Source organism: Python bivittatus, unplaced genomic scaffold (genome assembly GCF_059951505.1).
Source record: "Python bivittatus isolate LINGU-HERP-01145 unplaced genomic scaffold, Pbiv_v1 ctg000570_np1212, whole genome shotgun sequence".
NCBI lineage: Eukaryota > Metazoa > Chordata > Lepidosauria > Squamata > Pythonidae > Python > Python bivittatus.
The window spans coordinates 24,561,457-24,629,133 of NW_028277097.1; the positions used below are offsets into that span (position 1 = coordinate 24,561,457).

General features: G+C 52.6%; 2 protein-coding genes across 4 annotated transcripts in view; one reads left to right on the forward strand and one right to left on the reverse strand.

Moving 5' to 3' along the window:
* Window positions 1-16,391: 16,391 nt before the first annotated feature.
* PHF24 (PHD finger protein 24) lies at window positions 16,392-38,423 on the forward strand. 2 transcript variants are annotated; one of them, XM_088152849.1, is made up of 8 exons: window positions 16,392-16,685; window positions 25,388-25,778; window positions 27,437-27,622; window positions 28,556-28,634; window positions 28,993-29,180; window positions 29,461-29,627; window positions 30,128-30,220; window positions 35,539-38,423. In XM_088152849.1, the coding sequence occupies exons 2-8, from the start codon at window positions 25,395-25,397 to the stop codon at window positions 35,636-35,638; spliced, it is 1,197 nt and encodes a 398-aa protein (XP_088008975.1). In that variant the 5' UTR covers window positions 16,392-16,685; window positions 25,388-25,394; the 3' UTR covers window positions 35,639-38,423. The 2 variants fall into 2 exon arrangements, with proteins under 2 accessions (XP_088008975.1, XP_088008976.1); XM_088152850.1 differs by having other exon boundaries at window positions 35,542-38,423.
* Window positions 38,424-61,926: 23,503 nt separating this feature from the next.
* Window positions 61,927-67,677, reverse strand: part of DNAJB5 (DnaJ heat shock protein family (Hsp40) member B5) — a 10,039-nt gene continuing 4,288 nt past the window's right edge. For both annotated transcript variants that reach the window (XM_088152767.1, XM_088152766.1), the window contains exons 3-4: window positions 66,149-66,750; window positions 61,927-63,853 (exon numbers count right to left, since the gene is read on the reverse strand). In XM_088152767.1, coding sequence (XP_088008893.1) covers window positions 63,620-63,853; window positions 66,149-66,750 — 836 coding nt within the window. In that variant the 3' untranslated portion in view covers window positions 61,927-63,619. The remainder of the gene's footprint in view (window positions 63,854-66,148; window positions 66,751-67,677) is intronic.

Below are 67,677 nucleotides of genomic sequence, written 5' to 3' on the forward strand. Positions count from 1 at the left end.
TGATAGTACCTCACTGCCTTGTCTTCTGTTGGTGTTTTTTTCAATTCTTCTGAGCATCAGGGGCTTCTCCAGTGACTCTTCCCTTTGCATTATGTGTCCACAATATCTAAGCTTGCACATCATGAATGGTGCTTCTAGTGGGCAGTCTGGTTTTAATTCATCTAGTATTGGAATGATTTATTCTTCTTGGAGTCCAAAGTAGTCTCAACCATGTCCTCCAGCACCACAGTTCAAAGACATCCATTCTTCTTTGTTAAACCTTTCTGACATTCCAGCTTTCACTGCCATGTTACAACAGGGAGAATTATGGCCATGACAATACATACTTTTGAGACGTGCCAGCAGGCACAGAAATCATGGGATTTCTGTTCCATGGTGAGCATTCATTGGGGAAGGCTAATTTAAACTGGCATAAATCCGCAGTGCAAGGTCTTCATCAGATGGGAGACCCCTATTAGATATTCAAATGTGGAATTCTAATTCCACAAACCACTTGTGATTTTGCTGTTGTTGTTCTTGCCCAACTTTAGGGGCTCTTGGCTAAGAGGAAAGAAGTGTTGTGTTTCCTGGAGAAGGAAAACAGAAGCAACGGTGTTGTTGCAGCCCCTCTGTGCCACAGGTCAAATGCCCAAAAGGGGACCAAGAAGGGGGGATCTCTAACGTCAGGAGAAAGTTGGCAGGTGGAAGAAATGTTGGTTTGGAGAACTCATTGCTCTGGGACAACAGGACAGAGTTGGAAATAACCAAGAGCCACAAGAATCACGTAGATAAGAAACAAACTAGGCCTAGTCTTGTAGACCATATTCAGAGGGAGTCACCCACCAAAGCACAAAAGGGGGACATCGGTCTCCCCCTGTCTCGCAGGTTCCCAAGGAAGGAGGGAGGGGGGAAGCACCACCAGGTCAGTTTAGTGCATGTTTTTTGGGTGAAAGATTTTATTTGTTTATTTTCAGTTTTGCTTTTAAAGAGTCCCAAAATTGGACTGCCGCCATGATGCACCCAACACACTGAACCAGGCCAATGGCCTGAGCAGGAAAACCTGGTTGGTTTTGACCTGGAAGGGCAGCGTTGGCCCACAGGAGCTGGTTAAGCTCTCCTCCTGGCCAGCTAGGTTGTGCAAACCCCAAAGCACTGTGAACAGTGTCTCATCTGTACCTGGTCTGTCCTCCAAAACGAAGAGATGGAGAGGCAGAGCAGGGATCTATTAACGAACTCACGGCCATGTCCTGGCAGCAGAGAATGTGCCTCTAGAGACTCTGTGGCTGCACTGCCCAGGTCTTGCCCACTGCAAGGGCTCAAGGGATAGGAACGCTTCCTGGCAGGACTCCATCTTTCCCCAGAATGGCAGCCCTTGACCCATTGAGTGGGACGGTGGCTGTAATGCCCACACTCAGAGATACACCTGGGCCATCGGCTGAGTAGAGCACATCATTCATATTCAGCCCTGAGATTGCATGATATATTAATCTGGCCATGGAAGCATAACTTGTCTTGCGAGATAACCAAGTTAATTGACTCAGCTCATTAGCCCAGAGGGGGATAGATTTAGTCTCAGATTCTTGCTTAAGCTGATTCCCCAGTGTTGTGTCAACTACTTGCCAGAATGCTGGCTGTCACTTCTGACATCTGTGACTGAAAAAAAGTGCTCCAGTTTTGTGGCCATGTGGGTTCCCCACTGCATCCACTCAGAGAAAGGGGAAAGGGGGGCAGAAAATTATGGAGGGGGTGTTGCCCAGGGTCAGTGGTACTAACCCTCATCAAGCCACTATTTTAGAGTGAAAAAAATTCACGTTGCTTCTGGCAAAAGAAAAAAGGCAGGTGGGAAGACTCAGGCATGGCCACCACATGCCTTCTAAAGGAATCCTGGATAGGGATGTGGCATTCACACAGCCCCTTGGGGCCAAATAAAAGGCTTTCCAAGAAAGCTCTCAACCAGGGTGGGTGCAATGCACTTCAGGTGTTTTGCAGTAGATCAGCAAGAGTTGACATCTCAGTTGGCTGAGTTCATATTATGAGCCAGAGCAGGCAAAACGGGGTTGGGGTTATGGCTTAGCATTGGTGGGAACCCAGTCATGGCTTCTGTAAGCCCTCTTCTGTTTTATTTATTTAGGCACAACATGTTATGGGGATCATGCTTCATTAAATAGAATTTAGTCTTTTGTGTGTTGTGCAATCCCATCCAACCGTGTGACAACAGGAGGACATTCCCGTCTAAACTGGACATTGAAACAGCAAAGCTCTGGAGAGGGGGAGCCAGAAATGGACTCTTGTGCAGAAGGTTATGCTGAAATGAAATCCTAGGTTTGTGGGGAATACCTGAGAGCAAGAGTTTCCCAGGGCAAGGAGGACGATCAGCAACTGGCACCGAGCACCAACACGGGAACAGCAAAGCAAGGGGCCTGTCAAGCTGTGGGAAAGGCAAGGAAATATGTGCCAGGATGGGCAGAAAGGGCTGCATCTCTTGGTGATTGCTTTAAGTGCCTTCATCTTCATCTGCACTCAAGATCCATATAGCCAGGTTTGTTTGTGTGAACCCAGAAAATAGATTAATTCAGTAACAAGGTCAAATACATTGTATGAGTGCAGCCTGTGTACAGCAGTTGTGAAAAAGGCAGATTGAGGGCAAATCCACACAGCCTTTTGCCCTGGCACAAGGATGCCCCAACACCCCTTCGCCATGCCCTTGCCTGTGTCTCAAGGAGAACCAGAGACTGAAGCAGCTTGAAGGTGGGTTCAGGTACTCGTGGAATGTCATCCATCTCATTGCAGCTGGAGTCGCTCCAGAAAGCCAACATGAGCACGTTGATGCGTGGTGGGGAGGTGCCTTGCCATGACACGCTCTGCATGAGCAATCTGGCGCCTCTGCCACTGTGGCCCACAGCCTGGACCAGCCCTTCCCTCTGCTCCCTGATCTGCTCATTCTTGTTCCGCTTGCATGGAAGGCCAGACCACTGTGTAATTCTTTTTTTGTTGTTAAAAAAACACAAAACAGTATTTTGGACAAGCAGTTGACTGAGCCTCCAGGCTCTCATTCCAGAAACTGCTTCTGCTCATCAAGTCTTCCTTTAGGGCTCTGCCTGGACCCATGCTTAAACCAAAGCCTGGTTGCATGGAGCTGTGCGTGCAGCCAACCTTGCTTCCAGATGTATCAACCCAGCAACCCCTGTGCAGTGTCCACAGAGGCATTGTGCTGCCAAAGTTTGCCTTAGGATTGCACAGGTCCTGTCACTGGTTCATTTGGAGCATTGACAGGTTAACCACTTGACTCTATGGAGAGAGCCTGTTCAAAGAATCATCCCCAGATTGACAAATCAGCCAACATGCTGGTTGGCGAGGGCCTCACCCAAGACGGTGGACATCAGCCAGGGTCAGAAGCCAGCCACCGGTCATGGCCTTTGCTCTCACACCTGCTGCAGGGGTGCAGTCAGTGGCACCGAGCACACTCACACCAGGGGAGGGCCTAGCGCACACCACGGGGGCACTGAGAGAGGCAGGACCGATGGGCTTCCTGCCAGCTCCAGCAGAGGAAACAGCTGGGCTCTCCAGCAACGTGAATTCAGCCAGGATGCCAGGCACTGCGAAGGAAGGAAGGGATTGAGAACAAAGCAGCCGCTGCCGGGATGCCTCGAAATGAGTGAGTCGGATGGGCGCACTTGCCGCACCATTGCTCTTGACAGAGGATTCTGAATTAGACTAATATCTTCTTGTTTCACAGAGGATATTGTCAAATCAGGGAAGGTGCAGAGAAAGGTGAGCCAAACGTTCAAGGGGCAGGATGGAAAGATTTGGGACCAATGAACAGGGACGCCTGGGAGGGGAGGGGTCAAAGAAGTCAATATGGAGGCTGCAACCATGCACCTTATGCCCCGCCCCTTTTTTACATGGGTTGCATTGTGCAATCCCAGCCCCCATCGACTTTTCTTGTTCTGCCCCCTCCTGCAGACACCCCAGGCTGCGATAGTTTAAGGTGGTAACCACAGTGAAGCAGAACCGTAAAATGATTAAATGGTCCGGCCTTGTGCAGCCCCAGAAAATAAAAATAAAGCTAACGTAAAAACTAACCCAAAGTATCATGGCTCCTAGCTCTTTACCAGCCCACCCTGGTGTGTCATTTAGGGTGGGGAACTCAATCCAGTTTACGGCAACCTCTGAGTAGCCAAAGGCGTGGACCTCCTGGCGAGGCGGCGCTCTGAGTGGAGTCAGCCCAAAGGCCCCCCCGCCACCAGAGTGGCTCCTGCGCAGCGGGGCTGGGACAGCGGTGGAGCCCGCAGGGCCCCGCGTGCTGGAATTCCCTGCTCTGGAGCCACCGAAGTGGCATCGGCCTCGAGGCGGCACCAGCACACCGCATCCGTCAGGACTATGACGATGAGCCCCAAGCACGGGTGGGTCAGACTGACGGGCTAATTAATTGGCAAGGGGATGATGGACGGTGCAGCCAGCTGGCAGCCTGATCATCCACTCACTCAATTGTTCTTGATTTATCCGACACTGTGCAAACTGCTGGATTCTCATGCCCTCAGCAATCTGGGATTGCCATCTGAGCTGAGTGTGTATTAGCTCCAGTAAGCTCTGGAGAAGAAGCGTCTGAGGTCTGCAGAGAGCAAAGGCCATGGCTGGAGGCCAAGGAAGGCCAGAGATCTGAGAAGGAGAGGGCTCCTTCATGGCAAGCGAAGGCTGGAGACTCCAACCTCTGTCGTCCCAACACCGCTGGGCAAAAGGATCAAGTGGCAGGCCTGGACCTGTCTAAGTTCAATAGGCCATTGGCCTGGCTTGGCCTGGCAGTTGGCTTCCCGCATCACCCCGTCCACGATCGAATCTGACTGAGCCATTCAGAATTGCTGGAAGCAGAACATCAAAGAAAGGTCTTTCATCATCACCACGACCACCCCCCTCAAAACTCAAGAGTGCTCCCATTTCAGAACAGGCAGTAAAGTTTCAACACCTGACAGTTTTGCCAGATGGATGTGACACATAAGATGTTTCCAACATTTTTCAGGCCGCAAGTGGACCTCACCAATGGGTGCCAGTCGCCTCCCACCACTAGTTGAGCCATTCCTGGTCCCTTAAAAAAAAACTTTGTCTTCCTTTCATGTACAACATAGAAGCTAGTTTAGAATATAATAAACTCACAAGCAAGACCTTAAAACAAAAATCATAGAATCATAGGCAGAAAGGTCGGAAGACAGAGCTGCTGGTCCTAGGAAACATCTGGGCACCACAATCACGCCAGTCCCAGTAGTTAGTCTGGGTGGCGGCAGCTGTGACCCGGGGCTCCTCCCAGACTCTCGGCCGCCGCTCAGCCCATGGGTGGCAAGCACGCCCGGGGGAGTCCTCGCCAGCTTCGCCTGGACCGGAGTGCCCTGATCACCTCCTGGCCGGTCTCCTGCAGCCTGTTCTACGTGGGGCTGCCTTTGGAGACAGCCCAGAAGCTGCAGCTGGCACAAAATAGGGGAGCAAGACCGCGGGTGGAAGAGCCCTGCCCGCCACCAAAAGGACCGATGTTCCAGACTCCGCATTGGTTGCCTCTCGGTTTCTGGGAGAATTCAAAGGGTTGGTTATGCACAAATGCCATCAGCAACCCCTTGGCAGGAGCAAACCTGCCCACCTGGACTGGTCATCTAGAGACATGAGACTATCCCCAAAGTAGTCACAGGATGGAGGGAGGGGGTGGACTAAGTGACAGGCCTTTTCTGTGGTGGCCCCCACTCTGTGCAATATTCCCCCAGAGAGGCCCATGTTGACATGCTGAACATTAATTAAATATGTTTTATTTCAACAAGTCTTAGGTCCCAGCTGCTTGTTTGATTAAAGGCATCTATCTAGGGATCTATTTTGGATTTTATTCTTAGTAAAATTCTCCTCCTTCATTTTTAATTGTATGCCACCTAGAATCCTTCAGAATAGTGAAATACATTCTTTGTAAATTTTTCCTTCCAGGCCTCTGATCGTTTTGGTTGCTAGCCCCTGGACATGTCCCTAAAATGTAATGCTCAGAACTGGACAAAATATTCTATGTCTGGTCTGGCTAATGCATAACAGAGAAGAACAATGGCTTTCTTGTATTTGTACTTATACTTCTGTTGATGCAGCCTGGGATTGCAGCTGCTTCTTTTGCAGCTGCATCACTGTGTTGGCTCATGTTCAGCCAGGACATCAAAATACCCAGATCCACTTGCAAGTGTGGCTGCCCTGTATGGTTTCCCCTATCTACGCCTTTGAATTTTCCTACCCAAACAGAGGACTTTGCATTAGTCACTCTTGACGTTCATCTTGCTGGTTTATGCCCATTGTCCCACTTGTCAAATTTCTCCTGAATCTTGATACTCTCTTCTAGGGCGTTTACTACCTCCCTACTTCTGTGTCCTTTGCAGATTGAATCATCCTATTTTCCAACCCCTCATTCAAGTCACGTATAAATACACCGAACAGCCCAGGGCCTAGAATGCTGCTCTGCGATATGCCTTTCAATGCTTCTCTTCGTCTTGACACTGGAGAACAGATTACATGCTAAAGTGCCAAGTGAACTGGCTGAACTGCTTCTTGAAGCTTTCGCTTTTCTCTTGCAAAGCTTAATTGTGCCTCATCTGACTCAGAAGCAGATGGTGGAAAAGTCAGTAAAGAAGCCGTCGCTGGTACGGGCAGGTTCTGCTCCAAAGCAGATGCAATAGACCCCTCCCTTCGAAGGAAAGGGTTTCTGGATCCCAAACCAGCCTACAGCCCTGGGCTTCCTGGGGTCTCCCATCTAATGACCAACCACGTCTGTCCCTCCTTAGCTTTTTCAGGATCAACCACGATCAGCCAGTTGTGCTGGTCCTACATAGGTTACCTTCTAAAACAACAGAGAATAAAGCCTCATTGAGTCAAACTTGATTCCGGGTGACCTCCCTGTAGTCCTCGAGTAACAGCTTGCAAGCCTTTCTCCCCTGCCTTCCTTTGGGTGATCCTCAGTCTCATCCTCAGTCAAGCCTCCAGCCCCGAGCGCCCCAGGACTCTCCCCCGAGGGATCCCAGAAAGGGGCCGGGCGCAGGGCCCGCTCAGATCGAGATGCAGAGGGAGGCTGGCGGGCAGCAGTGGCGGCACGCCCACGGCTGCAGCTGGGCGGCTCTGGGCCTCCGGATGAGGCAGTTGTGCACAGCCAGGCGCGAGCCCGCATCACTCTCCGCTGTGCATAACGCAGTCCCAGCAGCCCCTTTGGGAGGCTGGCTTTTTTTTCCTTCGGTCTACCTCGGTCTGTCAGCCGCTTCTCCCCTCCGGCAGACCAACACCGAACAGGCTCTGCCTGCCTCCGTGGATGCCATCCGATCCTCTGGGGAGAGGGGGAGAAGTCAGCGCCAGCCCCCTCCAGGCTTGTCTGGCGCGCGCACACACACACACACACACACGCACACATCCCTGCGTCTGATGCAGCCAGGCAGATGCCTGCAGTTGTGAATTGCTTTCTTGTGTCCTTGCTTGTGTTGCACGCTTGGGTGCTCCAGGCAAGGTTGACCCCATTTCTCTCCACAGACCTTTCCATCTTGTTAAAACGAAAGCATGAATAGCTCTCGTTTGTAGCCGCTTGCCTCCAGCTCTTCCACTGTGCAGCAAAGCATGAAAAAACCCACGGAGAGATACACCATGCACAAAATTTACGAACAGAACTGCAAGGCGCTCTGTCCAAGGCACACAAAGCCCACGCCCACATGCATATTTCCAACAGCATTACATTATGCTGAGGCTGGGAGCATTTTGCAGTTCTGGGCCTGTGCAGAAGAATCTGGGACTCAGGGGAGAATTCAGCATCTAACCTTCATCTCCTTTAAAGCCAACAAGCCAAACAAACAGAGGTTTGTAGTGGTTAAGGCAGAGGTGATGTGCCACCTGTGCCATCAATGAATCTGCCAGAAGAAGTCCGGATTTTCATCCTGGTGAATTTGCTGGGAAAAATGGCCATGGAGGGCAGCAATCGGCAATGGGGGCGGGGGGCAATTGGTCCAGCTGGAGTGGAGGGGGCTGCCAACAATGAAATGAAGCACAGCAGGCCAACCGGGGAGCGCCCAGGTCCGAAAACTCTCCTTTGGAGACTGAGCAGGAAAAAAAAGAGACAGGGGTGGTCCTTGCTGGGGGCTGGGGGCAAGTGGAAGATGACTGTCTGTGGCCCCACCCTGGAGAAACAGCAGTGGCTCACCCTGCTCTTGTGAACCGCATTTTGAGGGGAAATGATTTAAACATTATTGATGGTGAGGGCGGGGTAAATGTCATGGTATCAACGGCTGGAAACACCAAGCACTTCGAGCCACCAAGGTCTTCCAGGAAGGAAAGTTTCTCTCCCCTGTGCATGTTCTTCAGAGTATGGGGGAGAGGCGGTGAATGCCAACACACAAACTCAGAAGTAAAGATCCCATTCTTTAAGAATTCACCAACTTCCTTCCTAGAAAGCTCCTGCAGTTTCCACATTTTTCCCAGTTCATTACAAGCTGCTTTGCTTTGTAAAGCTGCACCAAAGGGGCACTTTGGAATGACCCCCTTCCTTGGAGTCTTTGAACGGGGCTTCAAAATACACCTTGGACGTATTTAAACCCAGGGCTTCTTGTGCACTTCTGGATGAACAGAGATCCTAATGCAGGAATATTAATGGGGTCAGCCTTGGTGTTGGCTGAGGCCACAGGCCTCCCATCACCTGCTAGCAGGAGCAGTAAAAAGGGGGAAGAATGTGAGGCCTTCGATAAGCAGCCTGGAGAATGCTCTGGGACAGAGGTCCCTGGCACTTCTATGCAATCAGGCGACCCCGCAAGACACGTTCAGGTTGTTCTAGCAGTGTGCCCTCTTTTAGGACACCAGTCGAACCTCTCCCCACTTTCCTTTCCCCTAGCTACCTTGCTTCCATGCCCCCGACTCCAGATAGACAGACAGGACTGCAAAGTTAGGAGTTACTCTCCAAGCCTTCACCTGGATAGTCTTTTGGGCTATTGTGTGCTACAGAGAGTGGACACTGTAAGGTCTCTAAAACTGGCAGGTTCTTTTTACGAAGGCAAAGTCTCCACCAAGCCACACACAACTGCTAGGATGCATCCATGGGGATTTCTGGACAGCAACATGGAGATACTATGCCCTTTTCCCGGATATTTTTTTACTTTCCTCTCTACTCTTAAGTCCTGGGATCCCAGGTGGTATCTCATCCAAATACTAAGCAGGCCCATCCCCGCTTAGCTTCTGAGCCCACCAGGTGCCACACTTGCTGAGACCCCCATTCACCCTCCTCCCCAAATAACCAGCACCAGAGTGTCATGCTGGGCTTTTGACCTCCTTTCTAGCAATTCTGTGACGCCTCCTAGTTGGCGTTGGCGTTCTTCCATCTTGAGTGCCCTTTGGGATGGGAAGGAGGAACTGGGGGGTCTCAGACTAGCACCTGTCCGTTGCAGAAGCATCACATCACACCCAGAGCTGCCGTGGCATATCAGCAACATGCTGACACACTCGTTCTCACCACCCACTGTCAGCAGGCGTTTCCATGGCGCTCAGCACCCAAATAGTGAGAACCATTGTCAGGCGAAAGCTCCTCTGATGGGGGCTCCATGGCCCTGGGATGCAGAGCTTCCAGCCCTCTGCCCAAGGCAGGCTTTTCCCTCTGCTGTTGACAGGCAAAGGCCAGGTAGTCGGCCAAGGGCTGTCAGTCTGTGCGAGGCCTCCGACCAGTGGATGCTCAGCGGGTGAGGAAAAGCCAAGGAGAAGGAGTCTAGGGCTTTGCTGCAGGGCGGTTCAGATGATGGGAGAGAAAAGCTGGTGTGTGAAAGGCTAGCATAGGCCCTTGCTGTCGCGGTATCGGATCAGAGCAGGGCTAGGCAGAGGACGAGGACGCTCTGCAGGGCGGCTCTTCCTTCCCTCCTCCGGGGTTGAGCGGGGAGCTCTCCATGGTGCTGACCAAAAAGATGAGGCTTTGTCATCACACCTAGAGACCCCTTTTCTTTGTACCTGAACACACCCCAGCCCCAGCCCCAGCCCCAGCCAAAGGCTCTGGGAATTCGTATCCCCTCTTCGTCATTTCTTATATTTTCTTATGTCTTATTTATCTTATATTTTAGCATGTATTCAGCGAGGGTTTCCTAACGTATAAGTGCGCCCCTTAGATGGCCTGACTGCGGCTGGGGCAGAAAGGGGTTTGCCAGACTTAGCCAAAGGGAGGACTCACCCAGTCCAAATCACCCAGCTTCCATCACCCAGGCCCACCCCAAGGGAGCAAATGGCAGCCCTCTTCCATCTCTGGTGTCCCACCCTCTTCCCCCAAGCCCCTTCTCGGGAGGCTGGGATGTTTATATAAATCTGACTGATGAATGAATGAATGAATGAATGAATGAATGAATGAATGAATGAATGAATGAATAAATAAATAAATAAATAAATAAATAAATGCTTGCATTCTGCAGCTTGGTGGCTTTGCCTGCTGGCAGACAGAGGCCAGACTGAACAATCCCTGGCCCTGCAGAGCCAGCAGACCTCGGAGCTACTTCTGCATCCCTTTGGTGGCCGTGCTGAAGGGAGATCACCACCATGCAAAGCTTTGGAGAGGGCGGTGGGGCCTCAGTCACACACAAGAAGGTGCCACCCCAGGCCCATATGCCCAATGATGCCTTCAAGCCCAAAGGCGCAGACAGAAGGATGAATGTGCCTGAGGAGGTGGAGAGGAAGCCTCCCCTTCCCCCTTTTTTTCTTTTTCCTTTTTTCAGCAGGGAAGGCACAAATGCCGGTCCCTCAAACAGTGACAACTCTCTCTCATCCCCACCTTCCCCAAAACCAGATTTCTTGTTTACCTGGAATTGGACACCAAGCAGCCCAGTTCTGAGAAACAGGCTCAGCAAACAGGATGTGGCTTGGGAAATCCAGAGGAAGAAGTTTGCCGCAGGCACAATTGGACGAAGGCTTGCAAGAACTGGGAGTTAAGCCTATGCTGTCCAGACTGCGCTCTGCCTTTCCCCCACGGCCCACACTACAGGCCTCCTGGAATCCACTCAAGGGACCTCTCTGCCACCAGGCGGCAGATCCCCCTCAGTGAATCAGAGAGGTTGAGGGTGGGAAGGCTCCCCCACTTTCTGCAGAAGGCCTCAGCCCTGCCCGGGAGCTGCAAGCCAAACACTTCTGGTGGGTCCCCGTGAGACTGACACTAAGCTGAGGGACTGAAGGCACTTTCGGAAGAAGCTGGCCCCAAACCCTCCAGCCCAGAGATATTAAAAGTCAAAACAGCAAGGACTGCGATGGGTGCTTATGGCCCAAACATGTTGGTAAATGAGTAGGCGAAGGGCCTGTTCCCAGCATCCTCCCTTTCCTGCAGGCCTTCCAGTTCTCCCTGCAGAAGACAAGGTAGAATGGGGGGTTCGAGGCCCTGAGCTGCTTGGGTCCTTTCACACAAGACTCTTGACCCTGAACAGCAACCCATTCTCCCCTCTTCTGCCCCCTGCCCCCAAACACCCACCCCAGGCACCCGCCTGGAAGAGAAGGCTCCTGACGGCTACCCAGGAGAGTTGAGTCACACAAGCCTTTCTTTGTTGTCCAGGCATTTTTCCTGCTCAGGTTGTCCTTCGTCATTTTATTGCCTTTAAATCATGTCCTTGCTCTTTTCTGTTAGGGTTAATGCATTTTAGGGTCATGTGCCCATTTTGAAGTTTTGTTGATTAAGTGCCTTGATGTCTTTGGGTGAAGGTGGTTTTTAAAAGATGGCCACAGAACAGCAGTGATGGCTGAGAAATGAATGTTGGGCTAGGGTGGCTTTGGGTTGACCCATCACAAGCCCTTCTGTCCAATGCCTGCTGAGGATTTTTGAAAGACTCGCCTTCCTAAAGTTCTTTACCGTTAATTTAAAGATAAATTGTTTTAAAGTTTTCAGTCCTTTCCATTCAAACAACAATGCCCTGCAAGGTAGTTTATACTGAATTACCAATTCTAGATGTTGTTACCTGAGAGTAAGCCCCATTAAGGACAGTGGGATTGGTGAGCAGATTCAGAGAAGATGTGGCGATTTAGGCTGCAGGCTGTGGTCACTGACCAGGCAGGAGGTCCTCCTGCCTTCAGCTGTGTTTACTCTGGCGTTCATGTGCCTAGACCTGCACTGTGACACTCGCTAAGTGTGGAGGAGGAGTCCTCCGAGCCGGTCTGGGCCAAACGCTGCTAGGCGGCAAGTTGACCGGGCCTTTGTGGGCAGTGACAATCTCTCAGACAGGCCTAGCTCACCGGGATGTAGTGGCGAGAAAAACTGGAGGAGAGGTCACTGCTCATACACTGCCTTGAGCTGCTGGACATGAGGCAGAATATGACACAGGTACATGCGTGCACGCGTGCACACACACACACACACACACACACCATCGGCTAAGTCCTGCTCCATGTGATGCTTTCTGCTCCCCAAAGGGCACCTAGTTCAGTTCTTGCTGGAGGCCGCCTGGGGAAGGGGTTCGCCTGTCCCATCTCCTCCTCGGCCCCACAGCTGTTGACTCCCCAGGGCCAGCAAGAACAGTGGCAGGAGTCAGCGTCAGGCGGCACCACCTTAGCAGAGGCTCCAGTCCCGGAGACTTTAGCCAGCCAAGGTGGGCCAGCAGCTGCGGCCACGCGGGGGTGGCACCTGAAGGCCACAAGGAGGAAAAGGGCCCAGGTGGGGGGGCAGGAACTGCTGCCACTGCAGAGCGGCTGAAGAGGTGCTTTGGGCTGCTCCGTGCACAGCCTTCCTCTGGGTCTGGCAACTCTCATGCACCTCCCTCCAGCCAGGGCTGGTCAGTGCTCCTGAGCCCCTCACCTCACAAGGCAGCCTCTGACCCACCCACAGGGCCCAAGGGAGGAGGGAGAGACCCCCCTCGCTGCCCAGGTGGAGCTGAGCAGCAGCAATCTGTAAAACCCCTGGGCTGAGGGTGACTGGGGGGAAGCTGGGGTGGCCTGGTGGTCGGGGGCCACGTCAACAGCAAGGGAGGAAGGCCGAAGCTTCGTGTTCCTGGCTGCTCCAGAGGAAACAGGGCATTTCACACCAGCCAGTGCATTTCCTGCAACTCCCAGAACCCCAGGGAGGGCCAGCCCCCCTCTTGCTCAGCATCGGGTTGGGCTCAACAGGGGCCATGAAGAGGTCATGGAGCGCACAGGCAGGAGCAGCACGGCCAGAGTCACCTTGCTCCGTCTCCAGACTAGCCTACAGCAGCCTTGATGAGACGCATCTTCTCACTTTTGCACATTATGGAGGCCGAGGGCCCACAAGAGGACCTTGAACGTCCAGGGCAGCTAAGTCCTGGGGATGGCCAGAAGTTGGTCATCGTTTGCATCGTTCTTCAAACTGTTCTCTTTTAGCTGTTGGCAAGAAGGTGACGAAAATGACCCAGTCCTTATGTTTCCTCGGGGCAAAAGACCGGCTGATGTCCCTCTCCCTAAAGCAGCTGAGCAGGCGGCTCCCCCAGGCTCCGTCCCCCCTTCCTCTGAAGCTCTTCCCTTCCTTTCTGGTGCTGTTGCGCCTTCAAAGGACCCGGAAGGCGAGGGTGGGAGCGCAGCAGCTGTTCCTGCTTGCGAGAGACGAAGCCCCGGGAAATCTAATTCAAAGAGAAAAGCACCAAAAGCTTATTTAGCTGGGGGAAAGCTCTTACCTTCGTATACTCAAACAACCTGAGAATTGTACATTTGCACAATCTCATCCTTCCGTTAGAAAATCTTCAGATTATTCCCTTATGTAACTCATTTCCTTAATAAACATTGCTGTGCATGGGATGAACTTGCCTCTGGCAGTAGAACAACAACTGAGTTCCTAATACACACAGTCGAGAGCAGTGCTTAAAAATATCCCAGGGAATGCAGAAACCCCTAACACTTGGGGAGCGGTGTGCGAGCGGTTCCAGAGGCCCACGCCTCAAAGATCTGAAAAGTGGAGACGGGAGGGGCAGGCCAAGGCTTCCCCACGGGTCCATCCAGATCATCGGCAGCATCTCATTCTCTGTGGGTGTGCATTGTGCCATCAGCTCTCCTCACCCTCCTCATTATGCCATGATGCAAGAGGACGGGCCCACGGAGCTTCTCACCATCCAGCCCCTGGCTCTGGGGATACCGTGAAGTGGAGCAGGAAACAGAGAAAAGATTGTCTTGGGCACCAGCCGAGGGAGAAACGCAAGGGCCCCAACAGAAGCACGGCTTTGGAAGAGACTGGGAAGAAGTAAAGGAGAGGACATCACCCAGGTGTCCTGGGGGCAGTGCCAAGAGGGTAGTTCACCTTGGATGGGGCAGGAAGCCCTCCAAGGTGGACCGGAGGGGCAGAGAATGCAGCCAGGGATGGAAACGAAAGCCTTCAGCCCAGGCTGCAGGAGGGACTAAGGACACGCCTGACTCTTTCCTGCCCAACCAAAAGACCAAGCCAGCCCCAGGAGCTCTCCCCAACCCCCACCCCAAAAGCAGGACAACGTCAGGACTGGCAGCACTGCAGCTCACAAAAGCTGGTGCCTCGGAACCCAACTGGTGAGCCAGAAAAGGCACTGCCAGCCTCCTCCTGGTCTTTCGCCACCCTAGACTCTCCTTGGACAGTGCTCCCACACACACACACACACACCCCTTCCCAGCAGGGAGAATTTGAGAGTAGCGCAACAGTGCAGGCATTGTCAGGGTCTCTGCTTTGGGCGGATTTTGCCTCTCCACGAACAGCCTCGGGGCAGTCACGCTCCCTTCTCATTTTCAGTTCCATCTGCTATGCAGAAGATCATACCCTGGCAAGACACAGACAAGGTTAGGATGAGAAAATGCACCTGATAGGGTCCAACTTCCTTCCCACATTCAGCTACAGGAGTTTCCCAGTAAAAAGTCTGATGAGATGAGTCTAGCAGGCATTTTCCTGGACATCCAGATGGATCACCCTGCTCTTACAGATCAGTCTCTTTATGGTCTATGCTGGAATCTCCCTCGACAACGATGCCTGACTGGCTGGCCTGAGGCTCACAGGACCTTCCTCTCCCCTCTTTTCAGAGCCTGGACTTTTGCTCTCCTACCATCATCTGGCATCTCACCATGCTTTGAGCATTAATGTGCAGTGCTACTTTCCAGAAAAGGGTGGATGGCAGAGCTGATGAGCATGTCGTACAAACCATGGGAGGATCCTCCTGCCAACCCCGCCCTCCCACCCCCCCAGGGGCCAGGGACTTCCCAAGGCAGAGCACTTGGTCACACCAGGCCTCCTCCAGGGAAGTTTAGGAGGCCAAGTCTGACTCAGATGCCGATCGGTTTCTCCATCTGTACGGCTTTCCCATGGTCTTCTTCTGGCATTTTTTTTTCAACTTCCAGTCTTCCCTCCTGCCCCATAATTCCCTGGTGGTCTCCCATCTGGGCACCAGGGTCAGCTGTGGCAAGCACAGATCTGGTTCCATCTGACTATGTGGTTTAGACCCAGCTCCCTGCCCCCTCCCTGGGACACCTTGGTGGCCAGGGCAAGCAAGCCAGGCAGGGGGCGGGGGGACCTGTGCAAAAGGCGTGTGCGTCAAAGGCCACCACAGTGTGCACTGCTCTGTGAGTTAAAGGGGCGGCAAAAGGGGCCAGCCGGGCTGGGGCAGCTGCAACTTCTCTGCCCTGACGGCAACCAGCCCCATCCTGGCCTGAGGGGCAGGCAGGAGGCTTAGCTGGCCCTGGGGGAAAGGAGGGGACCTCAGCTGAAGCACCACTCACCAGAGAGGGGGGCCTGGCTCTGCCGAGCCCAGGAGAGACATTTCACTCCAAAGCAGTGAGATAAAGCGGTCTCACTGGTCTGGGAGGTGGGGGGTGCCATCCATGCTGGGAGAACTCAGGGGTTTTCTCACAACCATCCACAAAGCCTTGGGGTCAACCAGGACACCTGCAGCCCTTGGCCGCCTCTTAGGAGCGGGGGGGGGGGGGGCGGATGCTTTTCAAGGGGACACAAGGAGGGCAGAGTGCATAGCCCAGTGAAGTGGGGGGGCGGTCTGGCAGCACCATCTCCAACTACAGGGTCCCCTCCCCAAGAGCTCAGAGGGGCACCTTTATAAGGGCAGCGGGCTTCCAAGGCAAGAGGCTGGTCGGAGCGGCGCCGGCGACCCGCCCCTGCTCTGAAGACCCGGCGGGCCGGTCGGGCGAGAGCGGAGCCTTGGGGGGCCGAGCTCTTCCTCCCCTTCCTCGCCCGCTCTGCCCCTTCCAGAAAGAAGGGGGTGTGCGGTGGCCCCCGGGGCCGGGAGGGAGGCTGCCTTGGCCCGCCGAACCGCCCGGCTGCGGAGGACCCGGCCTTGTGCGAAGCGCCGCTCGGGGGCTGACCGGCCACTCGGGGGGTGCCCTGCCGGGGGGCACAGCACCACAGCGGGTGCAGCGACTGAGCGAGCGCGGGGCGGGGCGGGGCGGGGCAAGGCGGGGCTTCTTCGCGGGAGCTTCCCGCGGCTGCGGCGTCGTTAAAAGCCGCCGGGCGGCGCGGAGCCAGGCAGGCGGGCGAGGGGCGCAGGGGCGGCGGTTCCTCCTCCTCCTCCTCCTCCTCCTCCCCCGCGTGCCGGACCCGCGCTCCGGGCAGCGTCCAGCCAGCTGCCACCGCCGCCGCCAGCCGGCCAGTCCTTGGCGGGGCGCCGCGCCTCTCCGCTCCCCCCGCAGCAGCCCCGGTCAGTCCCGGTCAGCGCAGACTCGGCGGCCTTTCCTGGCGCGGCGGCGGCGGCGGCGGCATGAGCTGGCGGCGGGCATCTCGCTAGGAGAGGAGCCGGCGCGGTCCGCCTCAGGTGAGCGCTGCGGGGCTGGCCTGGGCTGTGGCGGGACGCGGGCTCCGGCCCCCGAGGCAGCAGGCGGGCCTTGGGCGCGGGGAGGCCGAGCGGGCCGGGTCGGCTGTCTAGGACGGGATGGCCGGGCGAGGGAAGGCGCTCCCGGGCAAGAGGCGGCCAGGCGCCGGCGACCCAGAGCCCAGGAGAAACGGGTCCCCCCCCCCGGGACGTTCCCCCCCAGCCCCTGCCTCGCCCGCAGAGGGCGGCCATCCGGGGAGAGCCGAGAAAGGCGGACGAGGCGGCGCTCCGGGGGAGCCGGAAAGGCCGGCGCCCCGCTGGGCAGCTCCCGGGTCCCGGCCGGAAGAGTCCCGGCTGTCTGGAACGCCGCGGAACGTCCCCGCTCCCCTGTCCTGCTGGCAGGGTCCAACGGCCGCCCCCTCCCCGCGTACCCAGAAGGGTCGGGCGAGGGGGCCCCTGGAGCCCGCCCGCCCGCCCACACGGCCCTCCGGAGCTCCTGGAAGGCGGTCGCCCCACGGGCGTCGGGGGATCCGGGAGCCGAGAAGATTCGGCAAAGCGGCAGGAGGAACCGGCGCATACGTCCCACCCGGCCCGGGGGATCCGAGCAGCCTGCCCTCCTGGAAGTGCTCAGCTCCGGAGGGCGTCCATAGCTGCGGGCGGGCGGATGGGGCAGACGAGCCCCGGGAGGGGGCGCGGAGCGCAGCCGCGCGGGGCAATAGAGGAAGGGCTGGGGCTGTGAGCTCCCCCCCCCCCGGACCCCTGGAAGGGAGCGGACCGTGTTGACGAGCGGGTGGCTGCGGGCGAGGGCGGCAGGGCCGCTTGCAGACTCTCTTCCGGAGTGCTCTGGGCTGGGGGGGAAGGGGGGAGGCACAAGCCAAGATGGGAGTCGTGGTTATGCAGCAGCCGCCCTTCTGAGAGCCGGCCGAGCAGCCGATGCAGACCAAACGGAGCAGGAGCCCTCGGTGTGGTGCTGAAGGCCCAGCCCATTCCGGGTGGCATCTACAGAACTGGACGCCTCCTAAGCAGGGAAATTCATTTTTCTCTGCTGGGCACTGCAAGAACTCATTTGGAAAATGGCGTTTGGGCTCCCTGCCAGGGAAGATCCTGCATGTTGTCTGTGGAAAGGGGTTAAAAGCATGAGGCCCAGGAAGTATTAGGGGAGGGCTTCCTTACAGCCAGGACGTACTGTGCTGAAATTCTTGCTCAAGTGTAAAGGCTGGGGCGGGGGGGGGGAGTGAGGGTTAGCACAAGAGAAGGACAATGGACACGTATTGGGACATGTGCAAAGAGACTTTTGCTCCACTGGGGTTGCCTTTCTTGTTGACTAGAGAGTGCGGTTTGCATTTATCGGCCTCCCAAAGCGTTATGGCAGGTTAAAACCTAAGAAATCATTTGTAGCATAAGCCTTTGTGGCTTGTTAGGGTATCAAGGCTCTTTTTCCGCTGTGAAGGGAGCCCAAATGGAGGCTGGGGGGGCCTGCAGGGGAGGAATGGGCTCCAGCATCTGGATTGTTGTGTCACTGTGGACCTGGGCCTCTGTTCCTAGCGCCTTAGCAAAGTCCTCTATGCATAACTATGTATCTGGGATAAGAATGACGTCTGGCATCCTTTTGGGGTGGGGGAGGGCGGGGGGAGGAAGATATTGTGGCAGAAGAGGCAGTAATGGTTGGCATTCCTATGGTTTTACTGAGTTATTTATTCCATGCCAAGCAACTCTGGGCAGCTAACAAAGGTTAAAAGCCTGCAGGCACGTGCAAATCAGCAGAGAGAGACAGAGTGCCAGGGACAATAACTCACATCTCCCATATTGGGGGCTCACGCAATGTCCTGGTGAAATGCCCAAGGGCAAGCTTTCCTGAGCAAGTAACCAGGAAGGCAATATTGCCACTTGGGCAGACAGGAGGCCGCCACTCCCACCCAGGCATGATGGGCCTCTCACCAGATACATCTTTGCCCTTTTGCTGATCTCAGATACTTCAGCATCTGTAGCAAAATCTTAATGTTCTACTTCCGCCCTCAGCTGGAGCTCGGTGATACCAGAAGCTATGGGTCCATGCTGGTGAATCAGAAGAGTGCTTGGGAGCATATGCAAAGTTCTTACTGTCCCTTTTTGGTTTCAGCCTAGAATGCAACAATCATTTATATCCATTAGGTTCATGCTCACACATGTAGTTGTACCACACACACTCCTCTTCTGTTTGCGAGCCACCTCACGTCTGAAAGCAGCACAGCACCCCCTTTCTCCAGATGCCCCTCCCATGGACCAGGAAGCTCCCCTCCCCTCCCTCCACCAGCCATCACCATCCAGGTGCTGAGATCATAGATAGGTGAGAAGGCCTAACACACTTGCCTTTTCCACTCCCGCTTTGAATGTGGGGCTAATGGGCTGGCAGTGGAGAGAGAGGAGGGGTGGCCACACCACTGCTGGGACTTTGGGACACAGGTGGTTTCGCTGCCGTGGGTACCTGCTGGCATCCAGCTTCTGCGGGACTCGCCTTGCCTGGCCCTCTTTTTGCCCGTCACTGCATGTCATGAACAGGGAGTGCAGGACACGCCTGCAATGCGATACCCAACTGGCAGCCTTCCAGCACAGCTTCGGCTGGCTTAATCTGATGAGGAGGGTCATCTCACTGCTGCTGTTGTTGAAAACAATACTTCCAGGCAGATCTCTTGGTAGGCTGGCAAACTAAGGGTGCAAACCTCCGCACTCAAGGAAACCTCTGCGCCCTCCTCCCCATCTGCCTGGGGAGTCTTCATCTCCATCTCTCTCCGCCTTTTAACCAGAGATGCCAGGACCAGGCCCTCGTCCAGGCAGTTCTCATTCTGGATGGATGGCCCAGCTCCCACGTGGACAGGAGAAGCCAGGAGAAGCCAGGAGAAGAGGGCTCCTCTGGCAGACTGGGAGCACGGCTTCAGGATCAGCTCCAAAAGGTTGTGTTCTGCCCAGGAGGAAGCGGGGTCTCAGCATGGAGCACACAGTGGAAGGAGAGTCTCTTCCTTGCAGGATCCTTCCTGCCTGGGGAGGCTGCTCCCTCAGACTAAGCCTGCTGGGACTTGGTCTTCCTGCCTCATGCACCTTTCTTCTTCCTTGTCCCACCAAAAGTGGGACCACCAGAGTCCATCACCAGGTGACTCTGCCAAGTCTGTGGGCCCGTTGTGCCTGGGGTCTTTGGCCAGTGGCATTTCCTCAGATTCCCTAGACCTTCTGAAGAAGGGAAAGGAGGAGCTGCCAATCCCTAGCAGGCAGCCCCAGCTTCCTTCTCTTTTCTGGTGCTGTGCTTCCAGAACCACAACATTGGGATTAATTGATTCAGCTTTAGATGCTTTGTGCCCAAAGACCCAGTTGGACCAAAGGAGTGTCCATTGCATGCTCCTGAGCTTCCATGTCTTAGAATTTTTAGTACTCTGTATGACATTTGCAAGCCATGTTTGATCCTTGTTCACTTGCACACATAACAGACAGTTGCTCCACTGAGATGGCCCTCCTCTGAGATGACCCTCAAAACCCCCCACTGAACATCACAGGACCAGCTTTGGGCTCCATGCACACAACTGCTCTCTCGGGAAGTCAGCAGGGAGTGGGTGGAGGAGGGAGGCCACCCTGCTCCTTCCTCTGTAAGTCTGGTTCTCATGGCAGCCCTGACACCCAATGGGTGCACCCAGATCAAGGCCCTCTTGACTTACGGAAGAGTTTTCTGGATTCTGAACCTTTCAAGTGGGTTTAAAAAGGAAAACTGTTTTCATTTACCCTGAACCCCATTCTCAGCCCCCACGCTATTGTGGAATAAGCGGTTGGCCCTCCAGGAGATGGGCAAAGAGAAGAAGCCCCTTGGCTAGTGGCAGCAGTTGCACTGGGCAGAGCAGCCACCGTGGCTCAGCTGGAGACGCACCACCCCAGTAACTCCCCTTGTCAAGCAGCGGAAGGAGGATGTTTTTTAGCAGACAGGAGCACTCCATAGAGCTCACCTGCCAAATCCTGGAGGTGGGATCTTGGGTCTCCCTGGCAACAGGAGAGAGCGCCAATTGCACCCAAATGCAGCGCAGTTAGCAAGAAGGAGGGGGGTCGGAGAATGCCAAGGGCGGGAGGGGCTCCAGGAGCAGCTTGTGCAAGCTATTGACATGACTGCAAATGAGCTGAGCCTCTCAAGATTAAACAGGACTTGCATCTAAGTGGTGGAGGAGTGTCTACATGCATATGTGTGGGGATCTGGGTAAAGGTGTGAGTGCACGAAGAAGAAAGAGGAAAGTTGGCACGGATTGTGTTCAAAAGGGCAGCAGCGAGATCAAACACGGGTGACCAATGTGAACTTATCTGCAATAGCAGGTGTGGTAAATGTTGGCATATTAAAATTATCTCCTTCCCTCCAGGAAGGAAAAGAGGGATCAAAGGACAGAGTCAGGATCTTCCAGTCCACCCAGAGTATCTCTGGACTGTATCCCTCAGTCCTCCTTGATCTGGATTTTGATTCTGGTCAATTACTCCCACTGATTTAGCCCAAGTTGATGACTCTTGGAGATGCCATGAAAAAAAACATTGTTTTTTATGGGTTCATTGTGGGCATCTTGGCTGTGGTAATGGGAGTTGTAATCCAGGACCTCCCAAAGATGCCAGGTTGGAGAAGGCTGCCATAGGGTAATTCTCTGAATCACTCCTGGTTCACCTCCATCTCTGGTGTGGGTGGGGAAAGTCTCTGGACATTAAATCTTTACATTCTTGTAAAGGCCTTTCCATGAAGACTGTCACGTTGCTGGCTATTTCACACCCTTGAATGCCCAAGGGATATCTGGAATAATTAACGCCATATCAGAAGACATTTCAGGTTGGTGGAAAAAATCAGGAGGAGTCTCCAGGAGCTTTTAATTAAAAGGAGGAGCCTTTTAATACCATTTGCTACTTGGAAAAGGTTCTCCCAGACTTTTTCTGATTTTCAGCAACCCTAGACTAGCATGGCTCTTCCCTTAGAGTATCTTCAGGTTGATGACTCTCTAAGCAAAGCAATGAATGCCCTCTTGACTTTAAAGACCCAGACTGGCAGTGTAAAATGAATGCACATGGCAGATGGCCGGCGATAGAGTGGAGACGGCAGCCTTATGCAATGGGGCGTTCAGACAAGGACCATGTATTTGCTGTCAGCTATGAACTACTGTAGGGGTTGCACTTTTTGCTAAAGAATACACAAAGCAAAGATCCAGCCATTTGCTCCATAAAGCTATGCAATTGGGCTTAACATTTATCTTGCTTTTGTTAGTATAAAAATTGCCTCTACTTCTATTTTTGCCAGCTAAGGAATCAGTGGGAAGCTCAGACTACGGATGGAGTGGTCTTGATTTTACACTTCCTAAATAGGGAAACCAACTATGGTTTATTTGTTCCTTGAACTCACCAATCTTCAGGACAATTTAGAACTATTCTCAGCACCTGATAAAACCAAATCTGATTTTTTTTTTTTTTTTTTTTTTTAGCTTCCTCCAACTTTTCAGCATGAGACTTCAGCCAAGCGCAGTCCCTGTGGCTTGAACACTAGCTGTGTTTTTTCTCCTCTAGCATGTTTATTTCCTTCATCTACTTTCTTGCTCCCCACAAAAAGCGTTCTCTAATAATGGACTTTCCTATTACAGAGCAGGGATTGATGGATGGAGGGATGAAGAGATCAGCAGCATTATGGGCTTCTTTGTTGTGCCATAAGGGCAACCTGATGACCAAATTCAGGAGATGAAGGAAAAGAGTAAGAGGAAAAGGATCAGGAGCAATTGCTCAGTGAAGAGGCTGATAAGGCAGACCTCCTCACACATATTTGGGCTTCATTTTTTTGAGGAGAGGGAATGTGTTCAGCTGGAATCTACCTTCCTTCCATTCAAGTCCACTACTCTCTATTTGGTACCCTGAAATGATGCAGAAAACATCCTGACCTTCTTCTCTATGACATCTTTCCAACCGCCTCGCCCTGGTCACTTCAGCCCATCCCACTCGGTCCAGCAGAAGGGGCAGGTTGCAGACCCCACCGGTCAGGGAATTTCGATTGGTGGGGTCTAGGCAGAGAGCCTTTTCTGCTGCAGCGCCCGCCCTATGGAACATCCTGCCGCCGGAGGTCCGGTGTGCCCCCTCCCTCATGGCCTTCAGGAAAGGTATTAAATCCTGGCTTTGCCAGAAGGCCTGGGGGCCAGAGGGGGGCCCGCACCTGTGGAGATGGCTGGTGGGATGATGGGTTGCCCCCCCCCCCAGCATCTTACAGATTTTTATAGGGCCAAAATTAGAGGAGGTTTTTTAGGGTATTTTTAATATGTTTTTAAATTATTTATAGTTTTTAGCCATCTTGGAGAGAATTGTATTTCTTCTTTTTTATTGTGAGCCGCCCAGAGTCACCCGTGGTGGAGATGGGCGGCATACAAACCAAATAAATAAATAAATAAATAAATAAATATTTGAAGAGCATTTGTGTATCCCCCTTGATCTTCTCTTTTCTAGGCTAAACATTCTCCATTTCTTTCTCCGTCTTCATAGGACAGAGAAAGCCCCTTGATCATTCTTGTGGCCACTCCCTGAACCCACCTCCATTTTTCTGAATCCCTCTTTAGGGGTGTCGTCTAGTCTGGCCAGTGCAGAACGCAAGAGAACCGTTGCTTCCCATGATTTAGAAGCTGTCCTTCCGTTGGTACCACCTAGGATTGCATCTCCCTTTTCACATAACTGACCTGTATTAAGCTCATGTTGCATTACAGCTCCAAGTCACTGTTCCACCTTCAAGCCAGGGACACCCCGCCCTGCACCTCTGCACTTGACCTGCTTTTCCTGACTGAGGAGCATTGCCTTTGCTGCTGTTAAATTTCATTTTCTTATTTTCAGCCCACTTCTGTACCTTCTCAAGATCTTTTTGAATTCTATTTCTGCCGTCCAATCCTGTGTCCTTTGCATTCAGGGAGCATCCCCTCCAAGTCATTAAGAAAGATGTTGAAGAGTGGAGGACCTGGGATTGATCCTCAGGCCACCCTCTTGATGTTGCTCTCCAATTTAAGGAAGAGCTATTAATAAGCACTCCTGAAGTATGAGCTTTCAAGCCAGCTTCGTATTCGCGCCACTTAATGTCATACCATCCAGCCTGCATTTAACTGCTAATTATGAGGCAGGATATTTTGTTTGTTCACAGTGTTTGGATCGTGCTCTATTCCGTAAGACTCCAAGCTACAGCATTGCCATAATCTGTTAAGGAATTTCCCAAATAAAAAAAGAGAGAGAGAGAGACGGTTGGGTGGGTAAGACTTGCTCCTTACAAATCCATGCAGTTTTTTAGTAATCACTGTATTATTTTAGAGGTACTTATGGAATGAACATTTTATGATCTGCTCTGGAATCTTCTTAGGCACTGACCTCAGACTGGCTGGCCTAGAGGTCCCTCCATCCTCCTTTCGAAGAAGATAAAGCAACATTTGCTTTCCTTCAATCACCCGGCCCTCCTCCGGTTGCCAGGGGTTTCTCAAAGATGATAGGCAAGGGTTCGGCCAGAAGATCAGCAAGTTCCTCCAGCAGGAGGCAGTTCTTCTGGTCCTGAAGATCTAAACTCACTAAAAATAAAGACATTTCCTTGACTGGGTTTCTGTCCTGCTCTTTACCATTTCCTGCTGGAAGACTTTCTCGCTGGAGAAGAGTGAGCCAGCAGCTCTGCCTTTTCCAATCTGTTCTGGTATTGCCATCTTCCCTGAACAGCAGCAGGTACACAGATCCGTGTGTTTCCTAACCAACGCTTTTTGAGACATTCTTAGTTCCCTCTCTGACCTCGGCTCATGCTGAACCAGGCTCCACTTGCCTGTCATCTTCCTCTGTGGCTGGGCCCCCTTTTTTTATTTCCAGGAGGTGTCCTTTTCGTTTCCAGAATTTTCGCTAGGCCTTTTAGGCACCCTTCTTTTGTTGCCCTCCCCTTTCCCCTCATCTTGCTTGTAAAAGGGGTGCTTTTCCCCCCAAGAAGGAGAAAATGAACGGGACTGAGGAGGGGTGGGGAACCGTTTGGGGGACTGCTGGCAAGTCGGGGCCAGGGAGGGGGCTTTTTCTGCTCTTGATCCCAGCTGCTTTCCCCGGGGACCTTCCTCGTCCTACCTTGCCACCAGTGCTAGGCGCCACTGTCTCGGGAACATGGCCTGGAGTGCCACGCACAGCAGCTGGCAGAGGCCTGCGGGAAGTCTGCTGGGGGGAAGCAGCACCAAGAAGCGGAGTGGAGACGGTTGGGTGGTCCGAGCCTAATTCCTGGTTTGGGGTCATTAACTCGCCATGTCTTCCCGTGCAGGGTGGGTGGGAATGAGGCACTCCCTGAAGCGCTCCCGGGCCTCCTGAGGAAGCTGCTGCTCCAGGCAGGAGGGACCCGTCCTGGCCTTGGGGCAGTCGTAGCCCAGCCCAGCCGCGGGATGCCAGTCCGAGGAGCAACGCAGGCCCGGTCCCGCAGCCCCCCCAGGAGCCTGTGTTTGCCTTGTTCCCTGACCTCCCAGTCAAATGCCAGCTGGCAGGTGCCCCTCTGCCACTGACGCCTCCCGCGGACATTCCACGGCATGGCCGGCCGGGGCGCCGGCTGCAGGACGGCGGACAGCGGCAGAACGCTTGTGGGCACGGGGCGGGGGCGGCTGGCGGGGGAGGGGGGCGCCGCGCGGACGGGCCCGCTGCCCCGGTCCGACGCGCGGGGCCCGGCCTTATCGCCGCGCGCTCTCCTTGCCTCCCCGCAGGCGAGCCATGGGGGTGCTGATGTCCCGGCGGCAGACGGTGGAGCAGGTGCAGAAGGTCAGCCTGGCCGTCTCGGCCTTCAAGGACGGGCTTCGGGAGCGGCCCGCCGCCAAGCGACAGAGCGAGGGGGCCGCCAGCCGCCGCGGGACCCTGGAGGAGGACGCCGTGCAGGAGCTCCGCGAGGAGGCGGCGGCGGCGGCGGCGGCGGGGCCCTCGCGGCAGGGGGGCGGCGGCGCCCAGAGAGCCGCCTGGGAAAGACTGCGGGACGGCCGCGGCGTGGAGCCGGAGGATCTGGACCGGCCCGGCTGCTTCGCGCCCCCGGCCCTGGTCCGCCCCGTCCGGGGGCCGCGCGAGGAGGAGCGGCTGGAGGTCAGCCTGGAGCAGCGGGAGCAGGTGAGCGCGCGGGGGGCGGGCGGGCGCGCGCCGGCCGGCTCCCCGCCAAGCCTTTCCGGGGGCCGCCCCTGGTCCCCTCCGGCCCGCTGGGACCGCCTGGCCCTGAGGGGCGGGAAGGCGGAGCGGGCGGGGCGTTGCTGCCCCGCTGGCCTCGGCGCCTCGCCCCCTCCCGTCCCACTGGCCTTAGCGGGCCCTCCACGAGGGGGACCTGCCAGGCCACGGCCCAGCCTTCCGTCCCCTCCCTCCCAAGGGTCGGCTGCTTGCAGCTGGAAAGCCCGCTGGCCTCCCTCCCGGGTCACTTCCCAGCAAATGAAGGTCCCTGCACTGCCTGGAGGCCCTCGAGAACCCATCTGGCTCAAATCCATCAATGTGTAGGTTCAGTGATGCCGCCAGCCTGCATCAGTTCTCCATCTTTACCCTGAACTGCATTAGCCTCCTGAAGCCCGCTCACCCGGATGGAGGGCCACCTGCTGGAGCTCTTCACCGTCCCCTTTTGATTTTGCCAGCTTGAATTAAGGTGTCCTGGTCTGCAGAACGTAGTTAAGATAAGGGCTGGATTTCTGCAATATTCTGCACCACAAATCATCCAATCCCACCTTAGACAAATACGTTGTGCCAACCCAAGCAGTGTGTATGTGAGTGTTCAGTGTTCCTCTTACGATCATGCAAGCAAACTTTTTCTCCTCATATTGTATCGGAGGCTGAGAACAAACTGCCTCTCCGGAGCCTTATAGAAAGTGTAGGCATAACTAGAATAGGTGAAGCACGGGATGAAGCAGGTAAATGGATATTGAACCTCAGTAGGGGAAGATTTGGGGCGAAGTTTGTTTGCACTCCCCCTAAAGAACTAACGCCACCTGATGACACAGTCCTGATGTGTTGAGTTACAGTGTTCATTGTCTAACACATCCAGAAGGTGCCAAGTTGGAAAAGTCTGCCCTAAAAAATCCAGTTTGCAGCTGGGAATCCTTTTTCATTACTCTCTTCATCAGAAGCTCAAGCGTGGGGGGGGGGGGCGGTGAACAAAAAACTGTTTGGTTCATCTTTTAATGCAAGCCTTTTTAAATTACACTTTCTGAACCAAACACAAACCAAAATATGTTCTGTTAGAAATATGCCATTTCTCCCATTTTGGTGCAGTTCCCAGTTCCAAAACTGGTGAAGGAAAGTGTGCGCCAAATGCACTACTGTGTATTAGCTAAAACCATACACAGGAAGGAATTACTTGAGGGTGTATGAGAATATTCTGAAAAGGGCCACAAAAAACATAGATGAGGAGAAACACATATTTTGTGGTGGTGCGTGACAAGAAACAGTCCCTAACAAACGTGGTTGGAGGGACAAGTAATGGAGCAAACTGGGAATCCTTGGGAGGATCAGGAGGACCTCCAGCCGCTTCACGTGCCCCAGGACAGAGGTCCCCCTCACTCCCCCACTGGCCGCAGCCGGGGTCCCCAAGCTGATGGCCCAAGTGCATGGCCTCTCTCCGGGAAGAGCCTGGGAGCCCTCTGCCCGGTGCCCTTCCTGGCTGTCTGCCCTCGGGGAGCAGATCTAGTGGCCCCTGGCTTGAGCACTTGTGTCCTGTGGGGCCTCTTCCAGCGCCTCCTCTCCGGAAAGGCCCCGTCCCGGAGCTCTCCCAGCCCTCCTTCCTCCTGCAGGTGGCCAACGATGAGATGTGCGAGGTGTGCGAGGTGTGGACAGCCGAGAGCCTCCTCCCCTGCCGGGTGTGCACCAGGGTCTACCACGACGGCTGCCTGCGGCGCATGGGTCTGCTCTCCCAGGACGGGGCCGCCGAGGCCATTGAGGCAGCCCACTCCACGGTTGGCTGGAGCTGCTACCACTGCGTAAGCCACGGGGTTGGGGGGGAGGGCAAGCAGCGCCACGATGGGCCGGGCCGGGCTGGGCCAGGCCTTCTGGAAATCGTGGCTGCGCTCGGTGGTTCTGCACTGGAGAGGCCCCTTTGGAGGGGCCCCCGAGAAGGATTTGGGAGAGCAGCACAGGCGTGGGGAATGGCGGTGAGGAATAAACACCTGCGAAGGGGGATCCTGGGGACGAGATGCGTTGAGCCGCGGGAAGATGGGGGGTGGCGGAGCAGTCCTCTGCTCCCTCTCGGGACAGAAAACGGGCTGAAGTTGCAGGTTAGGAAAAACTTCCAAAGGGTAAGAGGGGGCGGGGGGAGCTTTCCCTTCAGAGGACGTATTCAAGCAGGGCTGGAGCAGGGGGTTGGGCTGGATGGCCTCACGGGCCCCCTCAAGTTGGGTTGTGTGGCTGCGAGGGCGCCCCTGTGGCCGACTGTGCAGCTAGAGCAGGCCGATCCTCCCTAGAAGGAGGGAGCCTGTCCAAGCCAAGGGAAGCCCCTGCCTTCAGAGCTTTTGACGCCCCCGGGGGGGGTGTCTCCTGGTGAAGAGGCCGGTAGGCTCCAGAGATGGTGCTGGGCTTTCTTCTCATCCAGCAGCCCCCCACACACCTCCGTGTCCTTGGACGATGCCATTGCAGTTTCCAGAGCAAAGCTGGCGCGGGGGGAAAACAACGTGTGGAGTCTTGCTCTGGGAATGGTTGCAACAGAAACGGGGGAGGCTGTTCTCTGGCCCATCCAAAAAGCACCAGCTGGTGAGAGCTGGCTTGCAGAATCACACAGTTGCTCCCTGTCAAGCCGCGGGGAGTGCTCACTGGGTGCCTGCGTCCTGCTGCGGAGACTCCTGGTGGGAACAGGGTCCTAAACAGGACCTGGCCTTCTTGTAGCCCCCGCCAATTCCTCCTTCCTTCTTCCCGCCCAGGATAACCTCAACTCGCTGCTCACCGAGGAGGAGATGGGCTCCCTGTCCCAAGCTTTCCGCCAGGGCAACATCACGCCTGGTAAGGCCAGCCAGGGGTGCTCCCCGGCCCATTTGGGCAGAGCCGGGGTGCTGGCAGAGGGGCACTGTGGCAGCTGGCAGTTCCGCTTCACAGGGCAGAGCCCGCCGCCCCCTGGGCGGAGGCAGAAAACAGCTTTCGAGAAGTAGCTGAGGCCAGGGAGGGACTGTTCCGAAAAGCCTGTCTCCAGGCGTGGGTAGCCAGGAGACGGGGGGGGGCAGGTTGGGAGGGGCTCCATCTCTCACGGCAGGTCTTGGCAGGACAGAGCAGTGGGGGGGTCCTGCAGGGGCAAAGCTTTTTGCCTTGGGGGAGGCCAGACAGGGAAGCGCCTCCTCTGACCATGACTGGGGGGTCTCCGCAGAGAGCAGCCTAACCCTGGAAGACTTCCTGCGCTACAAGGGCCTGGCTGAGCAGCCCAGCAGCAAGGAGGAGGACGCCCACCACGCCCTGCAGTTTGCCGCCCTGGACCCCCAGCAGAAAGGCCTCGTCGACTGGGGAGATTTCCTCTCCCACGAGTCCCTCCTGCTCTTGCAGAGAACCCGCACGCAGGTGGGAGCCTCTCCCGAAGGGGCTCCAGAGCAGGAGCCCCCCCATATCTGAGCAGCCCCGCTACCTGGCAGGGGGAAAGAGGGACTGAGCTGGGGCCCCTGCGCCTTCAGAGCGCGCGCCCCATCCCCTCCTGGGAGAGGTGGGAGAGGAGGTCCGGTCCTTCCCCCTGCCTTCCCTCCTAGACAAGGCGTCACCGCGCCTGCAAAGGCCAGGAAGCTGAGGGGGCTGCGCCCTCTGCGCGCGCTTTGAGGTACACCTCCTGCTTGCCTTCCCTCCCCAGGACGGGCTGCTGCACCTGCTGACGGGCAAGGAGAGGGAGCGAGTGCGGGAGGCCTTCCTGGCGCTGGACCGGCACGGGGATGGGCTCATCAGCCAGGTCGAGAGCCGGCGCTCCCAGCACGCTTGGTTCCGGAAACGGCAGCAGGAGGCGCCCTCCTGTGGGGCCAGGTAAGGGCCTGCCTTGGCAGGCGAGGGGCGGCACACCTGGCCCCTGCAGCTGGCTGGCAGTCACCCGAAGGAAAGGAGCCCTGGCCTGTGTGGCCATCTCCCTGCAGGCGAGTTGCACCTTGGTTCCCACAGTTCCTGATCCGCTTGACCAGTGGGCTGGCTGGGATGGGATCGCAACCAGAGAGGTGTGGCGGGCAGCAGGTTGGGGAAGGCAGCTGGAGACACAGCCAGGCCAAGCAATGCAAGGCACCTTTTGTGCTTCAACTTCCCCAACCAGTTGGGACATATTTAAGGCAGGATTGAGGCATGGGTTTCTTTGTGGGGGAGGTCATCCTTGCGCCCCCCAGCTGAGCAGCAGCAATGGCTCCCTTGGAAGAGGCCTTCATACTCTCACCAGGATGCTGGGGCGACCTGTGGCCAGTCGGCTGATCCAGCAGGCCTCCCTCCAGACCAAGGGCACCCTAATCCTGGCATTGTGTCTGCGTGTGGCTCTCTTTCAGCATCAGCCAGGCGAACCCCACCTCGGAAAACAGCAGCGACAGCCAAAGGCAGGAGGGCGAACAGCTGCTCAGACAACAGCAGGGTGAACCAAGGTAAGCAGAGAGACTCCCCCCCCAAAGATGCCCTGGTAGATCCAGCGAGGGGCCCAGGCAATGCCAAACGCCAGGGCTCATGACTGGTTGTGACCGAAGAGCCTGTGGAGGTCCAGCACCCATTCCTGTGCTGCAGCACCTATTTTGCTTCACCCCGCAGGCAGCCGCTGTAAAAGCTTCTCCTGCGTTCAAAGCAAATCCAAGCTGCTTTATAATAATAAATAAATAAATAACAATGAATAATCTCTGCCTGGAGAATCTAGAATACTGACCCAGATGCTTGTCCAGAGCCCCAGACAGGCCCCATTGGCTGAGATGTAAGAAGTAAGCAATGCAGAAATACAGAGTTTCCCCTCGATGGGTTACTTTTCCATCTGACTGCACTCCTGATACTTCCTTAGTCTCCCCACCTGGACTAAGAGCTTTTAGCTGTTGTGCCAGGAACGTCTCCCTTCCTCAGCCCTAGGAGAAAAACGAGTGTTCTGCCCCAAACCAAGAAATGCAGGACTCAGGAAGCCTTGCATTAAGGATAGCTGGGCAGTCTTGCAGGTGAGGACGACTTTAATGAGCTGTTTCCTTATCAGGCTAATGAAGTCAGATCTCTGCGTATCTATGGGTTTGTAGTTTAGCAGTATTTCTAGCCTGCCCCAATCCTGAAGGACTCCGAGCAGTGATTCACAAAGATAAAAGTTTGGACAAGACATCATTGGGAACAGAGTCATATAGGAAAAACAGGGAAGACAACCGTTACACACACAGAAATCCAAATAAAATTAACACAAATAGCCAAGTTACTTAACCCTGACTTAGCTACTCTAACCGTGTATGAATAAGATACGGGCTTCAGTACAAGTTCACAACACCTTGCAGAGAAAGTAGCTGCAGGAAGACTGTCTGGATCTGCAGCTTCAATGTTGGTAGGCAGGGCCTGCCTTGCTACTGCTGCTGCTGCTCCTTTCTCTTCCTTCTTCCATTTTACAGAGCGAGGAGGGTAATTGAAAGGTGCCCTCTTTGGGGAGACTGACCATTGCTTTGCCCAGTCAGGTGAAAAGATGCCCTGGGTCTAGCCAGCAATTCAAAATTTATTCTGCGGCCAAACCCACTTCCCTAATGACTTTGGTGGAATGAGAAAGACCCGGTCTAGTTCTTGCCAATTGTGCCATTTTATAAATGGGGTTCTAGGAGAGGTTTTTAGGGAAACAAACCTGAATTCCATTTATTGGGGTCTCTTATCAGGGAGTCAACTTACACAGTGCTTCAGGAGGTGCTGTTGTTCCATCCTGAAAATTAGGGAGTTGTCATAGCTCTCCACCTTTAGCCACGCCTGGACACATCGGATGCCTCTCTTCCTGCAGCCACGTCTGACTGGGGGTCTGCTGGCAAGATGTGCCAGCGCTTGCAATCAGCTTGGCCTCATTAGGAATTGAGATGAGACGCCAGAGTTGCCATGGGAACAGTTGGCAGCAAAGCAGGCTGTGAATCTTCAGGGGTGTGGGTGGGATGGTACCTGGTTCAGCCGGGCAGCAATGGTCACGAAGGAGGAACGCAGCTGCTCTGGAGCAGAGAAGGGGGTCCTGCTGGAGCTGGCAAGCTGTGGTCAGGGAGGGATCCCGAGAAGGCAAGACTGCCCCACCGTACCCTTCCCTCAGCCGCCTGCCTGCCACTTCCATCACAGGCGCTCTCCCCCGCCTGGCAGCTAACCCACTCTGGCCTGGGGAAGGTCCACAGGAAACTTGGGGAGGAGTGCCCTGCCTCCAGTTCCTCCAGACGCTTAAGCCCATGCCATCCTTGAAGATGCAGGGCCCTTTCATGTGGCCTGATTGTCACTTTCCCCAAGCCTTAGAAAAGAGTGCAAGGTACAAAATCCAGGATCTGTTGTTGGTTTCCAGCAAAGCGTTAGGTAACTGAAAAGCATCTTTCTTCATATCAGTGGTGATTAAAAGTGTAGGAAATAGCATGTGGCTGGAATACTAACGGAACTGCAAAGCATCTTGAAGAATCTTTTAATTAAGGGGTGCTTTACTCACTGAGTCTCTGTTCTTTAGTTTATTAAAAAGGGTATCTAATAAATTACTTTCTTCTATACAAATGTCTTTTTGAACAGGAATATTGAATATACTATATATGTTTATGTACTGCTCCTGGTAGATGTATCTACGCATCATCCTATTGCCTTTCTGTGCCTATTCCCTATTATGCAGAGTGCAGAAAGGAGAATGAAATAAGCCAAAAGGCACAAATAAGAAGAAAACTAGTTTGCACCAACCCCACTCCCTGTTCCCCTCCATCCCCTTCTTTGCAAACCCTCCTTGTTCCCACCACGTCCACCCACCGCTTCATCCCCTGCCTTCGGTTGTTTCAGCTTCTTGCCTCTCGTTTTCAGGCCTCACCAACCCCATCCGGCCATTTCCCTCAGCCTTCCCCTTCCTCCTGACCCATTCGCTCTTCCCTCGCACATTCGGCTTGCAGTCCATTCCTCCCCGGTCATTCTCTCGATTCGATCGAGCCACGTCCGTCTGCCTCTTTCATTCCGGGTCCCTCGCTTCCCTCTTCGATCCGCCTTCATGCACCACCCACCCATTCTTGATCCTCTTGATTCTCGTCTTCAGTGCCCCGTCCTCCCTGCCTTCAGCTGACTTCCGTGCCCTCTTCTTCTCCTTGGAATAGTCTAGTCCCGCTCCTGCTGAGTTCTAGGAGAGCGGTAAGCGCTTCGCGACATAAGAGACTCGGGAGGGAAGGTGGGGTGAGTTGAGAGCCCCCGTCTTGGTCTGTGTGCTTTGGTGGCCATAGTGGTCTTTGTAATCTCCTTTCTTTTGGATGGCTGTTCTTTGGTCATGTCATTTTGCTTTTTAAAGCTTTTTACTGAAAGAAAGGAAGGAAGGGAAGCAGCTTCAGATTCCCCTGAACTGGACTGGTGTATCAGACCCACCAAGCAAGCAAGCAAACAAAATCCAGCTCTCACTTTCCACATAACGAAGTGGGCAGAAGCAGACTCTTACACCAACCATTTTTGCTTCATTTGACCGTCACACCTTACAGCAGGCCACACATTGCCCACTACCTTTCTACCAGCCTCTACGCCTATTAATATGTCTCCATGTGCTTCTCCATCTTTAATATTCTACCAAGATACACAAATTCATCATCTTGCTCTACTTCCTCACCGTTTGTGTATAATTTACAGTTGTTCACCCCACTTTCATTATCAAACACAACTACATTGTTCTTTGGTAAATTAACTTTCAGCTCCTTACACCTCGTGGCCTCATACAGACTGGGCAACTTTCACTGAACATGATTCATGTTCTCAGCCAGCCAAATGGCATCATCTATGTACCAGAGTACATTTCTCCCACCAATGCGCCTCTGCTGTTACCACAAGTGTTCCTCACTCATTTATCCATAAATACATTAAGCCATCAAGCAGACATCACCCGTCTTTTTCTTCCTCTGCTCTACGTCGAACCATTTGCTAAGTATTCTATTTATTCTCTTGCAGCCTCTGTTCACTCCTCTAATTGCATTCAGCAACTAACTTTCCACTCCATTTTTGTGCCAACCACTCTATTGATTTTATCATATGCTTTCTCTAAATCAACAAATGTTCAGCCAACTTTCTTTTCACGTTCCTGTATTTCTCAATGAACTTCTGAAAAACAAAACTCTGTTCCATGGAAACAGCCCACCCCCACCCCCACTTGACGTACAGCCACGCTGCAATTTCCACGTTTTGCTCCTTGTCTCTTGTGGCACTCGTACCGTCAGAGACCTCGCAAATGCCTTCCCAGGTACACTGAAGGTTTTGGCACTCATTCTTACTTCGTTTCCTTTTGCAGAGGGAAAAAGGAGCAGCGTTTTTCCATTCATACACACATTACACATGTTGCACAGAACTCCATTAGCAAACCATATCTTTATTTCAGTATTTTGTCCACTACACCCCATACACGTGCAGCCTTACAATTTTTCAACATTCTCCAGCATTTATGATGTTTTTCTTGGACACTGTCATTTACAACATACGGCTCTCATTTTCCCATAAAATCTGTAAGATACACCTTCTGGCAATCCCCTACATCAGTTTAATCTAGAATCATTTTAATGCTGTTATTTTAATTCCACTTACTCTGCTGGAGACTGTTGATTCTCTTCACCTATTTTCCTCCCAAATTTTTATTTCTGTGAAAATCACTCTGCATCGTCACTGCCTCTTTTAATGTTAACCGTATCTTCCCCTCTTTGCCTGCATCACTGCAACTCTTTTTCTTTCTAGATGCATTATACAATATCTTTCTCTCCCACGTTCAGAACTTCTCATACCCCTTCACTAATTCTCTAAAATAATGAAATCAATCTTGCTTTTAGATTTATATTCATTTATTTACCATCTATACCTATAAATGGACATGCTCACATCTTATATTTGAAGCCAACTTTTTCTGAGAAGATACTCCCCAGACTTCAGATATTCTTGAGTCATACAAATGACTCAGCCGTTTTTCTTCTTTTCATGTTTTATTCCCATCCAATCCTTTGTGTCACCTAGCAGAGTAAAATTTCCTCCTGGCTCACATAGTCATTCAGAATGTCTCACAATTTCCCCCCAGATTCATCCTGGTTCTTCGCCATTCACAAGAGCACTCCTACTTTACAACACACCCAAAACAGCTAAGATGACACCAGTTCCTACTTTCTGGCGCATGTCTCAGCCTCTCCACTTTCCTGTCTGCATTCATCAGCTCACCCCCACAAGATCAGACCATCTTCGTTCAGACCCGTTGCATCCTTTCCTTTTCTCTCAGTTTCACAGACAGACTACGGTTCTATTTTTCTTTCATTTCATTTGTTAATTCATGCTCTTTGTTTTGCTCTTCATTTGTCATGCTCTTCATTTGTTAATTCATGTTGGGTGCTGACACAGGTCAGGATGTTGATTTCTCCTTAAATTACAGATATTCTTATAAGGGCACATTTTCCAACTAGATAGATAGATGATTGATAGATAGATAGATAGATAGATAGATAGATAGATAGATAGATAGATAGATAGATAGATAGATAGATAGATTAGACAGACAGACAGACAGACAGACGCTTCTTTTTTATAAAAAATCTACATGCTAGGATACATGCCTGGAGAGCTCGTGGTCCCCGGACCCGGCCATGCACTCATCTCCTCAGGCGATTGGGGCGTAATTCTAACAGGCAGGAGACACTCCTGGACAGTCTGGCACTGGACCGGACAATCTTCCTCCTGCTTGGGAAGGGCCTGGAGCCAGTCCCACCTCGCTACTGCTCGTCTCCCGTCTCGCCCGCAGCAGAACCGTCACCTGGCCAGCCTTTCTGAGGGAAAGCACGGTCTACATCCTTGCTGCCCGGCCCAACAGCGCCGCCATCCATCTCAAGCCACGGATGTAAGGCTCTTTGGCCAGGGGGCAGAAGAAGGCGAAACACCGTGCCTCGCCTCGTTCGGTGGGACAAAGGAAGGAGCTGCCCTGCCATCGTGATGTATACTGGCTACCCCAAAGTGCCGGAGACCCACTGGGAGCTGTATCCCGCGCCAGGGCATTCGGAGGAGTGCAGATGCAGTGCTCCCTTTGCCCACCGGGCTCTGGCATCCTCCAGTCTCTCTCTCCCTCCATGATCCAGGCAGGTTCCCCTGAGCGGGCGACTGGAAGGCGGGCTGAAAGGGAGCGTTACCCTTTTTCATCAGTGACTTCAGCATCCTTTCCGGTGAGCCAAATGGCAAAGCGGCGTCCAGGTTTCTTCCCTTTCCCGTTTGGTTCTGCTCTTCGTTTGGATTTCTTCTGATCTGCTCAGAGGAGTCTGAGTTCAAATATTCCAACAGCATTCTAGCTTCCGCTTAGAGAAAACAAAATTCAGGCATCCGTCAGCCCTCTCCTCTTCACAGCAAGGCCCAGCCCGGGCGTTACGATAGCCGCCTTATTTCTGACTGACCGAGATGGAGGGAGCTCAGCAGCTTTCTGGTCTTGAATGGCCAAGAGAGAGACACATGGCGGCCCACTTCTGTTTCTGGCTGGCCAAAGAGACCAGGCCTGTTGCATTTGGGACTGTTTTGGGCTGCAGTGGAAGCCATCGCCTTCGTTCTACGGATTCTGGTGGGCTGACCGAGGGCCAGGTTCATGCAGGCGGCCTCTTCCCTCCACGCACGGGCTCGTTATTGGTCTTCGCAAATAGAAGCTACCAGGGAGACGGGCTGAAGACTTCCTTTGCCACGGTCATCATAAGGAAAGCGGGACACGGTGGTTTCCAGGTTTTGAGACCTATTTGCTGGCACAGTCGTGCCCCCAAAGAGAAGCCACCTTTGCAACCATGGAAGGTGCCAAGCCTGTCCCCTGGGATGATCTGCCAGGACCACCTCCACAGGTTGCATTTCCCTTCTCTCCTTCCCTCAGCTGTCCAGAGGAGCTGAGCCCAGCAGGAGGAGGCCGGAGGGCTCTGCTTTCTCCTGCTGCTCAGTAGGAACCGCTTTTCGGAGACCGCTTGTCCCAGAACTGAGTGCAAAAGCTACTCTCCTGCTGCCCAAGAAGATGTCTCCCTCCAGGGAAGCAGAGTTGCCAGCCCACAAAGCCCCCCTGCCCTTGCCTGTCTGCACCCGGGAATCGGAGGCATCCTGACTCTGGAACAAGCCCGTTACTTACCGTTAGTCACCCTGTCCTCTCCTCCGGCCTCCTGGAGGATCTGAAGAGCGTCCGGAAAAATCTTTGACTGTTTTGAGGGGGGGGGAGAGATGTATCAACCTTCTTCATCTGCATGCAAACAAGGGGGGGGGGTTGGAGCCCCGAGGGTTCCTGAGGTCCTAGAGCTGGGGGCAGGGCGGGCCATGGCGTTGGTGATCAGGTTCCCTGTATCCAGGCTCAGCTTGGGTGATCCAAAGGCCCGTACAGCTAGTCCTACAGGTCCTTTGGAGGCTGCCTGAACATCAAAGCCCTAGGATGGTCACCTGGTGAATACCTGCCTGGGGTCCTGGCTCACCTGGTGGGAAGAAGCCCAACTTAGTCCATTTTCACTTTGTGGGAGAATGGGAACCCCTGCCTCTCCCCACAGAATTCCTGCTTGGTTGGACTTGAAGGGAAGAAAACCTTCAGGTCCGATCGATATCCTAGGGATAGACCAGCGTAAAAGAAAACCTTGGCTCACCGAGAAGCAGCCAGTTCCCTGGGGTGAAGGGGTGCAAGGGGGGCGGGGGGCAGCCTTTCTAGCCAAATTGGGTGTGGCGTGGAAGATCCAAGACAATGCAGGGAGGTTTGGCTGCCTCCCCTTAACCCCAGTGGAAAACGGAGAGATGGTTTTCCATTCCCGCTGCTCCGAAGCAGGGGTGACCACAGGGCATGGTCACCGAAGTCAAGGAGGCAGCCACGACAGTGTGACTGGAGCTCCGCCCACGTGAAAAATGGGCAGAACTTTGATCACACCATCGCGGCCTCTCCTGAGCCTCTCCTGAGTCTCTGCGGCTGAAAGCTCGGGACGAGGGGCTGATCCCCTGGAGGGGTCGGCCTTGCTGCCCTCACGCCACCTGACTGCCTCCTCGTTCAGAGAGCCCTGTTGCGGGACAAGGCCCAAAGCCGCCTGTTTCCCAGGGCAGCCGACCCAGTGCCAAGGAGAGGCAGAGGGTGGCCACAGCACCAGGGCATCCGCAGCTGGAACTGGAACTGGGAGGGCAGCTGGCCCCATCTCTCTCCATGGGAGCTTCCTAGCTTTCCTAGAACCTGGCATGATGAGAGAGGGAGAAAAGCGCCCCCATGCCCAGCTTCCTTCTGTGGGCCACTGGAAAGCCGGTGGGCTTGAGCAAGAATCCCGCGGAAGCTCTTCCTACCCAAGTGAAGCTCCCTGCTTGGTGTGCCTGGAAGGGCCCCAGCGAGCCCCGAACTAGACGGCCGTGGAGGGAGAGAGCCTCTAGGCCAGGGCTTGATGCCAGTCCCCCCAGAGGTATCAGAAACAGGGAGTCAAGCTGGCCTGCTGAATCCGAGGTGTAAAGGACCAGCTGACGTTGGTGTGCAAGGTACGGCTTTCAAGGGGCACCCCGAAAGCATCCTTCCGGACTGGGGAGTTACCTTTTTCACAGGGCTCTGCAGAGATACATAAATCCGTGAACAGGACGCCAAGAACTCTGCAGCCATTCCTCTTCCTTTCAACAGCTCCTATTAATTCTGTAGTAAGAGAACTCAAACTCTGTGATATGAATAAATTATGTACATTAATTTGTCCTCTCTCTTTTTTAGATTCTTTATCCTGCCTTTTTTACTTTATAAGTAACTCAAGGCGGCGAACATACCTAATACTCCTTCCTCCTCCTCCTCCTCCTCCTCTTTTCCCCACCACAACAATCCTGTGAGGTGGGCTGGGCTGAGAGAGGGGGACTGGCCCAAAGTCCCCCAGCCGGCTTTCATGCCTCAAGAAGGACTAGAACTCACCACCTCCTACTTTCTAGCCCGGTGCTTTCACCACAAGACCCAGCTGGCTCTCTTCTTGCAATATTATTTTGGGAATTGCATAATTAAGGACGGGGTTATTTTTTCATGTTTTATTCTTATCATGCTCTCCATTGAGTGTGGGAAAAATTATACACAAGAAATCCTGCCCTTCTCTTTGCTTGACTTCTGGGATTTCACAAAGCACGGCCTAATGCATTTTTAATCTTATCTCCAGGGTCCAAAAAAAATGACTCCTGCTTGGAAGGAATGGGGATATCTTACACCATCAGATCCTTCATTGCACAATTAGCCAGAATAACGTCTGGCTAGCATTCATACTTTCCTAGAAAAATCCCCAGCAAGGGAGATGAAGATGACAGGCTCTTCCTAATTTGCAGAGTGGCGTTTGCTGCTTTTTTAAAAAAAAAAGAATCTAAAGTCCTCTGCGCACCGCAGTGTCTTCCCCAGCACTGCCTGACCTGACCGGGTGCCAAAGAGTTTGGGTCGCTGATAGAGGCATTCCAGGATACGCCAGGAAGTAGCGGGTCTGCTTTTTAAAACTTAATAAACACAGAAAAGAAACCTTGGCCAATTCAGGCATTGTAGAAAAGAAGGTGACTTCCATTCAGTCGTGGGTCCATTCGGGCCTTTTTCCTATCAGTTTTTAATTATAAAAATCAGTGTAAAAATTTCCTAGGCCTTCAAAAGTAGCCAGTGCAATGGAGACCTTTGCTGAACTGTTCGTTCCTACTCAGTGTTGTGGCATAAAGCTTAGGGTCTCAGAGGATTCTCGAGATGTTGGGTTTTCCACCCAAAGATGTTGGGTTCACTGGGAGACTAGATGAGACTAACGTGGCATTGGGTGGGTTAACCATTTCTCCTGCTTCGCCACTGCCCTCTCTATTCATCCAGTCACGCAATCAGTAGTAAAACACTAGATGGGTTCACAAAAAACATACCAGACTAGGCTAATGTTAGGTTGGACACCTTGTAGATGCGTGTGTTTTGGTGAATTCAGCTATTTTCCTAGCAAGATGAGTGAACCATGTTGGCATGTAGTGCCACACCAGGTTACTTGTTTGAGAGCAACACAAAACCTTACATGTTGTTAATCTGGGCTTGGAAGTTAGCATGTTATGTGAACCCAGCCATGGACTAACAGCTGCTACCAGTAGAGACGAGAGAAAGATCAGCTGCAAAACTTTGGTTTAGATGACGCAATAGCGAAAAGGGAAGATGTGGTGTTCTACCGTGGAGGATTCATACACTGCAGTGGGGGGGGGGGGGGCTCGAGAGTTTCTAAGGCAGCAAACATCTATGGATGGCTTGAGGGGCAAGGTTGCATCCTCAGGAATCAACTGCCTGCAAATTGGTCTGGCACAAATGAAGCCCTCAGTGCCCCAACCGAAGCTCCTCCTTCCAGGCGGTGGCTTTCCACCCTTGTCACATGCTTTGCCCAGAGCCACTGAAGTGCCCACCTGGCATCTGGCCCCAAGCTTTCAAGCAAGATGTGTGAACCCGAGTGGAGTGTCACCTGCTTGGAGAGCTGGTGGGTGTCAGGAAGAGATCATTTACTCAGGCAATTTTAGCCTCTTCTAGCATCACCTAGTCTCACCCACCATTATTGAGCCTGGCCTATTACTGTCTGTTATTGCAGCTCAGGGGTGACTAAACCTCCTTAGAGGACATTAAGCAGCAAAATAAATAAATAAATAAATAATCCATAATCCAGGATTCCTAAAAAGAAAGAAGGGTCATTCCACTATTGCTCAGAGGAATTTGGAGCCGAAGATCCACTCTCAGGCTCCAAAGTCTGGACCTACGGCTCAGTGCTGTAGGTCCATTATTACAAATGATGCTGGTCTACACAGGCCTGCAAATTGCATGCATTTCAAACAGACATACGCAGGGTCCTGTGAGTGGAACCATGGGCAGTTAAGAATATCCGAGATTCCAAAACACCACAGACAAAGCTCTGAAGAACAGCAGAAGAAGTTCAAAATAGAGGGAAATTAGAGTCACACCAAAAGTACAATGAAGATGAAAAAACAGTAACCTAAGAAGGTGCATTGAGAACAGTGTTGGCACTGGGTTTGTAAGCATTTGGCGCGAAAAGGGCCTCTGTTGCACTTCTGGCAAAGGAAAGAGAATGGAAAGCCAAGGACTATGGAGAGGGGGGAAAGGGGTGGGCCAAGAGCAGAACGGGGGCAACTCCCGCGAGAAAGCCTTGGGGAGACAAGTCAGATGTGGGCTTCAGGGAGGTTGGCCGAAGGGGGTTCCCGGCCTGAAGTTCATAAAAAGACACTCAGAGGCATTAGTTGCCTCGTGGACTTGAGCTGGTAGAAGAGGATACCTCTCCTTGTTGGCTGGGCTGGTGCCCAGAGACGGGCTGAGTTCTGCTGGAAAGAGGGGCCGGGGAGAAAGAGAAGCGGGGGGGGGGGGCGTTGTCTGAGCAGCACACGTGGGAACCCTCCCTGGGGATAGGAACCCTCCACCCATCCCCCCAAATCTTGGCAGGGTCTTCCGATCCCGTCCAGGAGCATTTAGCACGTTCTCACTTTAGAAGGACTTTGGGAAACCACCGCTTTGCCGCCTTCTTGCCGGGCCGAAGGGAGGGGGAAGAATAAAGGGGGGGGAGTTAGCGAGTATTTCCCCTCCCACCCCCGACTGCGGAGGGAGGGGCAGGCCTGAGCCCGGGGGAAAACCCCGCGAAGCAGGAGCTGCCGGGCCCTCTCCAGGGTCCTGAAAACGCGAGGATCTCGTCTGCGGTTGCCGACGTTCCTGACCACAACTCGCCATCTCTCGGGGGGGCAGGAAAGCGATGGGGGTGGAAGTCCGGATCACCTGGGCCTGGGCCATTTTGCCCCTGAGCTAAGTGAGCCGCAGCGGGGGAAAAACGGATGAGGTGGACTACTAGTCCCATCATCCCCACCTATCCATATCAGTGGCTTGGAAGCGTGTGCGTCGTCGACACAAAACGCCTGGAGGGTATCAGCAGGGGGACTCTGCAGCGCTGTTCCGAGTGCCGAGCATCGCCCGTCCCTCCTCTTCCAAGGTTTTCTCTAACTTGGTTGACATCTTCCCGGCTGATGTAGGTTCTGCTTTAAGCACTTGTTAGAAGACTTGAAGAATCGGGTTGGGGAGAGATTGTCCTCCGTAGAATCTGCCTAGGTGGGCACTAAGAGTCGACATCGACACGATGGCAGATAATCCTCTTTCTCCTCCCACCCACTAAGGCAGCGTTTCTCCACCTCGGCAACTTTAAGACGGGTGGACTTCAACTCCCAGAATTCCCCAGCCAGCATGGCTGGCTGGGGAATTCTGGGAGTTGAAGTCCACCCGTCTTAAAGTTGCCGAGGTGGAGAAACGCTGCAGTATGCCCTCTTCTCCTTTCCCCTCTCTCAACCCCTCTTGCATCACCACTGCCGGCGCATCACTGAGCACTTTTATTGGGCTTCTCATTCTGGGGACTGGAAGTTACAAGAAACATATGGAAAGTGCTGCCCCACCATCTGGTGGCTGTTCAGTGCAACTGTCAGCGCCATAAAGTGGTCTCCTTTTCATCAGCTGAACAAATCTTCCGGCATCTTCCCCAAGCAAGCAGTGCCCAGATCTGCGGGATCTCAATGGCTGTATTCAGACAAAGCAATTAACTTGCTTACTGAATTAACCCATTTCTGGATTTTCACAATACATTGATCGCAAGCTAACCAAACATGCAGGATTCACACAACATGCTGGGTCTCACACACACGCGCGCACACAAAGCCCAAAGGGAGCACTAAACCAGGGTTCCATGTTGGGTAACTGCAGATCAAGGGTTGTGCAACAGCCTCGGGGAACCAACCCCTCCCCTCCCCAACTAGGCTCCTACACTCAAACACACCAAACTAGGAATCAAGGTTCCAGCTCACAAAGCTGGGCAGACTCTGCCAATGTCAGTTTTTACTGAGGCCTGAAGATGCTGTGCTCTGGGCTGGCAACCAGCATTCAGGTTCACAACTCTGTTTTCCAGCAGGATGAAAGCCTAAATAGGCTCCAGGTGACAACAGGGTTTATTTAGATTTAAAGTTGTACCTGCCCTCTGGAACGGCACCCCCATGGAGAGCCATGTTGCCCCCCCCCCACTTTCTTGCCTTCACTTGAGCTTTAGAAACATGGTCTTTCCCCCAGGCTTGAGTGAGGGGCTTTTGCAGGCCCCGTTAGCCTGGGGATGAGTGCTGTGCTTCATCCCTTAGGATAACTGCTGCTGTTTTGGTATAATGTTGTTTTCTTTTAATTTGCTAAGCTTTCCAGGGTGATTTTGGAGTTGGGCAGCCTAGAAATTTGATAGATTGATTAATTAATTAATTAATTAATTAACTGGAATCACTCATTATTACTTTACAGGGATTACAGGCTACTCCGGTCAACTGACTCTGAGCAGCGTACAATTCCCCAAACCTGTAACCGGGGCAGATAAAATAAATAACACTGTCAATTACAAATCAAACCCAATACAGCCATGCGGAGACCAGGAACCCAAACTCTGAAAACCACGTAGAACCAATTCACCAGGCAAAGGGATGGGGTGGTTCCCCTGGGAGGGAAAGGACCCATTGATCCCCTACTCTGTGCAGCTGGAGGTCCTTGAAAGAAAACCAAGCCCCTGGTGCCTCTGGCAGAGCAGCCTCCCCACGTGGACTCTCATTTTGCTCAGAGGCTGGAATCTGGACAAACTCTTGGCTCGGATGGCCCAGGTCACTCGCCTGTGCCTTGGGAATGCCGGGGCGGGGGGAGCTCTGCCTGCAGGTTTGTGAGGATGCAGCTGAGCAAAGCATTCGAGAGCTTGGGGGCACCTTGCTGGCAGAGAGGCTCCCCGCCCCCCCACCTGCTGCTCCCCAGATCAAGATCAGAAGAAGATCTGCACCCTCAGGGCCCATCTCCAGGACCTAGTCTTGCAAGGAAGGGATCCCAGGTAGAGCTGCCATGGAGGGGGTGATGCAAGGGCTTGTCTGCAGACTGAGAGCAAACGCACCCCAGGTTTCAGCGTCCCTCAGCTTCAACGGTCCCCACCAGCAGAGAGGACTTCAAGCCTCTTTTCAGGCTTTAAGATGGCAAATGCATTCAGCATCAGCAGGGGAAAAGCAGTGCGTGTTGTGGCAAAGTCTCCAGCCTTCACACAAATACCAGGGAGTCTCCTGAAGATGCTGGACTCCAGTGCACAAACCAGCTGGAAATCCCAGTCTCATTCCAGCCCCTTCCTCTGCTTCTCTCTGGACCAAACATTTACATGGCTCCTGATTGGTGGATTCCTCTGCTTCTTTACTCCTCCCACCCATGCCAAGAAAGTGTGTCTGTGTGTGTCTGTGTCTGTGTCTGTGTCTTTCAGGATATGTCATTTCCATGCCCAGGAAGGGAACCCCAGAGCTGTGCTGGGAAATTCAGGGAAAATGTCTGTCCCATAAGCAGGAATCACTAGCAGGACACAAGAGTATGGTAACCCTCTTCTAAGCCCCAGTGGAACCCCCGGAGCACAGTGTACAAGTTGGGCCAGATGCCTCAAAACAGAGATCACAGAGCTGGAAAAGGCACTCTAAGTGTTTGGGGAGCCGAAGCCACCCCCAAGAAAATTTGCAGCATTCAGGGTTTTTAAGCACAGAGCCAAGGCAGGAAAGGGCTGACGGGAAGAAGGACAAAAGTCATATTTTATATGGAAAACGTGGTGCAAGAGAGCGGTTTCTCTTTTCTCCTAATACTATTCCCAATATTCAGAACCGAGGAAAGGAGGACTTCAGAGCCCGCGCTACTCCCTGCCTTCGGATCTGGTGATGCCGGCCGTGCAGAGGGTTTTTGGAGGTGGTCGGGGGATCCAGCTCTCCAGAGCTTCTAGTCCTGATGGCCCCCTCAGCCCCGGAATCGCGGTCTACAGGCGTGATGCGCCGGCTGCTGCTGGGGAGGGATCGGAGGCGAGGGCAGTGGACTTCCTGGCTGTGCCTGGGGACTCTGCGAAGGGCCCTGGTCAGCCACTGAGTGATGCGGAAGGCCAGATGGGAGGCCCTCGGCGCACACACACACTCCCGGCCCCAGGGCTTTTTTCTGGAGCTGGACACTGATCCTGCTGAGCCACATCTGGGAAAGGGCTGGACCTCATCGGGAGAGAGTCGCCCACCCATCCCAGAACCCACACACATTGCCAGGGCATTTTTCATTGATTTTATGCTGGGGGAGATTTTAATGTTATTACTTTTAGCAGCCTCCATCACCATGTGAGAGGAAGACTGCAGATCAATATGACATCAAGGAAAAAATAAACAAACCAGTGCTTGTTCTGGGGCCTCTGCACCATTTCCGGTCCCCCAGTGGGTTGAGGTAAGGTGCCCTGCTTTTCTGGCACCATCTTGGGGCCCAGGTGGTGACTTGTCTGTGTCTCTCTCCCCAGAGTTGCCCAGCTCCTCAACAGGGCAGGAGGAACCCAGCGGAGAGAGAACTGCAAGGGGCTTTGGGGTGAAGCTGCAAAGGGGCTGAGACCGTCCAAGGAGACCAGCTGGGATCGAGGGCCGTAAAGCAGTCTAGCCAGAGGGTGAGAGAAAACCCACCTCAAGGGCCTTGGGATGCGCTCTGCAGCGAGGGCTGGATTTGCTCAGATCCTGGGAGGCAAAGCAGAGGGTGTAACTTTTAGGGTCCCGGTTTATTGCTCTGCATCAGGAGCGCTGGGGCCAGAAAGCAGCCCTCTAGGGCGGAGGATGGGCCAGCTTCCATTCCTGCTCCCCCTTGCTTTTCAGCCGACGCAGCAAAATCCCCAGAAGTGTTTTGAGGAGGGGGAAAGATTCTGAATCTGCACTCTGCAAACAAGCCCACAGGATACGGGAGGTCAGCCTCGGAGCCGCATCCACTGGCTTGGTTCACACGTCACATCAAGCCATCGTGCGGTTGGTTGGCTGGTTTTTGGCTCAGTGTGAATCCAGCTGGGATGTGCAAACCAATATTTGTGGTTAATACACTGTATGACCCAGATGACTATATTTTAGTCAGTGAACCATAGAAGGGGCTCTGGACACTCTGTGAACCAAGCCTGTCTTCTCATGCAGACACTGACATGCAAAGGTCCTGTTTGGGGGACATTTGGGTGTTGTTGTCAGGTATCGTGCTGGGGTGTGTATCATATATTTTATTATGGATGTTTGCTATTATCTTTCGGTTTGCCACCAAGAGTCCATCTGCGATTGTGGTGAGATATAAGTTTGATTAAAGTCATGCTTATCTATTAAAAGGTGGGGAGGAATAGCAACTATGGGGGCACATACCCCATGGGATCCTGGGCAGTCAAGGGTGTGCCTCCCCAATCTGCAAAGCCATCTTTTCTGGAATAAACTACAATTAGCTATATCCAGATCTACAGTCAGGTCCAGAAATATTGGGACATCGACACAATTCTAACATCTTTGGCTCTATACACCACCACAATGGATTTGGGATGAAACAAACACAATGTGTGTTAACTGCAGACTGTCAGCTTTAATTTGAGGGTATGTACATCCAACTCAGGTGAACGGTGTAGGAATTACAACAGTTTGCATATGTGCCTCCCACTTGTTAAGGGACCAAAAGTAATGGGACAGAATAATAATCATACATCAAACTTTCCCTTTTTAATACTTGGTTGCAAATCCGTTGCAGTCAATCACAGCCTGAAGCCTGGAACGCATAGACATCACCAGACGCTGGGTTTCATCCCTGGTGATGCTCTGCCAGGCCTCTACTGCAACTGTCTTCAGTTCCTGCTTGTTCTTGGGGCATTTTCCCTTCAGTTTTGTCTTCAGCAAGTGAAATGCATGCTCAATGGGATTCAGGTCAGATGACTGACTTGGCCATTGCATAACAGTCCACTTCTGTCCCTTCAAAAACTCTTTGGTTGCTTTTGCAGTATGCTTTGGGTCATTGTCCATCTGTACTGTGAAGCGCCGTCCAATGGGTTCTGCAGCATTTGGCTGAATGTGAGCAGATAATATTGCCCGAAACACTGCAGAATTCATCCTGCTGCTTTTGTCAGCAGTCACATCATCCATAAATACAAGAGAACCAGTTCCACTGGCAGCCATACATGCCCACGCCATGACACTACCACCACCATGCTTCACTGATGAGGTGGTATGCTTAGGATCATGAGCGGTTCCTTTCCTTCTCCATACTCTTCTCTTCCCATCACTCTGGTACAAGTTGATCTTGGTCTCATCTGTCCATAGGATGTTGTTCCAGAACTGTGAAGGCTTTTTTAGATGCCGTTTGGCAAACTCTAATCTGGCCTTCCTGTTTTTGAGGCTCACCAATGGTTTACATCTTGTGATGAACCCTCTGTATTCACTCTGGTGAAGTCTTCTTTTGATTGTTGACTTTGACACACATACACCTACCTCCTGGAGAGTGTTCTTGATCTGGCCAACTGTTGTGAAGGGTGTTTTCTTCACCAGGGAAAGGATTCTTCGGTCATCCACCACAGTTGTTTTCCATTGTCTCCTGGGTCTTTGGGTGTTGCTGAGCTCACCGGTGCGTTCCTTCTTTTTGAGAATGTTCCAAACAGTTGTTTTGGCCACGCCTAATGTTCTTGCTATCTCTCTGATGGGTTTGTTTTGTTTCTTCAGCCTAATGATGGCTTGCTTCACTGATAGTGACAGCTCTTTGGATCTCATCTGGAGAGTTGACAGCAACACATTCCACATGCAAATAGCACACTTGAAATGAACTCTGGGCCTTTTATCTGCACATTGTAATTGAGGTACTGAGGGGATATCACACACCTGGCCATGGAACAGCTGAGAAGCCAACTGTCCCATTACTTTTGGTCCCTTAACAAGTGGGAGGCACATATGCAAACTGTTGTAATTCCTACACCATTCACCTGATTTGGATGTACATACCCTCAAATTAAAGCTGACAGTCTGCAGTTAACACACATTGTGTTTGTTTCATCCCAAATCCATTGTGGTGGTGTATAGAGCCAAACCCCTTCATGGATCACTGCCTTGTCGTGGCGAAGGGGCTTGCGTAACTCAGTGAAGCCACGAGCTATACCGTGCAGGGACACCCAAGACGGACAGGTCATGACAGAGAGTTCTGACAAAACGTGGTCCACTGGAGAAGGAAATGGCAGCCCACTCCAGTATCCTTGCCAAGAAGACCCCATGGACAATGTTAGAAGGCTAAAAGATATGACGCCGGAAGATGAGCCCCTCAGGTCGGAAGGTGTCCAATATGCTACTGGGGAAGAGCGGAGGGCAATTCCAAGTAGCTCCAGAAAGAGGGAAGCGGCTGGGCCAAAGCCGAAAGGACGTTCAGCTGTGGATGTATCTGGAAGCGAAAAGAAGGTCCGATGCTGTAAAGAACAATATTGTATAGGTACCTGGAATGCAAGATCTATGAACCAAGGCAAGCTGGATGTGGTCAAACGTGAGATGACAAGATTGAACATCGACATCTTGGGAATCAGTGAACTGAAATGGACGGGAATGGGTGAATTTAATTCGGGTGACCATTATATCTACTACTGTGGGCAAGAAACCCTTAGAAGAAATGGAGTTGCACTCATAGTGAATAAAAGAGTGGGAAAGGCAGTAATGGGGTACAACCTCAAAAACGACAGAATGATCTCAGTGCGTATCCAAGGCAAACCATTCAACTTCACAGTAATCCAAGTCTATGCCCCAACCACTGATGCCGAAGAAGAAGAAGGGCAATGCCAAAGAATGGTCAAACTGTCGCACAATTGCACTCATTTCACATGCTAGCAAGGTTATGCTCAAAATCCTACAAGCTAGGCTTCAGCAATACATGAACCGAGAACTACCGGATGTACAAGCTGAGTTTCGAAGAGGCAGAGGAACTAGAGATCAAATTGCCAACATTCGCTGGATCATGGAAAAAGCACGAGAGTTCCAGAAAAACATCTACTTCTGCTTCATTGACTATGCAAAAGCCTTTGATTGTGTGGATCACAACAAACTGTGGCAAATTCTTAAAGAGGTGGGAGTACCAGACCATCTTACCTGTCTCCTGAGAAATCTGTATGCGGGCCAAGAAGCAACAGTCAGAACCGGTCATGGAACAACCGATTGGTTCAAAATAGGGAAAGGAGTACAACAAGGCTGTATACTGTCACCCCGCTTATTTAACCTATATGCAGAGTACATCATGAGAAATGCCAGGCTGGAAGAATCACAAGCCGGAATTAAGATCGCAGGGAGAATCATCAACAACCTCAGATATGCGGACGATACCACCCTAATGGCAGAAAGTGAAGAAGAACTAAAGAGCCTCTTGATGAGGGTGAAAGAGGAGAGTGCGAAAACTGGCTTGAAACTCAACATTAAAAAAACTAAGATCATGGCATCTGGACCCATCAATTCCTGGCAAATAGAAGGGGTAGAAATGGAAGCAGTAACAGACTTCATTTATTTGGGCTCCAAGATCACCGCAGACGGAGACTGCAGCCATGAAATTAAAAGACGCTTGCTCCTTGGGAGGAAAGCCATGGCAAGCCTAGATAGCATATTAAAAAGCAGAGACGTCACCTTGCCGACAAAGATCCGCATAGTCAAAGCTATGGTTTTTCCAGTAGTAATGTATGGCTGTGAGAGCTGGACCATAAAGAAGGCTGAGCGCCGAAGAATTGATGCCTTTGAACTGTGGTGCTGGAGAAGACTCTTAAGAGTCCCCTGGACTGCTAGAAGGTCAAACCAGTCAATCTTAAAGGAAATCAACCCTGACTGCTCATTGGAAGGATTGATACTGAAGCTCAAGCTCAGATACTTTGGTCACCTAATCCGAAGAGAGGACTCCTTGGAAAAGACCCTGATGCTGGGAAAGATTGAAGGCAAAAGGAGAAGAGGACGGCAGAGGATGAGATGGTTAGAGAGCATCACTGAAGCAATGAGCATGAAACTGAGCCAACTCAGGGAGGCAGTGAAGGACCGGAAGGCCTGGCGCAATATGGTTCATGGGGTCACGAAGAGTCGGACACGACTTAACGACTGAACCACAACAACAAAGAGATCTATAGTCTTAGATCCTGGTGGAAAAATCTCTACAAATCCATTTTTAGTTGCATCTCAAATGGTAGTTTGGGTGAGAAATTTCATGAAATCATAAAATGTAAGGATCAGAATAAACCATGATATCACCTGGTTTAATCCCCTGCAGGAATCCACTACTGCACTTACTGGCTCTCTTCACACATAATTAGGTATTTTAAACAGAGAATTAACTTTAGGGGGGAAACATGCATGCTTTCATTTTTGAAGATGCCACATACAGCACCTTGGAAGTGCTAGGAATCATAGGGTTGAACACATTTCCCAAAGCCTAAAATCTAGCACTTTTGTAGATGGAAAAGTAGGAAGCATTGCTGGACATGGATTCTCCATTTTTGCAGTGCAGGCTGGCCTAACAAGCTGTATTAGACAAACCCACTGAGCCTCTGTAGCAAAACTGAGGCTGGTTGCATGAGATTAGAATTTCATTCAAGTCCAAAGTTCATAAAATGCAAGATTATTGCTGGGAAATACCCTGCTTTGTTGGGTGGAAAGATTGACTTTGCATCTCCCTCCCCCCTGCTTATCTCTCTATCATCTCTCTCTCTGTCTCCCTCCCTCCCTCTCTCTCTCATCTATCTATTGATGTGATGGTGGGCTCTGTAAACAATTTGGCAACTGGAAGAAGAACTTTGAAAAGGGAGAAGAAAACTAAGGACCTGGTCTGTTTTGGTCTTATAATGTAACTGGCTTTGGATAGCTGTTAGAAGAAGATACCAAGTTTTGAAAGGAAATGAAACATACAGGCTGCATTCACAAGCTAGCATTACTGAACTGACCTATTTTCTTTATCTGCTCAATCTTAACTTGGTTAATGCCACCAGAGTTAGGCATCTCTTACTTGATAGTCTTCATAGAACCAAGAGAGAGATTCAGATATACTTAAAGGGGGCAGGTAGAAGAAGAGAATTCCTCCAATGGTAGCTCCTCATTCCTGCAAAGGGAGTTGGTAGCAATGAATCTGAGGTCTGGTTTAACTGATAGAGCTATGAACCAGAAGAGTGGAAGGGTTTGTGTAATCCAAAACCTTGTAAACACTTATCTGAAAGTGACAGACCAAGGGGTTTATAAATCTGCATTTGTCTTCTTAGGGGTTGAATTCATGAAACATACTAATGACCACTAACTAGGCCAGTGAAAGAGTTAGTCTATTCTCCACAAAGAACATCTTCATAACATCATCTGGACATCACTGAAATGATAGAAAACCTAGTCTCATTACTACTATTTTGATGAAACAGTGGTTGGATGACTCCATTTCTAATGGAAAAATGACTTCAGCGACTGCATTTCTCACCATGCTAAGCTGATTAATTGTATCTTTGGTTGATTAGTGTCTTGTGCAAGGTCCCCATTTGATGAGTTTATCATAAGGTTGAATCTTGAGTTCATTCCAAGTAGGGCAGCAATATCACAGGTTGCCATGCTTTGAGAATTATATGTGAGAAGCTAGGATTTGAAGGTACCATTTTAATAAACATTAGGAATTCCTGCGGGATCCAGTGAGGAGTCCTGATGGGTGCTGGAAGGGTGGAAGGTTTGAAAGAGGGGGAACCTAATGGAAAGAGAGCATTTATAAGTAGGAGACCAAAGTCTAAGTGATCAAATTTACCCTTAAAAATCTCCCTCTTTTGATTCCTAGTGTTGACATTTATCCAACTTCAAGAGAACTGGGGATGATCAGATTGCATGAGACTTATTCCAAATTTAGTGAAAGGAAACATGGCAGCTAGTTAGATAGAAGATAGATTAGATAGATGATAGATAGACAGATAGACAGACAGATATTTGGAGGGGGGTATGAAGGAAGATACCTGGGAAAATGCAAGCTTTACTGGAATATATGAATTTTCTTACTAGGTTCTAAGGAAAATTAAATTATAGTTCAAAGGTAGGAGCCCAGCAGAGACATCCATGGGGCGAGGTAAAAGAGAAATAAAAAATGTTAAAATGGTGGCTCCAATCATGTGATCAAAGCCCCAACGAAGCCCCAATCTGGTGGCTTTTTCTCAAGGCCATGTAATTCACTTTGAGAAACTAGGGAGGGTCTCTTCTGAGCCTCTTGCTCCACCCACATTCCTGCTGCGGGCTCAGCTGCCTTTTATATGACGGTTCCCTCCTGCCTCCCATGGTCATTCCCACATACCATTACAGATCCCCTCCCCTCCACTATCTGTACTGGTATCAGTACCTTGACATTTGTTCATAAACAAACTGGAATTAGGGACGAGCAGTAATGGTACCCCCCTTCATGGATCACTGCCTTGTCGTGGCGAAGGGGCTTGCGTAACTCAGTGAAGCCATGAGCTATACCGTGCAGGGCCACCCAAGACGGACAGGTCATGACAGAGAGTTCTGACAAAATGTGGTCCACTGGAGAAGGAAATGGCAGCCCACTCCAGTATCCTTGCCAAGAAAACCCCATGGACAATGTCAAAAGGCTAAAGGATATGACGCCGGAAGATGAGCCCCTCAGGTCGGAAGGTGTCCAATATGCTACTGGGGAAGAGCGGAGGGCAATTCCAAGTAGCTCCAGAAAGAGTGAAGCGGCTGGGCCAAAGCCGAAAGGACGTTCAGCTGTGGATGTATCTGGAAGCGAAAAGAAGGTCCGATGCTGTAAAGAACAATATTGTCTAGGTACCTGGAATGTAAGATCTATGAACCAAGGCAAGCTGGATGTGGTCAAACATGAGATGACAAGATTGAACGTCGACATCTTGGGAATCAGCGAATTGAAATGGACGGGAATGGGTGAATTTAATTCGGGTGACCATTATATCTACTACTGTGGCCAAGAAACCCATAGAAGAAATGGAGTTGCACTCATAGTCAATAAGAGAGTGGGAAAGGCAGTAATGGGGTACAATCTCAAAAATGACAGAATGATCTCAGTGCGTATCCAAGGCAAACCATTCAACATCACAGTCATCCAAGTCTATGCCCCAAACAGTGATGCCGAAGAAGCTGAAGTTGACCGCTTCTATGAAGACCTACAACACCTTCTAGAACCAGCACCAAAAAAAGATGTCCTTTTCATCATAGGGGATGGAATGCTAAAGTAGGAAGTCAAGGAGTAATCGGAATAACAGGCAAGTTTGGCCTTGGAGTACAAAATGAAGCAGGGCAAAGGCTAATAGAGTTCTGTCAAGAGAACAAGCTAGTCATAGCAAGCACTCTTTTCCAGCAACACAAGAGACAACTCTACACATGGACATCACCAGATGGTCAATACCGAAACCAGATTGATTATATACTTTGCAGCCAAAGATGGAGAAGCTCTATACAGACAGCAAAAACAAGACCAGGAGCTGACTGTGGCTCAGATCATGAGCTTCTTACTGCAAAATTTAGGCTTAAATTGAAGAATGTAGGGAAAACCACTAGACCACTCAGGTATGACTTAGATCATATTCCTTGTGAGTACACAGTGAAGGTGATGAATAGATTTAGAGGATTAGATTTGGTAGACAGAGTGCCTGAAGAACTATGGACGGAGGTCTGTAATGTGGTACAGGAGGCAGCAACTAAAACCATCCCAAGGAAAAATACATGCAAGAAAACAAAATGGCTGTCTGATGAGGCTTTACAAATAGCTGTGGAAAGAAGGAATGCGAAAAGCAAGGGTGAAAGGGAAAGATATAAGCAACTGAATGCAGATTTCCAGAGAATAGCCAGGAGAGATAAGAAGGCCTTCTTAAGTGAACAATGCAAAGAAATCGAGGAAAACAATAGAATGGGGAAGACTAGAGATCTCTACAAGAAAATTGGAGATATGAAAGGAACGTTTAGTGCAAAGATGGGCATGATAAAGGACAAAAAAGGCAGGGACCTAACAGAAGCAGAAGAGATTAAGAAGAGGTGGCAAGAATACACAGAAGAACTATACAAGAAAGATCTTAATGTCCCTGATGTCCACGCTGGTGTGGTCACTGACCTTGAGCCAGACATCCTAGAGAGTGAAGTCAAGTGGGCCTTAGGAAGCATTGCTAACAACAAAGCTAGTGGAGATGACAGGATTCCAGCTGAGTTATTTAAAATACTAAAAGATGATGGTGTTAAAGTGCTGCACTCAATATGCCAGCAAGTCTGGAAAACGCAACAGTGGCCACGGGATTGGAAAAGGTCAGTTTACGTTCCAATTCCAAAGAAGGGCAACGCCAAAGAATGCTCAAACTATCGCACAATTGCACTCATTTCACATGCTAGCAAGGTTATGCTCAAAATCCTACAAGCTAGGCTTCAGCAGTACGTGAACCAAGAACTACCGGATGTACAACCTGGGTTTCGAAGAGGCAGAGGAACTAGAGATCAAATTGCCAACATTCGCTGGATCATGGAGAAAGCACGAGAGTTCCAGAAAAACATCTACTTCTGCTTCATTGACTATGCAAAAGCCTTTGATTGTGTGGATCACAACAAACTCTGGCAAGTTCTTAAAGAGATGGGAGTACCAGACCACCTTACCTGTCTCCTAAGAAATCTGTATGCGGGCCAAGAAGCAACAGTTAGAACCGGTCATGGAACAACCGATTGGTTCAAAATAGGGAAAGGTGTACGACAAGGCTGTATACTGTCACCCTGCTTATTTAACTTATATGCAGAGTACATCATGAGAAATGCCAGGCTGGAAGAATCACAAGCCGGAATTAAGATTGCAGGGAGAATCATCAACAACCTCAGATATGCAGACGATACCACCCTAATGGCAGAAAGTGAAGAAGAACTAAAGAGCCTCTTGATGAGGGTGAAAGAGGAGAGTGCAAAAGCTGGCTTGAAACTCAACATTAAAAAAACTAAGATCATGGCATCTGGACCCATCAATTCCTGGCAAATCGAAGGGGTAGAAATGGAAGCAGTAACAGACTTCATTTATTTGGGCTCCAAGATCACCGCAGACGGAGACTGCAGCCATGAAATTAAAAGACGCTTGCTCCTTGGGAGGAAAGCTATGGCAAACCTAGATAGCATATTAAAAAGCAGAGACATCACCTTGCCGACAAAGATCCGCATAGTCAAAGCTATGGTTTTTCCAGTAATAATGTATGGCTGTGAGAGCTGGACCATAAAAAAGGCCGAGCGCCAAAGAATTGATGCCTTTGAACTGTGGTGCTGGAGAAGACTCTTGAGTCCCCTGGACTGCTAGGAGGTCAAACCAGTCAATCTTAAAGGAAATCAACCCTGATTGCTCATTGGAAGGATCGATAATGAAGCTCAAGCTCAGATACTTTGGTCACCTAATGCGAAGAGAGGACTCTTTGGGAAAGACCCTGATGCTGGGAAAGATGGAAGGCAAAAGGAGAAGAGGACGGCAGAGGATGAGATGGTTAGATAGCATCACTGAAGCAATGAGCATGAAACTGAGCCAACTCAGGGAGGCAGTGAAGGACAGGAAGGCCTGGCGCAATATGGTTCATGGGGTCACGAAGAGTCGGACACGACTTAACGACTAAACAACAACAACATAGAGCCAAAGATGTTAGAATTGTGTCGATGTCCCAATATTTCTGGACCTGACTGTATATCAATCAAACCATATTATGGCATGAAAAGGACCCATTATAAGCTACAACGAATTATCTGGAAATGGCAGGTGAAGAAAAGAGGCCGAGCGAAGTGAACATCCAGCAAGCCGGGGGCAGAAGCATCTCCCAGAGCAACTTCTTCTGCCAAGCCAAAGATTTCCGGGCTGGCACCGGGTGCCTTCCTACCCAGCCACGCTATGGGGGCGAAAGAGGGGATGGGCTCTTGCTAAGGCGCAGCGCGCGGTCCCTTGTTTGAGCTGGGCTTGGAGGCTGCCCCTGCTCCTCTGCGCCAAGGTTCACCCCGGCCTTTGCTGGTGCTGGGGCCAGGCGGCTTGGTCGCTCCTCGCTCTTGCCACAGCAGCTGCGTGCGTCAGCTTTAACCCTGGCCTGGCCCTTCTCGGCAGCAGGCTGCCTGGGCTTCACACAACGGGAGAACCCAGAAAGTGCTCCACTTGGGTGTGGCTAATGCTGCAGACCGTGTGGTTCTACACTGCGGTGATTGTGTAACACTTGGGGTTGAGGCTTGGTGCGCTGTACAAACCCAGCATACCGGAGAATGCAGCACGCGCGGGGGGCACCCCTTTCTTTGCTTTTCCCTAGGCTCCTTGCCAAGGTCACCCCCCCCAGTACTAAGGTATCAGTATTTTAGCTTATCACCAGGGTTGGCCCATCCAGTCCCGCCAATGCTGAACTTCGCTTCGGGCGAGGCCTTCCCGCTGCGGGGCTTGGGAACCGTCGTCCTCACTGCCCCCTTCCAATCCGCCACTCCCCCTCGAGGCTCCCAGAGTTACCTGGCTAGATACTGACCGGGGCGGGGGGCTGTTACTCCCACTGGCCCCGAGAACGAAGCAGAGCCTCCTCATACAGGAGCACTGCACGCAGCCTCGCGGGCAGGCGCGGCGGTCCGTCCTGCGGCGCCAGAGATTTTCTCTCCGGCGACGCTTTGGCCGCCAGAGGGCAGCCGCGCACCGAGAGCGAGAGAGCAGAGCGCCAAGGTGCCCGCGCGGCCCGCCTGCCAGGCGTCGTCCTCCAGCCCCTGGCCCGGGGGCGGCTCCGGGCGAGACGGCGCTCTTCTCCGGAGCAAGCAGGGAGTCGCCGCGCAGCCCCCCCGCTCCCCCCACCCGGGCATCGAAGACCCTCGCTGGGGAGCACGAGGCAGGCTGGCGCAGGTGCACGCGCACAGCCCCTCCGTTCAAGCTGCTGGGGCAGGCGGCGGCGGCGGCGGCGGCGCTGGCCCCAGGCCCGAGCTCTGCCTGAAACGGAGACGTCTAGCGACGGGGGGAAGCTCGCCCACTCCCGGCCCCCCCAGGCTGGGGGCGAGCAGACCCCCCGAAGGTTTTAGGGGCAGCAGCACGGCGCCCCGCTTCCCTGTTCCGTGCTGGGCAACGGGAACCCTCTTGGGTGTCAGGGCAGGCGCGTGGCTGTGGTCGTTGTCAATCACTGTAGCGCACCTTTTGTTTACTTCGGTCAGCTCAAGGCCGCAAACGTACCTGACGCGCCTGCCGCTACTTCCCCCACAACAACAGCCCCGCGAGGCGGGCTGGGCTGAGGGAGAGCAACTGGCCGAGTCCTCCGGCCGGCTTTCGCGCCTTGGCTCCTGGCTTCTAGGCCAGCACGGCCACCACGACATCAGACTGGCTCTTCTGTACAACGTTTGCACCCTGATCGAACCACCTGTGTGTGTGTGTGTGTGTGTGTGTGTGTGGACAAGGCCCTGCGAGCCTTGAGCTCAGCCACTTTTTATTAGGTCCAGCCCTCCCAGGTTGTTGAAGCAGCCCCGGAGGCCCGCGCGATGCTGCCCACCTTCTTGGGGGCGGGGTGGCCCCTTCTGCAGCCCCCCCCAGAAGCCCTCGCCGGGCCCAACCATTGTCCAGTCTCCAGCGGCTCTTTTTGCGGCTCCTCCGCCCTGCTGCCCCCCCCCCCACCTCTTAGGCTAGGAAGCATCAGCTGCCAGCCGAAGCAGTTCCTGTCTGCCGGGCACCACCATGCCCTTCGCCCTCCGTGCTTTCAGTTCCAAACCTGGGGAGCCAAACTTGGGCTCCAGCCTTGTTCTCTCGCCCACCCACCCCCTCACCCAAACCGCAGGGGCTGCCCTGTCTTTAGTCCCACCTAACACAGAGAATCTGTGTTCAGGACCAGCCCCTGCCCTGGGACATGCCTGGAGGTGAGCAGCCCCTCCGTGGGCATCTGCCACATTCACGGCAGGCATTGGGGGGGCCTCTGTAAGGCGGCTAATGCTTTGTGCCTGTGCCAAAGACCTAAACTAAATCCCACAGCAAGCTTAAGCTACCAAGGAAGACTTAATAAGCTACTCAGTCCATCACGCCTATTTTCAGATCATGCCCACCCCATCCTGGATTATCTTTCAACAGGTACCGTTCTTCCCTCTTTCATAGGCTGACATACATGTCTTGTTCTTGCCTGCCTCTGCGAACCCCCCCCCCCGACTCCCATGCAGGTTCACACTCTCCTGCCAAACTAAAGAGGGTCCAGGCAATCGAGTTTGATCTCCTCCTTCTCTGACAGGCATTCTGTAAAATCTGGGGCACACGGGCAGGCCCCCTTCCCTGCTATGGGGTCACATGAACTAAAGCTAATATGGGAGAAAATGAACCACAGACCGATAGGCCAATGGCACACTTCACATACTGCACTTGGTCATCAGGAGATTATCTTGGACTTGGCTTGTGTTTATGGTTTATTGAATAAATCATAGTTAACCAAACCATGACTTACTGTCAGGGTATTTTTATGTGTCATGTTGGCCGCTTTTCTATCCAGTATAGATGCTGAGGGGTGCTAACAAAAGGGAAAAATAAAAATTCAATCCAAAAGGCCAGATTAAAGATCTTTCTTGACAGGCACCCTTCCTAAAAGTGGAGAGAAGAGCTGGATTAACACCATACACTGAATCATAACATGATTAAGTAAGTTTGTAGCTTAATGTGTCATGTGGATCCAACCACGATGATTTATTCAAGAATAAATCCTCTGGAGTGGAGGGGAAGGGCCAGAAGGTTGGAGAAGAGCTAATATTGTTCCCAACTTTTTAAAAGGGGAAAAATTGGACCCAGGAAACTACAGGCCAATTGCCTGACATCCATACCTGGGAAAATCCTAGAAAAGATCATCAAGCCGTGGGTCTGCAAGTGCTAAGAAAGGAACAAGGTGATTACTAGAAACCACCGTGGGTTTGTTGAAAATGAACATGCCAGACAAATCTTACTGCTTTTTTTTTGACAAAGTGACTAGATTAGTAGACCAAGGGAATGCTGTGATTGCAGCATAGTTAGACTTCAGTAAAAGCAATTGATAAAGTTGATCAAAGCTACCTCCTTAATAAAATGGAACAAAGAAGAGAAGGTGGAAGTGAGATATGATGGCAATCTTCAGTACATGAAGGGCTGTCACAAGGAAGAGGATGTGGAGTTATTTTCCATAACTCCCAAAGATAAGACAAGAACCTATGGGTGGAAGCCTTCCAGAGGGAGATCCAAACTTGAAATGAGGAACTTCCTGACGGTGAGAGCTCTGGAGCAGCGGAACAGCCTGCCTCGTGGAGTCATGGATGCTCCATCACTGGAATTTTTCAAGCAAAGTTTGGGCAGCCATTGGTCTGGATAGGATTTCTACAGGGGGCAGGGGGTTGGACTAGAAAATCCTCAAGGCCCCTTCCAAGCCTAGGATTCTATGGTTTTATGAAACCATAGCTTAGCACGTTGCATGCACAGTCAATAGAGGCCAACATAGCTTCAGACATACATCCCATAACATGGAAGTGAAGCTTTAGGCTCATCATTGCCTCTCATCCCTACCTACCTCACAAGGTTCTTGTGAAGATAAGTTGTCTTAGGCTCCTGGAAGGAAGATAGGATATGAATCTCATCCAGACAGAGGCCTGGTCAAACTACTTTGACAATTGTCAGCATTCCCCTTGGGCATCCCTCAACAAATGCACTCCTGAAGATCCCAAGTGCCCTGACTGCCAACCCACGGAGTCTCTGTTCCACCTTCCTTTTCACACTCCTGTCATAGACCCCCTGAGATGAAGTGGACCTTAGAGGTCATCTGGCTCAACCCTCTCCTCGGGGCAGGAGCCACTAGAGCATCTCTGAGCCATGGCCCTCCAGCCTCTGTCTGAAGACCTCACGTGACAGCCTGTATGGTCATGAAGTCTCGCCTGCACTTTCAACCTACTGGTTCTGATCCTGCCCTCTGGGCAATGGAGAAGAAGCCCACCCCTCTTCTGTGGGACAACTCTTCAGATATGTGAAGGCTGCTCCCATATCTCCCCTCAGTCTTTTCTGCCGGTTAAACATGCCCATATCTTCTAACCATTCCTCATATAGCTTGGTCTCCAGACCCTTCACCCTCTTGGTAGCTCTCCTCTAAACTTACTCCAGTTGGTCACTGTCCTTCTTGAACTGGACATAATACTCCCAAAGGGGACTGGCAGAACATAGTGGAGTTACTTCCTGTGGTTTGGACTCCTGATCCAGTTAATGTACCTCTTGTTAGCAGCCACATCTCACTGCTGGCTGCTGCTTAATGCAGGACCAACAGGGACACCCAGATCCCCATCCTGAGAAAATCTATGTATCTGCTTAACTGCATCCAGCCTGAAGATACTTGTCTACCTGGAAGAAGGAATCCTAAGGTGCAGGCCCAGGGGCTTGCTTTCTTCAGTATGACCTGGGCCAGCCATACTGGGAAGGTGATCTGGTCCTCCCAGGAGGCAGAATCATGAGGATGGCCCAAGAGGTCCTACTGGCTGAACTTTTCAATCCAGGGGCTTGCCTGTACTTCTCAGGCAAAGAACACACTTTGGGCATGAAAGACGGGGTTGCTCCTCCATGAGTGCTCTTCTCTAACAAGATTCATGAAATGCTAGCAATATGAGTTCAAAGGGATTTATGGGTCTAGTCCGACAACACAGGAATCGAGTAGCCCACCTGGGGCAGATGGCCATCCAGCCCATCTGAAACCCCCCGGGTTGGGGGAAGCCCCCACAGTTCCAGGCAGACAGTGCCATGGATGCTGACCATCCAGAAAGGTCTCATTCAACCTAGACCTCTTTGCTTTAATGTCAGCCCACCGGTGCTTGTCCTGCCTCTGTTTCTTCAACATCAAGCCCTCTTGCGCATGGCAGCCTTTCAGATAATTTTAAACATCTGTCTTCCCTTTGTCAAGCCAAGAGTGCTCAGCTGAAAGGACTGGATTTCCAGACCCTTTGTCAATCATGGTTGTTCTCTGAACTCTTGAGTTTCTATTGTTTTTAACGTGCAGTGCCACGCTCTGGACGCAGGACGCCCACCAAGGTCTGACCAGCGCAAAGTAGAATGATGGAAGTAGAATCTCCCACAGCCCAGATACGGCCTTTTAGCCGCTGCGTCCCACTGCTTGTTCATGCTCAGCCGGTGGTCCACTCGTCAGCCTCCCCGCAGTGTCCCTGATCCATCTTCCCAGTCCTGTCTCTGATTTCTCCTCCCCAGGAGCTGTTAAAATCATCCTACTAGATTTGGCTCAATGATCAAGCCCATTGAGGTCATTCTGAATCATGATTTTTGTCCTCCAAGGTATTTTCCAGTTGCACTAATGGGATCGGCACTCTTCCATTCTGTCCTCTGAGTCATGCGAAAAGATGTTGAATCAACTGGGCCAAGGACGGAGCCCCAGGGGAACCCACAAACCCCTTTCCTCTGGGACAACGCAGACCCACTGACAAGCACCTTTGGGTCTGGCGGCTCAGCCAGTTGCAATTCAGCCGGGCTGCACTCACCGGGAGACCTGGGCAAACGCTTTCCTGAGAGGAGGTTACACGGCAGCGCAAAGAAGGGGAACTAAATCTATCCAAGGGACGGAGCAGCTGCCCTATAAGGAGAAGTCTGGGATGCTTTAGCCAGGCATGCGGGCGGGGGGGGGGGGCATGACATCGTAGCAGCAGCATTTGATCTGGAGGGAGAAGCTTTTCCTCCCCTCCCTGCATCCTCCATCAGAGCTGAGAGAAGGAAATGTTTTTTCACCTACGGAGAGCAAAGGCACATGGTGGAATTTGCTGCCAGAGGGGCTCCATTTAGAATGGATTCGGGGCTTGCCAGGTTGTGCCAGACGCATCTGCAACTCCCAAAATCAGTTTGCACAGGGCAGCAACATGATCCCAAGACCTGCAGGGCTGCGCTTTAAGAAGTCAAATCAAGGGGCTCTGCAACGGCCCACTCCCCGCTTTGCCTTTGAATCCAAACTCCATCTTGGCCCTGATGGGCAGCCTGGAGGGGGCGCTCCCCCTCCAGCCCAGGGTGGGGAGCTGCACAGAAGGGCGGACGGGTGCAGGGTCTGGGGGGAGCTCAGTCCTTCGGAAAAGGGACTGGGCACTTGCGTGAGAACTTGGGACTTGTTGACAAGACACAGCAACTCAGGTGGGGCACGTCTGCCGGCACCAAGCCTCCTTTGGAACGGATGCCACGCAACCGATTTCTCAGGCTGGGCAATTGGGGGCCCATGGCCCCGTCTTTCAAAGGGCCCAGGCCAGCCCTTGTTTCTGGGCTGCTAGCTGGCCCCTTCATTAGACAGCCAGGGCCCCAATCTGGCTCAGGGCTCTTCCACCATGGTCCTTGCAGACACACCGGCCTCGCTCCAGGCTGGGGGACCACCCTGGGGCTTAACAAACAGATGGCACAACCACCTACTTTTAAAATATTTTATTTTTAAATATTAATACAGGACATTACAAAAGGAGAAATTCCAAAAAAACGCTATAAAACCACTCGGGGTCTCCCTGAAACGGAGAGACCCCAGCAAGGCATGGCCCCCTCCGCCTCGTCCTCTTGGCCCGCAGAGTCAGCAACCGTTTTTTTGTATTGGGAAAACACACACATCGGAGGGTGAAAAAAAAGGCCTTGTCCGAACCATCCAAACGGCTGGCAAGTTCCACACCGCATCACGGTTCTATCTTCTCCCAAAACATTGCACATTTAAAGGAGGGAAGTGTTCAGTTCTGTACAACTATACAGGAAGTGGCTGCGCACGGCCTCCGGAGCCTCCGTCCGACCACGGCCAAGCCAAGCTTGCCTCCCGCGGCTCCGCCACCCACCTGAAAGGAGGGGGGGAGGTCACCCTGGGTGCCTTGGCAGCTATGGACTGAAAGGGTCCCCAAGGGGTCACCTCCGTTTTAAGTTAGAGAAACTGTTTTAATTCAAAACGGAAAGGGTGGAAAGTCCACAATCCCACAGAAGAGTCTTGACACAAGTTTTTAATTCAGGGGGGCGGGGGGGGATGGAGAAGGTGACAAGATGCTGTCTGGCAAAGCAGCTTTGGACACCTGCCCCCGGTCCCCTCCAGGCCCGGCAACACGGCCAGCCCCGGCCTAAAGCAAAACGTAATTGTCAAGGATAAGAAACGTTTCTTTAAAAATCTCCCCCTGAAGAGTTAAAAGACAGCCTACGCACCCAGCAGCACCCAAGCAGATCTCACGCCCCTCTGCCCACCCAGGCTTGCCCTCCTGCCCCCAGAAAACACACCACCACCACCACCACCTGGCGATCCACCGGAAGCAGCCCAGCCCCCCGCACCCTCAGTGGTCGCCCTGCAGCTCCCGTTCCCGCCCACCTTCCGCCGGGAGGCCCCTCGTGCCTCCCCCCGCCAGCCCTTCCTGAGGAATTAAGAGGAAAACCCAACACAGACAGGAAGAGACTAGTCCTTATGACATTTCTATTAGAATACAAAGAGGATCCTTCCGTCCAAAGCGCCCCGAGCGCCAGGCCCCTGCTGCGTCTCAAAGCAGGCCGTGGCTTGCTGGAGAGGGCTGATTCGGTCCAATGCCGCAGGGTCTGCGTGCGCAAACAGAAGGCGGACAGAGGCGGGCCTTCTCCGTGCCTGGCACGGGAAGGGGATCCAGCTCTGGCTGGGGTCTGCTCCTGCTGCGTAGGACGGGGCTGGCGTTGTGATCCCCACCGGCTGCAATCCAGACGGAGTGGGCAGGAAAGAGGAGAGGAGCCGGGGTCTATTTACAGGGCTCTGGTGTTCCTTGATGAAAAATGGACAGTCACTCCCCAGCCAGGCTCTGGAGAAGAAAAGCTCCCTGGGAGCGGACCTGGCACCCCCGAGGCTCACGCAAAGCAGGGACACCAGATCCAAAAGGGAACCTCCTGAAGTGAGCCAAGCTGCCGGGGGGCGTGGAGGCACAGTCAGACCAGAGCGTGTCTCTTGCAACGGGAGGACATGGTTTGCAGCAAGAGGCAGGTGGGCCCTGGGGCGACGCCCGGGTCAGGTGCAATGCGGCTCGGGCGCGGCGTGAAGTATTGCTGCTTGGAGGGCAAGCTGGCTGGCAGGCAGGCAGGCAGGCAGGCTGGCAGGCAGGCGTGGCCCGGCCCAGCAGCTCTAGGAGCAGGGCAGGTGTTGCTTGAGGATTTGACGGGTCTGGGGGGCTATTCTGTCCGGAAAGCGGACTTTGAACTCCACGATCAAGTCCCCACGCTGGGAGGGCACCTTGGGAAAAGGCAGGCCCTCCCCACGCAGCCGCTTCACAGTGCCTGGCTTGATGATGTCGCTGCAGGGCAGGGGGATCACGCGCCCGTCCACTGTGGGGATGTTGACGGTGCAGCCGCAGAGGGCCTGGAAGGAAGGAAGGAGAGACCCGGCATGAGCAAGGCCGCTCGAGGCCATAACGCTGCTGCGCCCTGCCAGTGGGAAGCAGGGCGGCAGGAAACCCAGACCAGAACTTCTGCAGGGCATCTTGGGGCACAACCCTAACCCCTCAGAGACCAAGCCCTGGCAAGACAGCTTGAGGATGAGCCTCGATGGCCTCATGTAGCCCCAGCCCTTGGGCAACCTAGCCAAAACTAGGGGACCAGCCTCCTGCGGCCTTCCCAGCCTGTCAGGGCCAGGTGGTGGGCAGGAGCCCAAGACAGGCCCTGCTCCCTTCTCCTGCCTGGGCCAACTTCCAGAAGTTGAAGCTTCTGAGTGCTGCCACCTCCAGCCTGGCCAGAACTGGGTTACTTCTGCCCAAGGCTGACCCAATCAGCTGCCAAAAAGCGGTCACAGCTGTGACCCACGTGGGGCAGGAAGAGCAGCCCTGAGAGGACAAGGTCTGGAGCCCCGTGAAGAGGCTGACGCTGGTGCCACCCAACAAAAATGAGAGACCTGCCTCTGCCACCTCCTGGGCCATCCTGAGCCCCCAGCAAAAGTAAAGCCCCCCCAACAGCAAACCCAAAACAGACCCCTCCCATTTTGCCCCATGGCCTCCAAGGCTCCCATTTTTCCACAAACAAAACACCCTGAGGCTCAGTCTGCTGTCAGAAAGACCGCAGTCTCTTTCCTGCCTTCCACCACCATCCTCAATTCTTCCTGCCCCCTCCTCTCCAACCACAGACAGCAAAGCCAGTCCCAGCATCTGGAACAGGTAGGGAATTTCTCTCCCTCTCCTGGAGGACCATTCCTGCCCAGCTACCCAACAGGCAGCCAGCTCTGCCCACTCCCGCACCCTGCTCTCCCTCATGGACCATCCTCCGGTGGTTCTTGCCAACGTGCTGGTCTCAACAAGCCATGGTACGAGGAGCTGGAATGGCTCAGAGGCAGCAGCTGGCACGCCTGCCTCCCTGCCCCTGAACTCCACTTGTCAGAGCCAGACGAACAGGCCGTGCAGCCCAACAGCAAGACCTCAGAAGTGCACGTGGAAAAACAGGTAGCCCCAAATCTGCTCAAAAGGAGCTGAACGCTTGCTAATCTTTCCCGAGATTACTCTTTCGTAACACCTGGCCTCTACCACTTGCTGGCTTCTCTTTACTGGTCAGAAAGGGCCAGGGGAATCCCTGAGCATCGAGGAGTTTGGGAGCAGCTCAGGAAAAGAGCGACTGCGCCTTTGGTGACGGCCGGGGCTCCCAAGAGCAATGGCAGAGAGCTCCAAGAAGAAGCAGAGGCCAAGGCCGGGCCCCAGCTGGGGGGTGCTCTACTCTGCAAGAGGCCATGCCCCTGTTTAATTAATTAATTTGATTAAGGGGCTCCACTGACAGGAGGCCTGTACATACATCCTCTCCTAAAAATTAAAACTCCACCTCCATTCCCAAAAAATACAGTTTGGAGGATGTTCCCTGCTGAACTGCGTCCAGGTGGCAAGAACAGAAGCATCTTGTCACAAAAGCTGAAAAATTCACAGTTGGCAATATCTTTAGTAGGAGCCATTGACAGCATGCAAGCTTTTGAGCTCCCAAAACACGGCATGAGGAAAAGGAGGAGAAATAGCAACGGGTGGAAAGGAGAACAGCCTAATGGTTAGGCCAGCTTGCAGACACCTGGCAACCTCTCCTCCTGGGGGGAAAAATATTAATTTTGGTTTTCAAGTGCTATTTTGGGGGAAAGTCGGACCCAAGTAACTCCATCGGTTCCCTCTATTTACTGAAACCCTGAAGTGTCTTTAAACAAAGGGAAGAAAGGCAACTATGTGCCATCACGTTGGTACTGACTCTTAGCCACCATGCAAATAGACCCTCCGCTCATCTTGTCTAAGACCACGTGGACAGGCGAAAAAGGCACGCACCTTCTAAAATGCAACCACGACCTACCTTGGCTATGTTGGGGAAAGCTGTTGACTCAGGTCTCCCTGCCTGTCTGACAGAAGAGCCTCAGTGTGCTGACCTTCATTCCTCCCTTCGGGACCCAGTTCTCCAGTCCTGAGGGTCACTAACCTCTGTCCCTCAGAAAGGAGGCAAACCCTTGCACACCAACTCTGCTCCTTCATGTGCTCTTTCTCCTTATTTTATGTAGGACTAGAAGACTAAGCCAAGGGCCAGCAAAAGCCAATGGAGACAGCCAGCTGTCCCCAATGTCAGCCCTCCGTGATTTTGCATGAACACCATCAACTTGGTATCAGCACCCTACGTCCAACAGAGCTGTTCCCACCCAAGGACCCACCTCTTTAAGACTGATCATGGCTGTGTAGATGATGTTTGTCCCATCACGACGGAAATGAGTGTGTGGCTTGTCCTTCAGAATGAAGACAATATCAGCTGGGATGTTGTCTGGGGTAGCATCTCCTTCCTTGGGGAAGGTGATCTTAGTGCCTTCCTTCCACCCTCTCTTGATGACGATGTTTAGGATCTTATCCTCTGTCCGCACTGTTCGCCCATCCGGGTTCAGCCGCCGGCGGGTGATCTTCATCCGCTTAGTAGCACCATGGTAGATTTCTTCCAGAGAAACCTTGAGCTCATGAACCACGGGCGGATCCTGCACCTTCCGGCGCATGTGGATGGGCTCTGGGTGCCGCCGATGCACACCGTTGATGCCATTGAAACCAAAACGGCTGAAAGCACTGAACGGATCATCACTATCGTCATCAACATCCATGTCCTCATGGTCAAAGCCATTGAAGACCCTGGATCGGCCACTACTGAAAAAGATATCGAAGGGGTTGGAGCCCCCAAAGAAGGAGGCAAACGTGGCATGAGGGTCCCCGTGGAAGGTGTAGTGGAAGGTGCTCCCAGAAGGGCCGGCAGGACCACCACCAGCTTTGAGTCCTAAAAGAGAGCCAAAGAAAGGAACGATCAGTGAAGGAGCAGGCAACAGACCAGAGATGCTGCTTGGCCCAGGAGCAAAAGGAGAGTCACCAGCCCTTGCCTACCTACAGCCCTTGACATCCAGGCCAACCTCAGCCCCATCCTCAAAGTCTGGCCCTGCTCCAGCCTGCTTTGAGAGTGCAGCCCTCGGCACGCTCCACACAAGACCTGCTCTGGCCCTTGACCAGGAGGCTGCACAAGCCTCTCAAAGAAGAGCGGGAAAAAGAGGATCGCACAAACCCTTGAGGTGGCTATCCAACTGGCAAAAGAGGAGTGGGCGCATCTGCAGCACCCCAGGATGATCCCCCCCCTCAACCGTGAAACACGGGGTCCAGATTAAGCACCATGGGGCACTCCACCCCCTCTGACGGGGAGGCTGATCACAAGGGTCTAAGCGCTTCAGCCGGCCAGACTCCACGGAAGCCTTCTGCAAGGACAAAGCCACCAGTCCGGTCCACGTTAACTGAAGAGGAAGCGACGTCCCCCTGAGCAAAGAACGATAGTCGTGCCTCACAACCTCTGCTCAAGTACCAAAGAACCAGAGAGAAACAAGTTCAGAGCCCTCCTCCCTCTAACTTTGCATGGATGCAAGGAAGGCCTCCCAAGTTCTTACTTTTAACACGTTCTGGCTGTCTTGCAATTCGTCCCAAATACTCAGAGACACCGTGCTTTTGACAGGCATCAGGAAGAAGGCCCTGAGACATCTGACTAAAGGTTCTGTCCCTCCTGCATCCAGAGGGACCCTCGCTGATCCAAATCATCCATGAAAAGGACTCCAAGATAAGCCAAACGGCAGGGCTGGAGGAAAGCAGCTGCCACAGAAAACCCGGCCCCAAGGGGGAGAACAGGCTGTGTGGGAGAAGAAGGGCCCAAACACTTCAAGATGAC

Bases quoted from the DNA above. Each gene is read 5' to 3' on its own strand.
- PHF24 (XM_088152849.1), top strand. From the start codon at position 25,395: ATGGGGGTGCTGATGTCCCGGCGGCAGACGGTGGAGCAGGTGCAGAAG. The intron at 28,635-28,992 runs GTAAGGCCAGCC...GGGTCTCCGCAG, and splicing joins CCAGGGCAACATCACGCCTG to AGAGCAGCCTAACCCTGGAA. The intron at 29,181-29,460 runs GTGGGAGCCTCT...TTCCCTCCCCAG, and splicing joins TGCAGAGAACCCGCACGCAG to GACGGGCTGCTGCACCTGCT.